The sequence below is a fragment of the Cricetulus griseus genome, unplaced genomic scaffold (assembly GCF_003668045.3).
Source record: "Cricetulus griseus strain 17A/GY unplaced genomic scaffold, alternate assembly CriGri-PICRH-1.0 unplaced_scaffold_1, whole genome shotgun sequence".
NCBI classification, from domain to species: domain Eukaryota; kingdom Metazoa; phylum Chordata; class Mammalia; order Rodentia; family Cricetidae; genus Cricetulus; species Cricetulus griseus.
The window spans coordinates 7,956,539-8,028,627 of NW_023276808.1; the positions used below are offsets into that span (position 1 = coordinate 7,956,539).

General features: G+C 40.6%; 1 protein-coding gene, 2 pseudogenes and 3 gene segments (V, D, J or C); 4 read left to right on the forward strand and 2 right to left on the reverse strand.

The window, feature by feature from the left end:
* LOC113838601 overlaps window positions 1-3,861 on the reverse strand; it is a 3,977-nt gene extending 116 nt beyond the window's left edge. Inside the window, 2 exon segments of the V gene segment in view lie at window positions 1-306; window positions 3,795-3,861. The exon segment at window positions 1-306 is cut by the window's left edge and continues 116 nt beyond it. Coding sequence covers window positions 1-306; window positions 3,795-3,861 — 373 coding nt within the window.
* Window positions 3,862-14,089: 10,228 nt separating this feature from the next.
* On the forward strand, window positions 14,090-14,693 carry LOC118239760 (annotated as a pseudogene).
* An 18,359-nt stretch (window positions 14,694-33,052) lies between these two features.
* Window positions 33,053-33,685, forward strand: LOC113838602. The segment is given in 2 exon segments: window positions 33,053-33,101; window positions 33,312-33,685. Coding segments are annotated over 2 exon segments (423 nt in total).
* A 14,319-nt stretch (window positions 33,686-48,004) lies between these two features.
* On the reverse strand, window positions 48,005-48,659 carry LOC113838603 (annotated as a pseudogene).
* A 9,481-nt stretch (window positions 48,660-58,140) lies between these two features.
* Window positions 58,141-58,789, forward strand: LOC113838600. The segment is given in 2 exon segments: window positions 58,141-58,189; window positions 58,380-58,789. Coding segments are annotated over 2 exon segments (459 nt in total).
* A 10,160-nt stretch (window positions 58,790-68,949) lies between these two features.
* On the forward strand, window positions 68,950-70,493 carry LOC113838604 (igE-binding protein-like). The gene has a single exon (XM_027434208.2). The coding sequence runs from the start codon at window positions 69,000-69,002 to the stop codon at window positions 70,461-70,463; it is 1,464 nt and encodes a 487-aa protein (XP_027290009.1). The 5' UTR covers window positions 68,950-68,999; the 3' UTR covers window positions 70,464-70,493.
* Window positions 70,494-72,089: the final 1,596 nt, after the last annotated feature.

Consider the following 72,089-nt stretch of genomic DNA (forward strand, 5'->3'; position numbering starts at 1 on the left):
TACGACTCTGCATACAGTAGTAATCTCCCATGTCTTCAGCCTGGATGTTGCTGATGGTGAGAGTGAAATCTGTCCCAGATCCACTGCCTGTGAAGCGATCAGGGACCCCAGTGTACTGAGGGGATGCAAAGTAGATCAGCAGTTTAGGAGACTGCCCTACTTTCTGTTGGTACCAGGCCAAGTAGTTCTTCTGATTTCCACTGTATAAAAGACTCTGACTGGACTTGCAGCTAATGGTGGCCCTTTCTCCTGCTGACACAGCCAGGAAGGAGGGAGACTGTGTCATCACGATATCTGCACAGGCACCTGCAATCAGAACAACCAATAATCATGTATATAATAAAAAGATTTTAAGACATATAAAATTAGTCATTTAATGTCCTTGTAGCACCATGTTACCAACGTACTAAGACATAAAAATGTTAAACCCTGGCACACATTATGAATTTCTTTTATACAAAGAAGAGACTCTTAAAATATAATATTTTTCTCACCAGACACCCAGAGCAGAAGAGACATGAGAACCTGGGTGTGTGGCTCCATCTTGCTCCCCTGGCCTGTGTGATGATGCTTAGTTCTCACTAATAAGGCCTGGTTTATAAACTCAAAGCATCTGGGCCAGGCTGGAGGGACCCATGCAAATCAGTCAGCAAATACAAAAGCAGATGCCTGGGCAGTAGGTGTGAGAGTGGCTGGTGTCAATCAGCAGGCAAATATACCATCACAGAGAGCAACATATATAACTGAAGATATTGGCTTTCAGCTCTCCAATAGAAGTCTACAAGGTTCCCTAGTGTAAGCTTTGGTTAAAATATAAGAATATTTAAATCAGGTGACCTTTGCAGAAACATTAGGGGAGCTTTATCTGATTGACAGACCTTTTAAAAAATTTTGTTTAAAAAAGTTACAACAACAAATTAGATATCATAGAGTAAACAAAAATATGCAACAAAAGAAAAGAAGGGTGGAAGGTAGAAAAGAGTAAAGCCCAAAATGAGAGAATTCATGCTAATTTTTCTCATTATCTCCCATCTCCAAAGCCATTCTTAATACTAAGCAAAATGAATAGTGCGTCAGATATTTGCGCTGCAGATTCTGGACCAAAAATGGAACAGAGGTGCAAAGAGAAGCTCTTATTCATTCTGTGGTAATTATTGGTGCAATAAATTAAACCTGAGATCAGAGGAACTTTAATCTTAAAGCAAAGGTAAACACAAAAGAAACAAACAAGTATACATACTCCTCACACCTTCAGAAAACAGAAAGAATGCTTTAAATTTGGGGGATGAAAAGAACAAGATTTCTTCAAGAAGTTATGGATGCAGACCAACACTGCCAAAAGTGTCTAGTAGAGAAATGCATGTTCTTGGGTAATCTAGAAATTAGCAGTATTGAAACTGGTTAAGATGGTCTTGCTGACATAGTGAACAGGAAAAGACATTCCCAGAGGGGGCACAGCCTCGTAAATCAAGTAACAGTTTTACAGAGACCAATGGGCCTCTACATCAGAGATTGTTGCCATATAAAGGAAAAACATGTTTGAGTATGAATGAAAATCAAAAGCAATAAAAAAAAGAAGCACAGAACATTCCTGGACTTCAGATTAGTGCCCTCTGAAAATGTATGTAGGAAGTGAATTATAAATCCAGTATTATATGTAATCTACAAGAAACAGATAACTAAATAGATAAATAACTAAATAAATAAATGTAGCAATGAGTCAAGATTCACATTTGCAATCCCAATTCTGGGGACACAGAAGTAGGAGCAACATGAGGTTGAGGGCAGACTGAGATACATGACATATTCTAGGCCAGGGTAATCTATGCTTGGAGTCAATCTCTCAAAAATTTTTGTCATACCACAAAAAAAGCCAAGTGTTGGTTGCAAATGCCTTTAATCCCAGCACTCTGGAGGCCGAGGCAGGCAGATCTCTATGAATTCAAGGCCAGCCTGGTCTCCAGAGCAAGTACCAAGATAGGCTCCAAAGCTACACAAAGAAACCCTGTCTCATAAAACCAAAAAAAATAGCAATGGGGGTAACTGAGAATGTGGGAGTTTAGTACTTTATTCAAGATATTACAAGAGTTTCTTACACAGAGTGATAGCCATGAAGAATATTTGCCTGCTCAAGGAGCCCAGTCATGCATGCTGCTTCTCTCATGCGGGAATGTGCAGATTTTCTGAGTCTGTGTGACAGGATGAGGTTGGAGAAGCAGCCTGTCATAGCTGAGGGCTCTTTGCCACCCATTTCAAAATGTACTTAAGATAAACCTATTAGTGACCCATCAGCTTCAACACACATGATGGCATACTGGGAGAGAAATAGAGATGATGCCAGCATCTTCTTTCTTGTTTTTTTTTGTCTATGAGTGTCTGGTATGCACACATGCCTGTGCAATACACATATGTGGTGCCTAAAGAAGACAGAATAGGGAGTCAGATTCCCTGGAACTGGAGTCATAAATCATTGTGAGCCACCATGTGGCTACTGAGAGTTGAACATAGATCTTCTGGAAGAACAGCCAGTCAGTTCTCTTAAACATTGAAATATCTCCACAGCCTCACAAATGCCTTCTGAGTAAATAGGCAAGATGGAAAATGAGGAAAATTCTTGAAAAAAATAAAGACCTGTGCACCACTAAAGACTATAACTAAGGAAGAGGAGAGCAGCGGAAAGAAGAGGATGTTTAAATGGCTTCTAAAGGCTCCTTGTGCCTTGTAAAGTCTGTTCTTTGAACCCGAGAAGTGCAGTAAATTGCTTACATATGAAAATGACTTCATTTGAAAGCAGGAGTTTGCAGTTAATTTTTCTCTTCTCTCTTCTTACTTCAGGGACCAGGGGATTACCTTGATGCAGAATTCAGTTTTCCTCTCTATCAAGACTAAAGTGTTTGAGTGCATTTCTGGGAGAACCACATCAGTAAAGACTTAACTTCCAGGCTCACAGGGATGTGTTCTTGTCTCTCTTTATTGCTATTATAGAACACCTATAAAAGCAAGTTGAGTAAGCTTTGTTCCTTACTTTGGAACATAGATTTATTGAGGCCGCAGTTTGAGCATAAAACTAATATAATATGGAAGACACAGTGGAAAGAGCTTCAAGCAACTGCTCACATCACAACCACAACTAAGATGCAGAGAGTGAGGGAAGCTTGAGCTCAACTCGCTTTCTCTATATTGTGCAGGTCAAGAATCACACACAAGGCATAGTCTTGCCCACATGTGAAAGGATTTTCCAATATCAATTCACCTAATAAAATAATCCCTCTCAGACATTCACAGAAGCTAATCATAACCTAGATAATCTCACAAGTATGTATACATATACATAAATGTATATGTATGTCATCAGTTCTTCAACTTCAATCATTTACAATTTCCTTGAGGTACATGAATTAAAATCAATTAGAAATATTGAAATATATATCACTTTTAACTCTGGTTCCTTTATCAATTGAACACCAGGATTCATTCTTTTTGGCTGTAACTTTCTACACAGTTGTTTAGGCTCCTTTCCTTTTCAATAACGATGCTCACCAAATGTACCTTAGATTCCAGCACTCAATCCAGTAGAACATAGATGACCTTCCAGAAAAGGATTCCCCCAATCATATATCTCATAATGTATTGAGAGAAATGGCCACTCAAATTCTAAAGTCATGAGGAGAGAAAGGCTGATCATAAGAAAAAGTTGGCAGGGAAGGTCAAATCACTGACACACACAAGTTAAATGTAGTGGTGTATTCTTGGAGAAGCATGCTAAGAGACAGTGAGCTTTCCCTCTCCCTCACTTGCCTCAAGATAGCCCACACTCTGTCCAAGCAACACACCTAAACTTGTGTAAGTTTCTTTGTTCATGTTCACTCTTAGTCCATTTACCCTTCCCCTACTGCCTCAAGCTAGTGAGGGACCTGACTCCTTTACCAGCTGCAACACTCAGGAAATCAGGCCTTGAGCCTTATCTGGGCTGACTCCATTGATGAGTGATGGGGATGGGATGCCTTCTGTACATATGTTTCTCTTATTCTTAGTTTAATAAAGCACTGTGGCCAATGAGGCAGGACAATAGGTGGGTCTAGGAGAGAAGGAGGATTCTGGGAAGGACAGTCACAGAGAGATGTGATGTAGACTGCAATGGAGTAAGTGTCCTGGGCCTTTTATCTGGTAAGATAAGGCCCCTGTGAGTATGGGAGGCCAGGCCCCTTTCCTAATCTGCTGTATTTGGCATGGGTGGGGGAGAAATGCCCCCATCAATGCTTGAGGCAATTGGGAGAACTGCCTCTCAGGTTCAAGAGCAAAGAACTCCTCCTACTCTGACCAGCTGCAACAATTGTGAGAACAGACCCAGAATCTTGCATAAACAGCACAATAGAGCAAACTCTATTGACCGGGGCTTGGGTGAGCCAGGCCCAAAGTTGTGAGCATGGGATAACTGTCCTCATCCCCCATGTGTCTTGTGGCAGCATGAGTGGGGTAGAGATCTTCAGCCCTTTCTTATCAACTCCTGAGGCAGGTGGGAGAGCTGTCACCATTAATCATTAGTCATGAGATGGCATGAGCAGAGGGGCAGAATTCCCTCTCCCACCTAAGGTGGGAGAGCTGTCCCTGGCCCTCATCAGCTGCAGCACTCATGAGAGTGGTCCACACATCTCAAGTGGTTAAAATAGTAGATCTAGCCTTGTAGGTATAGATGTGGGAGGACCAATTGTGGGGATGTGTCACACTGCAGCTTCCATGACAAGATTTTCCCTTTCTTTCAAGAATATAAATGAATAAAGACTGAAAAATTATGACTTAAAAATGCTTAAGCATGTCTATGCTAATATGAGACAATGTAGACTCTAGAAATAAAGAAGGGGTTTACATAACATTAAAATGGTTGATTTATCAGGTAACATTGTAATTTCCAATGTTTATGAAAGTTCGGTTAATACGGAGCATCAAATGGCATAAAGAATATTTGATCAAATTAATGAAAAGTAGAAATAAAGTATAATGATACCTTGGGAAATAAACATGTCTCTATACACCATTTTTAGAATTGGAGATAGGGTGTCATGCACCCTAGACTTATGCTCTATTAATAAGATCTTTTACTAGCCCTTAATTTTTTGTTTCCATTTTATTTCTATTTAAGGGTCTCACTTAGATTCTAAAAGTGACCCTGATTTTCCAATTGAAATCACTCAACCACTCATGTGTCAGTATGAGAAGCCTGATCCACCCTGCCCAATAGTTTTCTCAGCAACAGAAAGATCATGCAGTCATGAAGTCATCAAGGATGTACAAGACTGAAATAACACTCCTAATCCACCTGGACTACGAGAACTAGGCTGAACTGTATCCCCAAACACAGCAAAATAAGTATTGTTTCAAACTGTCTATGAGTATTTCCTGAAATGAATGCTTATAGTGAAAAAATTTCGTTAGATCTATGTGTTAAAAATATTGATGTATAACATCATTAAGCTATAAATTAATATGTTGGAAAATTATGGAATATTGGTCACTACATATCTGTTTTGATTAACTCAAAGCCAAATGCAATTATAGAATATTTGTTCCTCCCCCCCTCACAATTTGCTCAGCGGTTCTTGTCCCCTTCTGCTCCTTCGAGGGACTATGCAATCTTCTGTTGGCGTCCTCCTTGTTTCCTAGCTCTGTGGCAGTGTGGATTGTAGGCTGGTAATTCTTTGCTCTATGTTTAATATCCATATATGAGTGAGTACATACCATGTTTGTCTTTTTGTGACTAGGTTACCTCACTCAGGATGGTTTCTTCTAGGTACATCCATTTGCCTGTGAATTTCAAGATTCCATTGTTTTTTCCCCACTGAGTAGTAAGTACTCCATTGTGTAAATGTACCACATTTTCTCTATCCATTCTTCAGTTGAGGGTCATCTAGGCTACTTTCAGGTTCTGGCTATTCCAAATAGTGCTGCTATGAACATAGTTGAACATATGTCCTTATTTTGTGTTTGTGCATTCTTGGAGTTTATGCCCAATAGAGGAATTGCTGGATCATTAGGTAGACTTATTCCCATTTTAGTGTGAAACAGACATTCTGATTTCCAAAGTAGTTGTACAAGTTTGCAATCCCAGCAACAATGGAGGAAAGTTCCTCTTTCTCCACATCCTTTCCAGCATAGATTGTCATTGGCGTTATTAATTTTAGCCATTCTGACCGGGGTTAGATAGTATCTCAGAGTGGTTTTGAGTTGCATTTCGCTGATGGCTAAGGATGTTGAACACTTTCGTTTTTATGATTTGTTTTTTTTAACTTTTTAAAATTTGAATTAGAAATAGGATTATTTTATATGACAATCCCAGTTCCCTTCTTCCTCCCATCCTTCACTACCACCCCCCCAACTAAATCCCTATCTATTACATATTCTTTCTGCTACCCATGGGTGGTAAAGCCTTCCAAAGGGTGTCATCAGAGTCTATTGTATCCCTTGGGATAGGGCCTAGACCCACCCCCATGTGGCTTGGCTCAGGGAGTACTCCTCTATATGGAATGGGTTCCCAAAGTCCACACCTATGTTAGGGATAAGTACTGGACTACTACAGGTGGTCCCATAGATTTCCGAGGTTTCTGCACAGAAACCCATGTTCCTGGGGTCTGGATCAGTCCCCTGCTGGTATTCCAGCTATCAGTCTGTGGAGCAAGAGTTCCCCGATGTTCTGGTCAGCTGTTTCTGTGGGTTTCACAAGCCTGATCTGGACCCCTTTGCTTTTCACTCATCCTTCCCTGCATCAGAGTTCCAGTTCAGTTTGGTTATTAGTTGTGGGTGTCTGCTTCTACATCTACCCGTAGCTGGATGAAGCCTAAAGGATGGCATATAAGTTAGTCATCAATCACATTATCAAGGAGGCCATTTAAGGCAGCCTCTCATCTGTTGCTTAGATTGTTACCTGGTGTCATCATTGTAGATCTCCAGATTTCCCTAGTGCCTTATTTCTCTGTAAACCTAAAATGTCTCCCTCTATTATGGTATCTCCTTTCTTGTTATCATCTATTCTTCCCCTGACTCAACATTTCTGCTCCCCCATGTCCTCTGAATACCTGCTCTTCTCCCCTTCTCATTCTCCTAGCTCCCTCCTCCCTCTTCCCGTGCTCTCAGTTTTCTCAGGGGATCTTGACCCATTCCCATTCTACAGGGTACCACACATGTCTATCTTATGGTCCTCCTTGTTTACTAGCTTGTTTGGCAGTGTGGATTGTAGGCTGGTAATCATTTATTCTATGCCAAAAATCCACATATCAGTGAGTACATACCATGTTTGTCTTTTTGTGATTGGGTTCCCTCACTCAGTATGGTTTCTTCTAGTTCCATCCATTTTCCTGCAAATTTCAAGATTCCATTGTTTTTTTCCCACTGAGTAGTACTCCATTGTGTTAATGTACCACATTTTCTCTATCCATTTTTCGGTTGAGGGGCATCTAGGCTGCTTCCAGTTTCTGTCTATTACAAACAGTGCTGCTATGAACAAGGTTGAACAGATGTCCTTGATGTATGAATGTGCTTCTTTTGGGTGTATACCTAAGAGTGGAATTGCTGGATCTTGTGGTAGACTGATTCCCAATTTCCTGAGTAGTCGCCATACTGATTTCCAAAGTGCTGTACAAGTTGGAACTCCCCCAGGAGTGTTCCCTTTTCTCCACATCCTCTCCAGCATGAACTCTTATTGGTGTTTTTTATTTTGGTTCAACACTTTCTTAAGTGTCTTTCAGCCATTTTATTTTCCTCTGTTGAGAATTCTCCATTTAGTTATGCAGCCCACTTTTTATTTGCATTGTTCAGTGTTTTGTTCCTAGCTTTTTGAGTTCATTGAATAATTTGGAAGTCAGCCCTCTCTCATATGTGGGGTTGGCAAACATCTTTTCCCATTGTGTGGGATATCACTTTGTCTTGCTGACTCTGTCCTTTGCCTTACAGAAGCTTCTCAGTTTCAGGAGGTCCCATTTATTAATTGTTGATCTCAATGTCTGTGCTACTGGAGCTATGTTCAGGAATTGATCTCCTGTACCAATTTGTTCAGGGTATCACCTACTTTCTCTTTTAGGATGTACAGTGTGACTGAATTTATGTTGATGTCTTTGATCTATTTGGACTTTAGTTTTGTGCATGGTGATAGATATGGATCTAACTACAATTTTCTACATGTCCTAATCAAGTTATGCCTACACCATATGTTGAATGCTTTCTTTTTTCCATTGTATATCTTTAGATTCTTTGTCAAAAATCAGGTGTTGGTAGGCCCTATCCTAAAGGATATGGCATACTCTGAAGACCCTCCATGGAAGGTCTCACCCTCCCTGAGGAGCAGAAAGGGTGTGGGAAATGTAGGGTGCTAGTGGGGGGCAGGGGAAGACAGGAGGGTTTTGGAACTGGGATTTACATGTAAAAGAATTTGTTTGTGATTTTAAATTGGTCTAATTACCATTATAAAACAATCAATCTAATTTAAGTAAAGAAAGAAAGAAAAAAATTGAGAATTCTGGCACTAGGGATCTACAAGTTTGACCACTACTAACAACCTAAGCAATAGTTGAGAGTATACCTTGAATGTCCTTCTCTGATAAGGAGATTGATGACTATTTTTTATGTTATCATAGAGCCTTCATCCAGTTGCTGATGTAAGCAGAGGCAGACACCCAAAGCTGCATGCCAAACTGGATTCTGGAATCCAGTTGCAGAGGGAGGAATGATGAGCAAAGTGGTCAAGACCAGGCTGAAGAAACCTACAGAAACAGCTGACCTGAACAAGGGCATCCTCATGGACCCCAGTTTGATAGTTGGGAAACCAGCATAGGACTGTTCCTGTCCCCTGAATGAAGATGTCAGTTTTCAATTCTGGGCAATGTATGGGGACTCTCGTATTGGATCAAAATTTATTGCTAGAACACGAATGTACTTTGGAAGCTCTCTCCACATAGAGGGATATGCTCTCATCCTAGACACATGAGGAACGGTCTAGACCCCCGCTCCAAATGATATGACAGACTTTGAAGATTCCCCATGGAAGGCCTCACCCTCCTTGGGGAGCAGAAAGGATTTGGGGCAGGGGATCAGTGTGGGGCAGGGAAGGAGTGCAGGGAGAGGGAACTGAGATTGACATATAAAAGAAGCTTGTTTCTAATTTGAAATTGGTCTAATGACCATTATAAAAATAAAGAATATATAAAAAAACAAAAAAACCAAAAGATAATCTAGAAGTCACTAAGAATCTGTCGAAGAGCAAAGATTATCAATACATTAAAACTTTCATTGCCTTTAATCACATATACTTATTTATAAGGTATTTCAACAATCTTTATTCTTCTGTTCTATATTTCCTGTCTGAGGATGGCAGAACTGATAGAACCATTCAGGGTTGCCTGTGAAGCTGTGTTTCCCATGGGGTACACATTCAGCTGTAATTCATTGATCTGCCATTTTTCTTATAGAAAAATGTCTGAACAGTTTTATATGATTTTCCAAAGGCAATTAGCACATGATACTGTGATAACAATTGGACTATCTAGGTAGGGAGGTTTTAGGCTAAAGCACTGTATGATGTCACCAAAGAACTCAAATACAAAGCCCACATGTTTGCCCTCACATGAGGGTCCTAGCTACAAACCACAAGGACACTTGCTCAACTACATTCATAGCAACATTATTTGTAATAGCCAGAATCTGGAAACAACCTACTATCCCCTCAACTGAAGAATGGATAAAGAAAATGTGGTAAATTTACACAATAGAGTATTACTCAGCAGTAACAAAACAATCACATCATGAATATTTCAGGAAAATGAATAGAATTAGAAAAAAAATCATCCTGAGTGGGGTAACACAGATGCAGAAAGACAAACATGGTATTTCTCACTCATAAATGGATCTTAGATGTAAAATAAAAGATAGCCAGCCTGTAAATCCACAGCCCCAGAGATGCTAGGTAAAAAGGAGGAACATAAGAAAATATATTCTCATTTTGGAAGATTTTAATGGCTTGAAATAATCATAGAGATTTAAGTGTTACAGCATCACAAAATCATGCAGCAGTCTCTGTAACACCCTATATCCAGGGGTGAAAAAACTGATGAGAAATGGAGGACAGTACACGCCATCTTTGTTAACTGTACTACGGTCTGTTTCTATATTGTAACCCCAACTTCTATCATTTGTTACCACTACTCCACTTAGGAAAATAATAGTTCATAGTGATGTTTAAAAGATGCCTTGTCCTGCATGACCTTGCACCCTGGATCTTCCTGTGTCTGCTTTTGAGAACACTCAAACCAAATCATTCAATTCATCTGGACTTTATTCCCTGTGGGTTTCTATATATCCATCACTGTGGAGAGGCACTATTAAGGGACCCATCTGCGTACACTCACTGATATGTTAGTCTCTTCCAATAAGTGGATTGAGTAGGGTATATTTATATATTTAGGATATGTGTATACATAAATGCATGTAACACTAATGAAAAAGAGGTCATGAATGTGAAATAGAGCAAGGAGTGATTTTGGGGAAGTGAAGGGGGAGGTGAGATTATGTAATTATATTATAATCTCCAAAATAAAATATAATCTAGGGTTTAGTTTTATCAGAATTCAGAAAAAATAATGGGCTCAATTTCATTAGCAGAAATGGGTCACAGAGCAAAGATAGTATCAGGCCCTCTTCCTCTTTTATTTTTCCCTCAAACCCCAAATACTATAGATGTAAAGGGTTCTGAGTGTCATGGATTCTGGCAGCAATGACTGACTGGGAAGGGAGATGTGGTCACGTCTTATATTGCTTAGTACTGGGTATCTAGTCATCAGGAATTCACATCATCATATGAGAGGCAGAAGCTCTACCTGCTTTTAGTCAATTGAAACAGGCCATACTTGAGGTATCAGCTCTGAGCCCCCAAGAAGAAACATATTTACATACATAAGAAAGACAGGGTGTGGCTCTTACAGTACTAATCCAGCTAGAGTACCTACCTAGCATCCCACGATGAACTTAAACAAAGAACTGGATAAAGGAAAGATGACCCTCCTGCACCTAAGCAGTGGTTGCCAAATACAGTCCTTTAGATCCCAGAGAACACAAAGATAATCCTGGGAAGTTATGTGACAATGTATGTCACCCACCTTTACCCTAATGTGTCAGGATCAAAATCCTTGAATAGTTTCTATATGATTAAGTGTTATTTGCCTTCTAAAATATCTGAAACTATATTAAGTAAATTGTGTAATTCAACTCAGGTATGGTTTCTCAGTGAACTTAGCCAATTTCCCCTTGGATAGATGGGAACCACAGACCTGACTTCAATCAAATTGGTTTTCAAATATTTGCAACCAAGGAAGATTTCAAAGAGACCTACTGAAGAAGCCAGATTGTGTTTTTTCCACAGATGGGAGTGTCTTTATTGAATAGGGAGTTCTGCCTGCTGCGTGGATTGACAAAATAATACAGAGACATATTAGATACAATGCTGCTTGGCCAATGACTAGGATTCTCATCTGTTAGCTCAGTCTTAATTATCATACATCTATATATTTTATAAGACTTATCTTATCAGACGCCTTATTGGCGTCCCTCCTTGCCAGTGGATCACATTGCGCTGCTGGAGAAGGAAGGGGAAAAAGGGGGCACTTCCTGTTTTCTTGCTTAGATATGAGTCTCCTTGCTATGTCACTTCCTGCCTGGATCACCACTTATCTACTACATTTCCCAGAATCCTCTTTGACAACCAGTTCCATCTAACTTGCTGTCTCAATGGCCAAATAGTAATCTATTTAACAATCAATAAGCTAAACTTACACAGAAGTACTTCCCCCATCACTGCAGAGCTGGATAGTCAGTAGTCCCTCTAAATTGGACAATGAGAAATTCACTTTCTTCCCCAGAGACAACCGTTAGGGCTCTGAGCAGAGTAGCCTGAGCTGAGTAAGGAGAAGTAAGTTAGTGTTTCCACCATTCCTGAGTATGGACTTTAGATCTTGCATATTCATCTGTAAAGGGAGACTTCTCCTCATAGATAATGGGTGTCCTATAAAATATCACCAGGAGGTGAACTTGTTGCTGTCCTGCATCTTTTTCTGTTGAGAAGTAACACTAAAACATTCTAATTGCCATCATGTGGGTTCAAGTGAAAAAACAGAAGGAAATAAGCAGACATCACAGCCAAGTTCACTGCCCAAAGTGCACCATTTCGCAAGGTAGCAAATGCTCATTTAGTTTTAGTTTTAGAGGACTGCTGCTATAAAATAAGGTTTCAGGATTCCTCCAGAAATGGATGCTCTCTTGGGGATACATCCTTCATTCTTCAGATTGGATTCAATTCAAGGAAGAAAACCATCTGCCTGAGTCCAGACAAGGAGAGGACCTTAAGACTTCATTTTGTTTCTGTTGCAGATATTAAACATCCTGACCAAAGGTAGTTTAGAAGAGAAAAGGGTTTGGTTTATGCTTCTGGTTACCATGCATCATTGAGGGGAAGTCAAGGCAATAATTCAAGCAGATTGCAACATTCCAGCCATACTCAGATACAGACAGCAACAAATGAACTCAAGCTGCCTGTTTGCTCACTACTTCCTCTCTTCACTCTTGTACAGTGCATGGTGCCATCAATGAAATGGTGCTGTGTGCATTCCAGGGTTTGTCTTTTGGCCTCAATTAACAATGAAAACAGTCTGTCCCAGAAATGCCCACATGCCAACCTCAGCTAGAGAATTCCTCAGTTGAGGGTTTCTTCTCACGTGACTCCAGGAGACATTAACAGGGCAAGAAAGTGGTGGACTGATTCAAAATGTGTTTGACAAGGACATAGGATCACCACCTGGCAAAGATTTTTCATGTATCCCATTTGAACACAAAACTAGAAATTTCCATGGGCCAGTGTGTTTCTCAGGAAAAATTTATAAAACAAGGTAGTTTTACCCAAATGCTAAAACATAAGTCTTAGAGGATCTTTGTCCTTGGCAGGCTCTATGTAACTAATGTTTATTTTCCCCCAATGTAGAGGTCAATTAAACTTACTTTCCAGTTTCTCTTTAGCCTACTATGTAAAATCCGTACTATTTGATCTTCTTCTGACAACTGATTTCTTTCTTTTACATTTTTTATTTCTTTAATTACTACTCATCTATACATATCCATCACACCCCATTTCCTTGCCCTCCCATCCTCCTATGTTCCCCTCCAACGCCCCCAACCCACCACCCAACTCCTCCACAGGTATAGTGAGGCCCAACTCAGGGGACCTTCAAAGTCCATTATAGTGGGGTACAATTGATGCATACTGCAAAGGAATCAGAGCAAGTTTGATGAACAGATGTTTAATGGGCGAGTATTCACGAGATGAAATAAGTTCCCTACAACCAGGCGACCATGGATCAGAGAGAGCTGTCTTTATCTGGTGTCAGGAATGGGATATTATCAATACGGAGCCAAGTAGGAATATAAGGGTATTTAATAAGGGAAAAGCCTTACTTACAGAGCTACGTAGCCAGCCAGCTTGGCAGCAGTCTATAAGCAAGCTGAAAGGGGTGAAAACTGAAAGTGAAACTAGGCCAACTGAAACTCTTACTCTATGTGACCCTGACCACACCCTCGCAGGCAGGGTCAGACAGACCTGTAGCAGGCCCACAAGCAGGCATGGCTACAGGTTCCGATACACACACACACACACACACACACACACTATGTACAGGCATAGATGCAGACAAAACGCAATACACATAAAGTAAAAATAAATAAAAGTTTAATTCTGAGGGATCACAGTGCTCTTGCAACTCACACCCTTTACAGCACAGAAATGATAGTGCTCTCCCCACAAGAAACCTCTCAGTAACAGAACATGATGATTCCACAGGGCCTGTCACAATATCACCTGGGATACACTAAAATACTCAAGGGGATTCTTTGCTAATCCTAACTGCCATGGGGTGACACAAGAGCAGGTATCCTGTGAGCACTAAGTCAAGCTCTTCTGACCTGATCTGCATATTGAGACATTAGCTACAGTGCAGACTGTTCAGCCATCTTTAGAGGCAGATTGCTAGGACCCAAGAAACAGCCTCTAGTCCAGGTTTCAGAGATGGGGTCAGATGCACTTCTGCTGTGGGTATTGTTGTTCAGTGTTCCAGGTGAGAGACTGTAATATTGGGAAAATCCACTGTTGCCATTATTGAATTTTATGACTTGGTATCCTGATCAATGAAATTATGATATTTAATTGGTTTTAAATTTCCATTTTATTTTATGTTTCTCAGAGTATAGTTCATGACTGCTGTTACAGGTTTGACATATATGATGGCTTTACATTGGGGAGATATTAGTATATGTGTGACAGCAATATGGGCCTATCACCACAGGTTCTACTGGGGGAATTGTGCTGACTAATCTCCAGCTTCCTTGACTGTGTCTTCAGGGTAAACTGCCACCATCTCCTGCAGAGCCAGCCAGAGTGTCAATACAGTTGGTATCTCTTATCAACTGGTATCAACAGAAACCAGGACAGCTCTCCAAACTCCTCATCAATGATTCATCTAACCTAGCATCTTTTGTCCCTGACAGGTTCAGTGGCAGAGAAGTCTGGGACAGACTTCACCCTCACCATCCACCCTGTTGAGGCTGATGAAGTTGCAACCTATTACTGTCAGCAAGGTCTAGCACTTCCTCTCACAGTGCTCCAGGGCTAAACCAAAACATCCTGGGGTTGCTGTCCACTGAAGCTCAGTCTCTAAGCTGTTTCTAGCCAGACACCACAACCATGTGTTTCTACCAATATTGTTTGTAAAGAGTCTGAATCTGTGAAATAGAATTCTCAAAGTAAGTGTGTTTGCCCTATTGCGCATGCTTTACAAATAAGTGTTTCCTTACTTAATAAAGACCCACCTGATACTATTTTCAAGGCTCTTTTACTGTTCAATAAACTGAGTAGACAGGCTTCAACTTTATAGCTTCATTAAGTGGCCTCTCTGGGGCTTCATTCAGAGACACTCTTGATACATGCCTGGCCTCAGCACGTTTCCTTAGTCTCAGAAGAATAAGAATTTTCTATAATCCGTGTCTTGTGTCCTTGACTCTAAAGCCAGAACCACATGGCCAAAGTTGCCAAATTCTGCTGCTTTTCAGGACTGAAACATTACTGCCTCATTGAATTACATCCCCACCAGCTTTCTGGTTTCCATGATTTCTTTCACTGCCTTAGCTTGGCTGTCCTGGAACTTGCTCTGTAGATCAGACGACCCTCAAGCTAAGAGATATGCCAGCCACTGCTTTCCCAGTGCTGGAATTTAAGGCATGTAAACCATACCTGGCTATAAGCTTCTCTAATTCCTTTCAGGAGTTGGAAATTTGGTTGAGTAAGATCTTGCCCTGAGGTCACTACTCCTTTTATTCCATCTGTTAATCCGTTCATCTCCTTTAGCAAAGGACTTAACTCCATTTAACTTCCGGTTGCTCCTCATATTAGTCTACATTGTGCATTTTTTCTTGTTCAGTTTGCTGGTTTTCATTATATATCTTAATTAGAGTTACCATTAAAAAGTACATGACAGATCCTATACAATGCTGTTTTTCAGATTACCTCTGTCAACGGATTTATTCCAAATCTATCTCTTCAGCCTCAGGAAACTTTCTGGGACAATCCAAAAATCAGCCGCATTCTTCATCAAGATTTCAAAAGAGTAATCACTTGGTAACATACTAAAATTCTTCTGTGAAACCCCTTGAAGCAGCCCCCCTACATTCAAATCCAGAAAAATATAGGATCTACATGCCCAAAATTGGTCCTCCCACATCTATATCTATAAGGCGAGATCTACTCTGCTAACCACTTGAGATGTGTGGACCACTTTCATGAGTGCTGCAGCTGATGAGGGGCAGGGACAGCTCTCCCACCTTTAGTGGGGGATGGAATTCTTCTCCCCCTTCCCCCATGCTATCACATGACTGATGAGAAATGGTGACAGCTATCTCACCTACCTCAGGCTTTGACAGGCAGGGGCTGGAGATCTCTCCCCATCCTATGCTGCTACATGACAGACAGGGAATGAGGACAGATATCCCATTCTCACAACTTTGGGCCTGGCTCACCCACACCTCTGTCAACAGGGTTAGCTATATTGTGCTGCTCATGCAAGGTGCAGGCCTTTTCTCCCAATTATTGCTGCTGTTGGGAGTAGGGGGAGTCCTACTGCTCTTGAACCTAAAAGATAGTTCACCCAGTTGCCTCAGGCATTGGGGGCATTTCTCCCCCAGCCATGCCACCTATGGCAGATGCAGGAAGGGGCCAGGTCTCCCATACTCAGAGGGGCCAACTACCATACTCAGATGGGTCTGCTTTTCCTGAGTGCTGCAACTGGTTCAGGGGTCAGGTCCCTCGCCAGCTTGTAGCAGTAGGGGAAGAGGAGAGGGCATTTTTCCCTCATCCCCTCCACCTCACTACAGATCAAGGAGGAAGCACCTCATTGAATCAGGTCCCAGAACTTTTGTGGTGTTGATGGCCAAAGGGAGGAGTTGATCTTTCCCTAACTCATGCTACCACTTTGCACACAAGAGAGGCAGGGCCAACGCTGTGCAACCCTTTCCTCTCTGGTGGTATCAAAGATATCAGGCATCAACACAGACTGTCATTGCATCAAGGCCATAAATCTAGGCATGGGTCTCAGCAGCAGCTCAGGCCTAGAAATTACCATGACACTAAGTAGCAATCATGTCACCCACTTCAACCTGCTGTTCAATGCTTTCACTTCTTTAGATAGGCCTCTGTCTAATAAGCAATGAACCATTTTGTTTCTTTCTACCCCTTAACACACTGGATATTTGCTCACTATAACAATGCTCCATCTGTCTAACACCACAAGGCAGGCCCATGTTTTCTCCTGGAAGTCCAGGACAATCTAGCATATGTGTCTATTGAGTCTGCTCAGTCTACCAAAGCACTAGGCAGGAACATGCTTTGTGACTGGGTGCTTAACTATAACATTTGAATGAAATACAAAGGAGTAGGCATGATTCAGACAAACTGATTTCATCACCAGTGTGGAGGATGATAGGACTTGATGAGGAAGTGCCCTAACAACTTGCAATGTCAGAATGTTATTTGTTGTTAAGTTCTCTAACTGGACCATGTCTTAATGAGTAGAAGATGGAAATCCTGAATTTGTAGTGACTGGTAAAGGTTAGCAACTAATTGTTAAACAACAGGATCAGATGTAAGGAAGAGGAAGTGTAGGGGAAGCTGTAGCCACACCTTCTTAGGGGCTGGCTACAGGAGTACCTGGGCAGGCTTGTGAGGGCGTGGTCAGAGTGAGTAGGGGGTCTGCATTTTCGGTTTCGGTTTCGCTTTGCTTCTTGCTGTACAGACTACGACCGGCTGGCTGGTTCGCTCTGTAAGTAAGGCTTTTCCCTATTAAATACCCTTATATTTCTACCTGACTCTGTATTGGTAATATCCTACTATATCTGGTTGTCAGAAGCCGTATATTGGAAACCCACACCCCATTTGGGACAGGCTGTGGGTTCCATCGGGCCCGAGGCATAGGCCCGGAAAGCACCCTCTCTCCACAGGCGTTCCGGGATAGCAGCTGACCCACGGCAACTGAGTTGCTCAGAACCATCCACCCAGTTTCTAGCTGGCTAGAGGTGAGTAAGTTTTGGATTTCAGCAGAGGCTTCCCCTTGCCACTGAATGGGAAAGCCAAAGCCGAAAAGCCGTATGCTCTCTAAGATAATCGCAGCAGCTTTTGTAAACTGCAGCTGCAAAGCCATATACTCTCTAAGGTAAGCACCGCCGCTTTTGTGACCTCTCTCCACTGCTGACCGACTGCTGCCAAATGCCTTGGAATAACTGAAGGCCTGTGCTACCTGCTGGTCAAATATATTTACTGCATCTGGAGTAGAAATCCGGTAAAATCATGGCGGAATATTTATCATTTGCTAAAATTGGTAATGCTTTTGCTTATTACGTGAATTCACTGTTTGAGGAGGATGCTAATTTGCCAATTATTGGCCTATATGCTGTCATGGCAGTTAGCTTGCTGGTACAAATAGTATTACTAGCCAGAGGACTCAGGAATAGATATAAGGATAACCTCACCACCTACTTACAGGAAATAACAGCTTTACGATTAGGTCAGACCACAATTGTGCAGCAAATGGAACAGAAATTGGATCATAAGCTTGGCTCTGTGTCCAGTACACTAAAGACAGAGCTGTCTGATGAGATGCAGCGTATTTATGATAAGATAAACACAGAGAGATCCTCCATGTCTGAGGCCTTAGAGGCTATGCTGTCAGAAGACCATGACTATCTAAAGAATATCTGTAGCCAGCTAGAAACTCAGATATGCAATGTTACTCATCAACTAGATGCAACGGTGCAAAATACCCAGCATAGGGTTGAAGAATTGGACAATGCCATTCAATCAGTCATTGAAGCATCCAAGGTAGCAGATGAGAAATTTGAGTCTAGATTTGAATGTTTGGAAGATAATTTAGAGTACAGGGCTAACAGATTACATAGGTCCATACGGTCGATTGCTGAGGACTCAAAATCAGCAAATCATGACCTGGAATCTAGACTCCAATACCTAGAAGGCAGTTTCCATGCCATCCAGATGCTGTCTAAGGATGATCGTATGAAAGACCTAGAAAAACGTGTAGATGAGCAGTTAGAGCAATTTACAGATTCACTAACGTGCTTGGAATCTTTTATGATTAAGGAGATTGAAACTTTTCAAAAGGATATCATTGCTAGGCTTAAAGATCAGTGGGATGCCTCAGAAGCAGAATCACTCCAATCCCAGGCACCTACTCCACCCAGGTATCGTGACTATTCTTCTAAGGTTGTTACTCGTACACCATTAGTGTACCCAGCTACCATGGTAGAAAAGCCAGCTTCTAAGAAACACCCTCATGGACGAATGGTTTATGAATGGCAACCTATACAGCTGAAGGGTCTTAAGAATAATAAAGAATCAGTTGTCTCGTATGGTCTCCATAGCCCATACATAAAACAGCTATTACATTCATGGGCAACATTTAACAGGGTGACACCCACAGATTGGGAACTATTGGTAGCAGCTGTACTTGAGAATTCATGCCAAATCCAGTGGAAGGCATTGGTAAGGGAAGAGGCAAAGCTCCTTGAACATCAGGGCATAAAGGAAGGTTTTGAAGCCCCTCTAGATAAGCTTCTTGGTCAGGGTATTTATGCTGACCCACAGGTTCAGGCTGAATATGATGATGATATACTGTCTCTATGCAGGAAAGCAGCATTAAATGCCTGGGATAAGGTTCGTGAGCCAGGAGAATGCCTAGAAGCTTATACCAGAATAGAACAGGGACCTACAGAACAGTTCCAGGACTTCTTACAAAGGTTAACTAGGGCAGTAGAATTACAGGTAACAGATCCAGAAACAAGACAATCAATTATATATACAATAGCTTATGAAAATGCAAACCCTAGATGCAAAAGAATACTTTTGCCTTTAAAGATCAGATCAGCTCCATTAGAAGAATGGGTTTTGTATGCAGCCAACATTGACTATAATGTGCAAGATACTGGAGCTTGGGTAGGAGAAGCCATCTCCAAAGGTTTAAAACGGCAACAGGAAATTAAAAGTTCTAGAGGTGAGGATGTAAGGGCTTGGCAAGGAGAAGCACCTTACAAAGGTCAACATAGGTACCAAGAGGCTAAAGGTTACTACTACTATGAACCAGAACCTTGGGGAGGAAGAGCCTTCCCCTGGAGACCACGAAGGCGCCAGGAACCTAGATGTTTCAACTGTGGTAAAATGGGACATACTAAGAGAAATTGTAGACAAATGAATTCTAACAATGCCTCATATGGAAGGCCACTGCCTTCTGGATTGTGTAGAAGTTGTGGTAAGGGCAGACACTGGACCAATGAATGTAGATCAACCAGGGACATACAAGGAAACCCCTTAAGGTCGGGAAACCCCGAGGGGGGACTCAAGAAGGCCCCCACATCGAGAAAGGTCAGGTCATTCCCAATAGCAGTGGAAGACAATCTCTCACAGGAACAATAGATAGTTCTTTGCCTATTGTGAAAAAAGATATTGCTCTAGATGGTAGTTTGAATAGTGATGAAGAATCAAGTGTGAATGGACAAAATGAGAAACGCATATTTTGGCAAGCTTCTATTAATGATAAAAGGCCTCAGTTAAAAGTGAAAATTAATAATAAAGTTATTTCTGGCTTAGTGGACACTGGGGCGGATGTAACTATTATTACTCAAAAGTGTTGGCCTCAGAAATGGCCTCTTAGAGAGGCAAATGTACAATTTTTCGGAATTGGAACCTTATCTAGAGTTCGACAGAGTGTTAACTCAGTGGTCTGCATTGGACCGGAAGGACAGAAAGGGATACTGAAACCATACGTGGCAGATATAGCTATAAATCTCTGGGGTCGTGATCTCTTACAGCAATGGAATACTCAGATTAATATTCCTCCAGTGTCAGATACAAATTATGTAAAAGATCTGGTAAGACGCTATGGAAAACGGTTACCAACCATCCATGCTGTACAGAAACTAGGTACAAATGATGGACCTTCAGAGGAGCCAAAGGCCCTGCCATTGAAGTGGCTTACAGATGAACCAGTTTGGGTAGGACAATGGCCTATGACCTCTGAGAAGCTAGAGGCTTTAGAAAAGTTAGTACAGGAACAGCTAGATGCTGGACATATAGAGGAATCTACCAGTCCTTGGAATTCTCCTGTATTTGTCATCAAAAAGAAGTCAGGTAAGTGGAGAATGCTGACAGACCTGAGAGCTATAAATAAGGTAATTCAACCAATGGGCTCTCTGCAACCTGGAATGCCATTACATTCCTTAATACTTAAAGTATGGCCTATCATAGTCATTGATCTAAAAGACTGTTTTTTCACAATACCGTTACAGGAAAATGATAGAGAAAAATTTGCATTTACTGTACCAACTCCTAATAATTCACAGCCAGTTAGGAGATATTAATGGAGGGTTTTGCCACAAGGAATGCTAAATAGCCCTACTTTGTGTCAACACTTTGTACAGCAACCTTTGGGAATAATTCGTAAGAAATTTTCACAATCTCTTGTTTATCATTACATGGATGATATTCTTTTATCAGATTCTAATAAGGAAACTTTGGAACGTATGTTTGAAATGGTGAAGGAAGTTCTGCCTCGTTGGGGATTACAGATTGCACCAGAAAAGATACAAAGAGGAAATTCTATTAACTATTTAGGTTACAAGATAGACTTACAGAGAATCAGACCTCAAAAGGTACAAATTAGGAGAGATCGGTATCAAACTCTTAATTCTCTTCAGAAATTATTAGGGGAAATTTCTCAATTACAGACAATTATTGGTGTAGAAGGAGATGACTTAAAGCATTTAAAAATGGCCCTTAAAGGTGATAAGGACCTAAACAGTCCTAGAATATTATCTAATGAGGCAGAAAAAGAGTTACAATGGGTAGAAAACAGAATATTGAATGCACATGTAGATCGGATAAACCTTAATTTAGACTGTATTCTGGTTATCTTGCCATCCAGAGAATACCCTTCTGGAATTCTGATGCAGAGGGAAGACACTATATTGGAATGGATATTTCTGCCATATAAACAGAATAAAAAGTTAAAGACATATATAGAAAAGATTTCTGATTTGATTTTAAAGGGTAAATTAAGACTTTGCCAACTGACTGGAAAAGATCCAGCAGAAATTATAGTACCTTTAACTAATGAAGAAATTTCTTCCTTATGGAAAGATAATGAATATTGGCAAATAGCTCTTACTGACTTTTTGGGAACAATTAGCAACAACTATCCCAAAACTGACAGAATTAAATTCATAAAAAAGACAGTCTGGATTCTTCCACGTATTGTAAGACAAACTCCCATTTCTGGAGTTCTTACCTTCTACACTGATGCCAACAAATCAGGTAAGGCAGGTTATAAAGCAGGTGAGGTAAGTAAAGTAGTTCAAAGTCCATATACATCTGTACAGAAGGCAGAATTATATGCAATTCTCATGGTACTTAAGGATATTACAGAACCTCTTAATAGAGTTACTGATTCTCAGTATGCAGAGAGAGTCGTGTTACACATTGAGACTGCAGAATTTGTTCCTGATAATACAGAATTAACTTCTCTGTTTTTACAATTTCAGGAAACTATCAGAAACAGAAGTAATCCTATGTATATTACACATATCAGATCCCATACGAGTCTGCCTGGCCCACTAGCACAAGGCAATGATGAGATTGATCGTTTATTAATTGGAAGTGTGCTAGAAGCCTCAGAATTTAATAAGAAACATCATGTAAATAGCAAAGGTTTGAAAAAGGACTTCTCTACCACTTGGCAACAAGCCAAGGAGATAGTGAAAAACTGTCCTACTTGTTCCTTTTATAATCAAACTCCATTGCCAGCAGGTTGTAATCCTAAGGGCATTCGGAGAAATGAGGTTTGGCAGATGGATGTCTTTCACTTTGCAGAGTTTGGAAATTTGAAATATGTGCATCATACCATAGACACATTCTCAGGGTTCCAATGGGCTACTGCTCTTAACACTGAAAAAGCTGATTCTGTTAATATACACCTGCTAGAGGTGATGGCAGTTATGGGTATACCTGCACAAATAAAAACTGACAATGCTCCAGCATATGTCTCTACGTAATTGGAACAATTTTTCAAATATTATAACATAAAGCATGTTACTGGTATACCACACAATCCTACAGGACAAGCAGTGGTTGAGCGATCTAATAGAACACTTAAGGAGATGCTCAACAAACAAGCTTGGAAGACTAAACCCCCCAAACATAGGTTGCATAATGCTTTATTAACACTAAACTTTCTTAATGCCAATGAAAAAGGACAAACAGCTGCAGAAAGACACTGGACTACGGAAAAAACTGCTGAACTCAATCAGCCAGTGTACTTCAAAGATGTACTAACCTCTGTATGGAAACCAGGACATGTGTTTCGTTGGGGTAGGGGTTTTGCATTGGTTTCTACAGGAGAAGAAAAACTTTGGATACCATCAAAGTTGACCAAGATTCGACTGGAAAAGGAAAAACCTCTCGACGAGGACAAATGACAGGTATTCTACTAAGGTATATCTTATAAACTAAATAGAAACCTCCCAAAGGAAAGGGAAGTGTTTTGCTTTTATCTTCACAGGAAAACTCATCTTCAGAAGGCAAAGGACACTGCATGGGTAGATACTTAAGAAGAAAAGGTAGCTATAACCATCAAATAGAAGGAATGTGCCATACGGTAAACTTTATAGCTGTCTCTCAAAAAACTCTATTTCTCTTTGTTTCCTAGTCCCTATTCAATTAAACCAATGCTGGATTTAGAGGTGGATTTGGCTTTCCTCCTCTAAAATCCAAGCACATTATTTAACTAAGCTCTAGTGTTTCTGTTTTGTATCAAGAAGCCAATTGATGTAATACAGAATAAAACAAGAATTTGGGGACTGTCTTTGTCTTTTCTTGGATCTTTCTCTCAAGGTGTACACCCTTTCATAATTGTTATGTTCTCATGGTTGCATTCCCTAGCATATGTACATACACAAGCAAACATTTCTCTGCTAACTGTTTATGTTTGAGTCCCACACAGCCAATGAAGGCCTGCCTGACAGCAATCCCTGGACACCCTGGAAAGAAAATGGGCCACAGCTCCTCGATGCACTGGATCCAACTTGCTCCATTTCAACTGACACTCCGGCTAGAGGTTTGGGTACTGACTTCAATCAAGTTGAGGATTTCAAGCGAGATCTTCAATCAAGTGAATCCCATCAAACACGGACTGGATACTAACATTTTCTTTCTACAGGACCCCACATGACTATCATCGTCCCATTTCAGCAGGAAGTAACTTGGAGAATGCTACGCCCCCTTTCCCCATTGTTGTCACTTAGGATAGTGTATATACCTAGTTAGGAATAGCTTCCTATTGTTTATGGTTCGGTTTGGAAGGAGGTGTTCAGGCTTGGACACCTCTTTCAGATGACTTTAGGGTTTAGTTAAAATAGATAGTTAGGAGGTGACATAAGCAGATTGTTGTATCTTCTTATATTTTACCTTTATACTGTTAAGTTTTAATCCTCTTTTAGACTAAAAGGGGAAATGTAGGGGAAGCTGTAGCCACGCCTTCTTAGGGGCTGGCTACAGGAGTACCTGGGCAGGCTTGTGAGGGCGTGGTCAGAGTGAGTAGGGGGTGTGCGTTTTCGGTTTCAGTTTCGCTTTGCTTCTTGCTGTACAGACTACGACCGGCTGGCTGGTTCGCTCTGTAAGTAAGGCTTTTCCCTATTAAATACCCTTATATTTCTACCTGAATCCGTATTAGTAATTTCCTACTATAAGGAAGTAATTAGAAATTCGCATCCAAAAAAAATAGAAAACACATAATCAGACTGTCCCTGTTGGTTGCTGTGAAAATCCTTTATGTTTAGAAGAGGGAGAGGAGCAATCTACTGTAACCAGTGAAGACTGACCAGAAGGACATCTCTGTGGGACACCAACCATAGCACGAACTAGCGGGAAAGAATACACATGAACAAGACACAAGAGTGGAGAAGAAAGGTAAGAAAGAGTGGGCTGTATCTGAATGAGTGCATCATGCCAAATGTAAGAGTTGGAAACTCATTCTTCAAATTCAGGTCAAGGAATTCAATAATATTGTGTTTGGCTGGTAGTTAGGGTTACGGGAGATCATTATGGGAAGGCCCCCATGAGACACATTAGCTTTATATTAGATGCAAAAATAGAAGATCTGACTAACTGTCAATACAAGAATATGATGTCTTCTATTATGTTTTGAAACACAAAGAAAACCCTCTGGAGATGTGGTCCAATCTTAGTAACATGCTCTTAGGATTCCTCAAACTCAGAGCAGAAACAAATAGATGCATTTTCTGTTACATCCCCAGCTTTTGGTATTCAGTTAGAGAAACACAAAATAGGGTAAAACAGTGTAGATGAGACAAGGGAATGTCATAGAGAAGAAAGATGTGAAATCTCACAGACTATGTGTTTAAGCCTGGGTAATACTCAGCTCCATATGCGTTTCCTGGCTGCCCTGTTTACAGAAAGACACGTTTAAAAGAGATGGTCCAAATACCCTCACAGGCCTTGGGAAAAGACTCTCTGGGTACCCAGATGAGAGTGCAGCCTTGACAACACCTTGACTGTAGCCTATAGGACCTGAGAGAGGACCAGGGCACATACACTCTCAGATTATAGGTGATGTGGTTGCCACTGCATCATTTTTATTAACTTGTTATGAAGCATTATGAAACTAATAACAAAATAGGTTCACTATCCTAAGCAAGAATTGTAAACTTGAAAAACTCAAGATGTGATTATGACACCAAAGCATAAAAAACATTGACGTCCACAATGGATATTCCCCAAAATGCATCCTCTCACCTGGAACCCAGAGCAGCAGTACCCAAAGCAGGAGAGCACTGACCCCATCTCTGAGATCTGAAATAGAGTTTGCTTGTTAGGCACTGGCAAGCTGCCTTTAAAGATGGTTAGATGAATCTGCACTGTGGCTAATATCACAATATGCAAATCAGTTCATAAAAGTTTAATTGCTGTGAACCCAAGTCCACTTCAAGAGTAAGAAGTGCTCTTAACTACTAAGCCATCTCTCCTGCCTAAACTAATTTTTTGCATCTTATAATACCACAAAACATTACATTGTACTACTTCTCAAAGAGAGAAACAATCTGGTTTAATAAGATAGAGGAAAAAAAATAAGGGGAAGTTGGCATTACTAAGAGGAATTAATCTAAATGTCATCATCAGCAGAAAAGGCAGTGAGCTGGGAGCATGGGATAAAGAAGGAGGCTGGAAACCTAAACTTAGAATCAACCCAGTCAATCAACCACTTAGCTTTCTAATCCCAACTGGTGGACAGTATCAGAAGTTCTTGCAATGTCTCTGTCTGAAACACATGGCAAATTACAATGCTGGACTTGTGTCCCTCTGGACATTCACCATGAATTCCATACAGGACAGCAGCCTTTAAGACAAACCCCAGGTTAGCTGGGGCTCTTTCATGACAGGAAATTCTCCATGGTGCCCGAACTGGATGCATTGACCATGGGGAACATTATGTATATAATACAAGTGAAACTCAAACATTTCCAACACCAAGTCTTTGATAGGGAGAAAGGTCCTCATGTCCAAACATAACACCATTATAATTCGTGGGCTTAGTGAAACTTGGTGCTCCCCTCTCAAGTACTGAAATGGATTGCAACCTGACAGTCCCCCAGAAAAGGCATATGATACACCCTTGGTCTTCAGGGTCATTTGTGGTTTTTTGTTTGTTCGTTTTTTGAATTTTTTAATTCAATATTTTGGTGTGTTTTTTATTTTTTATTAGAAATATGGTTATTTTACATGTTGCTCCCATGTCCCTTTCCCTTACCTCCTCCCCTGCCTCTCCCCCTAACTAACACCCTACCTATCCCATATCCTTTCTGCTCCTCAGGGAGGATGAGGCCTTATGTAGTGTGCCTTCAAAGCCTGTCATAGCCTGTGGGATGGGGCTTATGCCCACCCCCTTGTGTCTAGGCTCAGAGAGTATCCCACCATGTGGGATAGGATCCCAAAGTCCATTCCTATGCTAGTAAGAAGTACTGATCCACTACAAAGGGCCCCATTGATTTCCAAGGTCTCCTCATTGGCACCAACATTCAGGTGGTCTGGATCAGTCCCATGCTGGTATCCAAGCTATCAGTCCGGGGACCAAGAGCTCTCCCTTGTTCAAGTCAGCTGTTTCTGTGCATTTCATCAGTCTTGAAAGGACCCCTATGCTCATCTGTCTCCCTTCTTGGAAACTGGATTTCAGTTCAGATTCAAGGTTATCTGTGGGTTTCTGTTTTTAATTCCACCAGCTGCTGGATGAAGGCTATAAGATGGCATATGAATTAGTCATTATTCTCTTTATCAGGAGCGGGTATTTAAGATAGCCTCTCCTCTGTTGCTTAGATTGTTAGTTGGTGTCATCTTTATAGCTCTCCAGACATTTCCCCAGTTCCTGATTTCTCTTTAAAACTATGTCTCTTATCTTGCTCTCTTCTGTTCTTCCCCCAACTCAACCTCCCTGCCCCATCATATCTTTCTCACCCCTCGTTTTCTCCCCTTCTCATTCTCCTAGTTCCCTCTTCCCTCCCCCTATGCTTCCAATTTGCTCAGGAGATCTTTGACCATCTCCCCTTCTCTAGGGGAACATGTATGTCTCTCTTAGGGCCTTCCTTGTTTACCAGCTTCTCTGGCAGTGTGGATTGTAGGCTGGTAATCCTCTACTCTATGTCTACAATCCACATATGAGTGTATACCATGTTTGTCTTTTTGTGACTGGGTTACCTCGCTCAGAATGGTTTCTTCTAGTTCCATCCATTTGCCTGTGAATTTCAAGATTCAATTGTATTTTTTTGTTTGTTTGTTTCTGCCAAGTAGTTCGCCATTGTGTAAATGTACCAAATTTTCTCTATCCATTCTTCAGTTGAGGGGCATCTAAGTTGTTTCCAGGTTCTGGAACAAATAATGTTGTGATGAATCTAAGTTGTTTCCAGGTTCTGGAACAAATAATGTTGTGATGTCTTGAACAGATGTCTGGTATTAGTGTGCTTCTTTTTGGTATATACCCAAGAGAGCAATTTCAGAATCTTGAGTTAGATTCCCATTTTCCTGAGAAATCACCATACTGATTTCCAAAGTGGTTGTACAAGTTTTCACCTCAACCATCAAGAGAGGATTGTTCCTCTTTCTCCATATCCACTCCAGCATAAACTCTCATTGGTGTTACTGATTTTAGCCATTCTGACAGCAGTAAGATGATATCTCAGAGTTGTTTTGAGTTCATTTCCCTGATTGCTAAGGATGTTGAGCCCTTTCTGAAGTGTCTTTCTGTGTTTTTCGATTCCTCTGTTGAGAATTCTCTATTTAATTCTGCATTCCACTTTTTAATTGCATTGACTGGTGTTTTGGTAGCTAGCTTCTTGTGTTCATTGAATATTTTGGAAATCTCTGTCAGATGTGGGGTTGTTGAGGAGCTTTTCCCATTCTGTGGGCTGCTGTTTTGTCTTGCTGATTGTATCCTTTGCCTTACAGAAGCTTCTCAGTTTCAGGTGGTCCCATTTATTAATTGTCAATCTCAGTTTCTGTGCTACTGGTGTTATGTTCAGAAAGCTTTCTTCTGTACCAATTTGTTCGAGGGTACCATCTATCTTCTTTTCTGACAGGTTCAGTGTGGCTGGATTTGTGTTGAGGTCTTTGGTCCATTTGGAATTAAGTTTTGTGCATGGCAATAGACATTGATCTATCTGCATCTTCTACATCCCAGCATCTGGTTATGCCAGCACCATTTGTTAAAGATGCTTTCTTTTTTCATTGTATAACTTTAGATTCTTTGTCAAAAATCATGTGTTAGTAGGCCCTATCCCAAAGGATATGATAGACTCTGAATATCTCCCATGGAAGGCCTCACCCTCCTGGGGGAGCAGAAAGGGTGTGGGATATGTAGGGTGTTGGGTGGGGGGATGGAGGAGAGGAGGGAGAGGGAATTAGGATTGACATGTAAAACATTCCTGTTTCTAATAAAAATAAATAAATAAATAAATAAATAAATAAATACAGAATTCTGGCACTAGGGAAATGCCAATAAATCTACAAGGTTGATCCCTACTAACAATCCAAGCAGCAGTTGAGCGGTTACCTTGAATGTCCTTTTCCAATATTGAGATTTATGACTACATTATATGCTATCCTAGAGCCTTCATCCAGATGCTGATGGAAGCAGAAGCAGACAACCACAGCTAAATGCTGAACTGAACTCTGGAATTCAGTTGCAGAGAGGGAGAAATGAGGACAAAAGTGGTAAAGACCAGTGCAGAGAATCCCACAGAAACATCTCACATGAACAAGGGGCTGCTCATGGTACCCAGTCTAATAGCTGGCAAACCAGCATAGGACTGTTCCAGACCTCCTTAATAATGATGTCAGTTTGGATGTCTGGGCAATCTGTGGGGCCTCTGGTATTGGATTAGTATTCATCCGTAGCATAGGAATGGACTTTGGGAGTCCTCTCCATATAGAGGGATACTCTCTCACCCTAGACACATGGGGGTGGGTATAGGTCCTGCTCCAAATGATATGACCGACTTTGAAGATCACTCATGGAAGGCCCCACCCTCCCTGGGAAGCAGAAAAGGGTTGGGACAGGGGATCATTTGGAGGCAGGTGAGGAGAGAAGGCAGAGGCAACTGAGATTGACTTGTAAAAAAAAAACAAAACATCATCTAGAAATCATTAACCCTCTTTAGAAGAGCAAAGATGATTGATACATTAACAATTTCATTACCTCTAATCACATACACTTATTTAGTTGGTGTTTGAACAATGTTTATTCTTAGGTTCTGTATTTCCTGTCTGAGGATGGAAGAGCTGAGAGAACCATTCAGGGTTGCCTTTGAAGCTGTGTTCTCCATGGGGTACAGGATTCAGCTGTAATTCATTGATCTGCAGTTTTTCTTATAGAAAATTGTCTGAACAGTTTTGTATAATTTTCCAAAGACAAGTAACACAGTATAACAGTTGGACTGTCTAAGTAGGGTGGTTTTAATTTTTAGGACACTTGCTCAACTATATTAATAGCAGCATTAATTTTAATAGCCGAAATCTGGAAACAACCTAGAATCCCCTCAACTGAAGAATGGATAAAGAAAATGTGCTACATTGACACAATGGTGTATTACTCAGCAGTGAAAAAGAATGATATCATGAATGTTTAAGGAAATGGATGTAATTAGAAAGAAAACCACCCTGAGTGGGGTAACCTAGACACAGAAAGACAAAATGGTGATTAGTCACTCATAAATGGATCTTAGAAGTAAAGCAAAAGATTACCAGGATGCAAATCCACAGCCCCAGAGAAGATAGGAAAAAAGGAAGACAATAAGAAAGTATCTTCTAATATTGGAAACTTTTAATGGCTTGAAATAATCATAGAGAGGGTACTGTTACAGCATCACAAAATCATGCAGCAATCTCTGTAACACCTTATATCCAGGGTTGAAAAGACAGATGAGGAATGGAGGTCAGCACACGCCATCTTTGTTAACTGTACCATGATCTGTATCTATCTTGTAGCCCCAATTTCTATCATTTGTTAGCACTACTTCACTTAGGAAACCAAATAGTTCACAATCATCTTTAAAAGATGCCTTGTCCTGTATGACCTTGCACCCTGGATTTTTCTGAGTCTGCTTTTGAGAACACGCAAACCAGATCAGTCAGTTCATTTGGACTATACACTCCATGGGTTTCTAGATAGCCATCACTATGGAGAGACAGTATTAAAGGACATATCTTGATACTCTGACTCATATGTTAGTCTCTTCCAATACATGGAGGATACCTTCATTTTTGCATCCACTGGGGAATTCTCTCGGGAATGTAGGAAGAGTTGCCTTAACTTTCCAGCCAAAAGCCATCATAACACTTCAAAGCAACAATGAGGAACTCATGCCTAGTGAAAGACTCATGCCTAGACAAATAAATAGGACTAGGGAATTACTGGATCTGCGACAGATCTTTAATCAACACTTTACTAAAGAATCACACTACCTACCTATAGATACTTGTCCTAAAACATAACAACAGTGTAGTCTTCAATGCTCACCCAGTGAAATTCTCTTTGCAACATATGGAGAATATATTGAAAACCACAACTGGATAAATTGCAAGGTGGTGGAGATTATTCCCAACTGTCATATATATAAAACTATTCCCTCACCTGAAGCTCAGTGATCATGTGGGAGGAGGCAGCTGAGTGATTGCAAATTCAGAGAAACAGGAGGTTTGCTGTGAGACTGTGTTTCCTAGGAATGTCAGAGGCTGCATTTGTTAACTCCCACTAAATGATTGTCTAGACATGAGTTGGTTGAGGATAACAATAGACACTCCAAACTAGGTAGGTGAAAGCCTACAAGGGTTTAACCCTACACAAAGAACTACAGGTAACTCATAGGTCCAGGAGAAATAGTCTTCCTAAAGTGGGAAAACACAAAGACGTATCTGATACCATAGAGTCAGCCTGAACACATACATACATGTAAATTTTATACACACTCAGTACAGTATATTTATGTATTTCAGATATGTGTATAAATAGATGCATGTAAGACTAATGAAAAGGAACTTGCATGAGAGCAAGGAGTGTTACTGGGAAGAGAAGGGGGAGGGGAAATTATGTAATTACATTTTAATCTCTAAAGTAAAAGAAAATCTAACGTTTAATTTTATCAGACTTCAGAAGAAATACTGAGCTCATTTCATTAGATGAGCTGGGACACAGAACAAAGACAGTATTGGGCCTTCTTCCTCTTTTACTTTTTCCCCAAACCTCAAACAGTATAGGTATAGTGGCTTCTGAGTATCATGGATTCTGGCAGCAATCAGTAGCAATGGGTAGGGAGATGTGGTCCTCTCTTATATCCATACTGGATATCTAGGCATCAGGAGTTCACATCATCATATGATAGACAGAAACTCTACATGCATTCAGTCATTTGAAACAGGCCCTACTTGTGGTACCAGTTCTGAGTCCCCAAGGAAGAACATATGCATTCTACATACATAAGAAAGACAAGGTGTGGCCCTTACTCTACTAATCCAGCTAGAGTACCTACCTAGAATCCCATGAGGAACTTAAACAAGGAACTGGATATAAGGAAAGATGATCCACCTGCACCTAAGGAGTGGTTGCCATCCATGGTCCTTTAGATCCCAGAAAGCACAAAGATAATCCTGGGAAGTTATGTGACAATATATGTCCCCCACCTTCACCACAATGTGTCAGGATCACAATCCTTGAATAGATTCTATATGGTCAATTTGATAATTGCCTTCTAAAATATCTGGAACTACATTAAGCAAATTCTGTAATTCAACTCAGGACTGGTTTCTTGGTGAACGTAGTCACTTTCCCCTTGGATAGATGGAAATGACAAACCTGTACTTCTTGTTTCCTAGTTCCCTTTGTGATGAGGATTGTAGGCTCTAGGTCTAAAATTCCTATATGTGAGTGAGTACATACCATGTTTGTCTTTTTGTGTCAGGGGTACCTCACTCAGGATTTTTTTCTAGTTTCATCCATTTGCCTGGGAATTTCAAGATTCCATTGCCTTTTTCTGCTGAGTAGTACCCCATACAAATTGAAAGGATGAGGCCAAGTTCAATTTCTAATCCAAACAATGACACATTTTCCTCTATTACTAAACCAGATTGTTTTCTCTTTTTGAGAAGTATCACAATGCCAATAAATAAATTGATGCTGTGTTGAGATACAAAAATTAGTTTGTTGCGTTGAGATTCAAAAATTAGTTTGGGGATGAGGTGTTATCTGGGTGGTAAATAGCCCTCTCTGGTCTTGCAGAGGACATGGGCTCAGATTACTGCATCCATATGGCAATTCATAGCCTCCTGTATGCCTAGTTCTCATGGATCACAAGTCTCTACACACAGACCCCCCCCTCTCTCTCTCTCTCTCTGTCTCTCTCTCTCTCTCTCTCTCTCTCTCTCTCTCTCTCACACACACACACACACACACACACACATACACACACACGATGCACAGGCATAGATGCAGACAAAACGCAATACACAGAAAGTACAAATAAATAAAAGTTTAATTTTGAGGGATCACAGTGCTCTTGCAACTCACACCTTTACAGCACAGCAGTAACAGTGCTCTCCCCACATGAAACCTCTCAGTAACAGAACATGATGTTTCCACAGTGCCTGTCACAAAATCACCTGGGATACACAAAAATACTCAAGGGGATTCTTTGTTAATCCTAATTGCCATAGGGCTACACAAGAGCAGGTGTCCTGTGAGCATCAAGTCAAGCTCTTCTGAGTTGATTTGCATATTGAGACATTAGCCACAGTGCAGATAGTTCAGTCATCTTTAAAGGCAGTTTGCTAGGAACCAAGAAACAGCCTCTACTCCAGGTCTCAGAGATGGGGTCAGCTGCTCTTTTGCTGTGGGTATTGTTGCTCGGGGTTCCAGGTGAGAGACTGTAATATTGGGAAAATCCACTGTGGCCATTATTGAATTTTATGACTTGGTGTCCTGATCAATGAAATTATGACATTTAATTGGTTTTAAATTTCCATTTTATTTTATGTTTCTCAGAGTATAGTTCATGACTGCTGTTACAGGTTCCACATATATGATGCCTTTACATTGGGGTGCTTTCAGTATATCTTATCACCATAGGTTCTGTTGGGGACATTGTGCTGACCCAATCTCCAGCGACCTTGACTATGTCTCCAGGGCAAAGTGCCACCATCTCCTGCAGAGCCAGCCAGAGTGTCAATACAGCTGGTATTCCTCTTATGAACTGGTATCAACAGAAACCAGGACAGCTCTCCAAACTCCTCATCCATGATGCATCCAAACTAGCATCTGGGGTCCCTGCCAGGTTCAGTGGCAGTGGGTCTGGGACAGACTTCACCCTCACCATCCACTCTGTGGAGGCTGATGATCTTGCAACCTATTACTGTCAGCAAGGTCTAGCGCTTCCTCTCACAGTGCTACAGGGCTATACCAAAACCTCCTGGGGTTGTTGTCCATTGAAGCTCAGTCTCTAAGCTGTTTCTAGCCAGACAATACAACCATGTGATTCTACAAATATTGCTAATAAAAAGGGTGAACCTTTGAAACAGAATTCTCAATGTAAGTGTGTTTGCCCTATCATGCATGCTTTACAAATTAACTGTTTGCTTGCTTATTAAAGACCCACCTGATACTAGTTTCAAAGCACTTTTACTGTTCAATAAACTGAGTAGACAGGCTTCAACTTTACAGCTTCATGCAATGGCCTCTCTGGGGCTTCAGTCATGGACACTCCTGACACAAGCCTTGCCTCACCAGCTTTCCTTAGTCTCAGAAGAATATTCTATAACCCCTGTCTTCTGTCCTTGACTCTAAGCCAGAATCACATGGCCAACCTTGCCAAATTCTGCTTCTTTTGGGGACTGAAACATAAACCCCCTCATTGAATTACATCTCCCCCACCTTTCTGCTTTCCATGATTTCTTTCACTGCCTAAGCTTGGCTTTCCGGAAATTGCTCTATAGATCAAACTGGACTCAATCTCAGAGATCTGCCAGCCCCTGCTTTCCCAGTGCTGGGATTTAAGGCATGTACAACCACACCTGGCTCTAAGCTTTCTTTAATTCCTCTAACAAGTCAGAAATTTAGCTGGTAAGATCTTGCCCTGAGGTCACTACTCTTTTTATTCCATTTTTTAATCTGTTCATCTCCTTGAACACAGGACTTAACTCCATTACAATTCCTGTTGTTCTTCATATTAGTCTACACTGTGTATTTTGTCTCGTTCAGGTTGCTCCTTTTCATTATATATCTTTATTAGAGTTACCATTAAAAAGTACATGGCAGAGTCTATATAATGCTGTTTTTGAGATTACCTCTGTCAATGGATTTAATAAAAAAAAAATATCACTTCAGCCTCAGGCAAACTTTTTGGGACAATGGCAAAAACCAGCCACATTCTTTATCAAAATTTCACAAGAACAATCTGTAGATAACATACTAAAATTCTTCTCTGAATTCCCTTGAACCAGCCACCCTTGCAGTTCAAATCCACAGAAATCTGGGATCTACAAGTTAGACTTAAGGTCACACACACACACACACACACACACACACACACACACACACACACACAACCTTTATGTGTATCTTCAACAGCACATCTGCTTTCTTCTTTTCTTTATGGCATGCATTCTACTCTGATGTCTCCCCATTGGCCTTTGAACTTTGAATACTGAGAAACCTCACTCTATCTTCATTGAGGGATATAATTTGTGTCACCAAGACATCTTTTCTATTTTTTATATCTTATAGTATTTAATAGAATTTAGGACTTGTGGAAGGGAAAGCAATTTGCCAAGTGAAATACTGTGATATCTTATCTAATTAATGTATCTAATAAAAACTATATGATTAGTCACTGTAGAACACAGAGCTTCATGAGGAACAAAGTCTTGTAGACCACAATAGATAGTCTAAAAACCAATAATCTCAGAGATGTTTGGGTAGAAATAAACCTGTTTTATAGTTTTATATGTTCTATTCTGTGAAGAGTTGCCATGACCAATACATCTCATATAAAGGGAAGCCATTGGGTGGTTGCTTACATTTTCAGAGGTTTAGCCCATCATTTTCCTGATAGAAAGCATGGGGGCAGGAAGACATGGGATTGATATCTTACATCATGATCCAGAGAGAGAGAGAGAGAGAGAGAGAGAGAGAGAGAGAGAGAGAGAGAGAGAGAGAGAGAGTACTGAATAAAAGAAGGAAAGAAAAGGAGAGGAGAGGAACACCTAGGACAAGTGATGTTTCAAAGGTATCACTCTCATGACCTGTCTCCTCATGCCATTCTCCACTTCGTGATTTCTATCACCTCATGATAATGTCTTATTTATGAATCATGAATGGCTTTACCTAGTGTTTTCATTAGAAATGTCATGGTGTTCTCACTTCTCAATTACTGGATATAACAGGTGAGTACCAAGCCTTTCATACACAACCCTTTTAGAAGACAATTTATAGAGAAACCATACAAATATTAAATAAATGTTTTAAAGGATGATACCTAGCTCTCAAGTTTTTTAGTTTATTTTTTAAATTAATTTAAAAATAATCTTACATACTAATCGCAGTTTCCTCTCACTCTCAAACTCTCATTCCCCTCTACAACCCCTCATTCTTTTCCCCATTCACTCCTCACATCAAAGTCTGTCACATCATTTTGGGCAGGGTCTAGTCCCTCCCACATGTATCTAGGTTGAGAGAGTATCCCTCCATAGTGAATGGGTTCCCAAGTCCATTTGTGCACTAGGGATAAATACTGGTTCCACTGCCAGATGTCCCATAGACTGTGCTGGTCTCCCAAATGATGCCCACACTCAGGGGGCCTGATTCAGACCTATCCTGGTTCCCCATCTTTCAGACTGATGTCTATGCCCTCCTACTTTGTCTGGTCAGGTGTTTTCGTGGGTTTCCCCTGCATGGTCTTGACCCCTTTGCTCATCACTCCTCACTCTACAACTGGATTCCAGGAGTTCAGCTAAGTGTTTTTGGTGGATCTCTGCTTCTGCCTCCATCAGCTATAGGGTGAAGGCTCTAGGATGGCATTTAAGGTAGTCATCAACCTCATTTTAGAGTAAGGGCATTTAGGGTATCCTCTCCACCATTGCTCTAGATTTTTATTTGGGGTCTTCCTTGTGGATCCCTGCACATTTCCCTAGTGCCAGATTTTTCTTTAAACCTATAATGGCTCCCTGTATTAAGGTATCTATTTTCTTGACCTCTTTTCTGTTTTTCCCGCACCTCAATCTTCCTGATCCCTCATGTTCTCCTCTGCCGCTCCTCTTTCTCCTACCTCCTCCTCTCTGACCTGTGCTCCCAGTTTGCTCAGAAAATCTTGTCCCTTTCCCCTTCTACTGGTGTTGATATATGTTTCTCTTAGGGTCCTCCTTGCTTTCTAGCTTATGTGGGGTTGTGAATTGTAGGCTGGTTATCCTTTGCTCTATGTCTATTATCCAATTATAAGTGTAGCTCTCAATTTTGATTGGGAGACATAGAGATGGGAACTAGTATCCAAAATAAATTCTAAAAGAAATGGATAATAACCACTCTCCCTGTTGATAACATGTCAATGTGAACTTTGAGAATTTTCTTCATAGAATTAAAGTTCTCTGTTGGGTATCTGAAACATCTGGATCATTCATTCACTGTATAAGCAGCAATGAAGTGCAGTTTGGATTTTCCCAAGTTCTTTCGTTGCCCTTATAGAAAACTTCCATAGTTCCTCTGGTGATCATTGAACATGGCCATGAACACAGAACAGACAGAGCACGACCTTTTCTAATGTTAATATTTCTATCTGTGCATTTGGGGAGTTCAGTTCGATTGTGTGTTTATGGGAACACATGCAGGGGACAGTGATAGAAACTGAAACACCGAAGAAGGGAAAGAATCAATGTTAAGGAATAGGAAATTAAGTTGTTAACTTCACATAAATGATAACATGTTAATGGAGTTCTATGAAGTGGGAGACAGAAGTGTGTGTACATACATACATTTGAGATGGTGTCTAGCTGTGTTCCTGTGTAGTATATAGTGTTTATCATGGGTTGTTGCAAATTCCTGTTCCTCCTGCCTCAGCCTCCCAAAGGCTTGGATTGTAGGCCCTGATCAGCAAGCTGAGCAGAGGTGTGACACTTGAAACCACAGTATGTGGCAAGTTAAGAATAATAATGGCCTTAGGGAAATATCTTAGGAAAAGGGATAGGAATGCCAGCCAAAATGTTTCTTACGACATGTCTCACCATCAGCAGCCATCCTGCCATTAAAACTCAATGGAACTGGAAGTGATTGTAACTTATAGCCCTGTCTGTATACTACATAGTGTGGAATTCCAGATAAATTTTTGAATGTGTGTATAAAGTAAAACATACTCTAAGAGAGCTTGGAGCTAACACTACTTCCAGTTGTTCCCTCTAGGAGGAGATACAAATGTAGGCTTCTTCAGGGGGACTCTAGAGAGGAGTAGAGGGGTTGTGGTGGGAACTGGTTTAGCTGGAGAGTCTCCCTGCATCTGTCTGCAAATCAAGGGTCACAATCACATGCAAGGTGGAGGGGTCCTCACAGGGCTCCACTAGCAAGTTATTTAGCCTGATATTGACACAAGCAGAAGCAGGCCTGTCCTCCATTCATCAGGGTATCTACCAGGGTTTCTTGAATTGTCCAGTAGAAATGGGCCTAGGTCAGAATTCACCCTCATCACCATCAGCATTCAGGCTGAAGATGTGACAGATTGTTACTGTGAATATTTTTGTAGTGTCCTCTTCAGAGTTTCAGCATACAACACAAACTCCATTTAGAGCTCAGCCTGTGAGACAGCATCTGTGACAGCAGCTTTTCTCTCTCTACACAGCCCAGTTATATACTCTCCTATCTTCCCAAGGATCAGTGGGGTGATATATTATTCACAATTAAAGCTTCAAGTGGAAAATCTGAAAAGCAAAGCAGCAAAGCCACAAGCTCTTACCACTACCTCAGGTGAATGGGATGATCCTGACTCCACCAAACCTCAGACTCTAACTTCTCAGTGTGGCTGGAGTATCCTGAGACTTCATTGTCTTCCTATTCTCTGTGTGGCTGGAGAATCAATGCCTGATATTGAGCCTTCTTTCTTTAGTCTGGCTGGAGAATCAACGCCAGCTCTAAGATCTTGCTTCTGTCCTATATACCTCCCTAAAGCTGGGATTAAGGGCATGTGACTCCCAGTTCCTGGAATCAAAGGAATGAGTTGTTTCTCTTTAGGACTGTATCAATCTTGTGTAGATCTGGGTGAACTTGGACTCCCAGAGATCTGTCTATCTCTTAATCCTGAGTCTTATAATTAAAACTGTGTACTACAACCTACTAGCTTCTGGCTGTAGGGATTAAAGGTGTGTATCACCACCACCCCATCTCCTGATCTCTATAGCTTGTGACTGACTTTGGTGTTTTAATCCTCAAGCAAGCTTTAGGAGATACCCTTTAAGTCAAGATTAATACATTGTTTTAACCCTTGTTTTGCCTATCTTCATAGTATGATTTTTTTAACACTGATTTGATCTAAAGTATTCTCATTTTCATGGCTATATCCATTAGCAGAACAAGTAGTTTGGAAAGAATTCAAGAATGTTCATTTCATATTAGACATCATATCAAACGATTGTGTAGCTTGTTTCTCAGTTCAAGCTCTTTCAAGATCTGAATTAATATGTTGGTCATGATTTGAAACATGGCCCTCTTCATTTCAAAACCATCATCAGAGTGTGTCCCTCACATCAAGTCCTGGTTATATTATGAGTTCTGCATTTCTCTGAGTAGACATGTGCGTTCTAAAGTCTCCTGTGATTATCCACTTGAAGCTCCATTCAGATTATATCTCTCTCATTATAGCTGCAAAATCTGCTTAGAGAAGGAACTTAATGAGTGTCTCAGAAGGGCACACTCAATTACTTTGTATTTTGTGGGTCCTAGGTCTAAATCTCGAGATGTGAGTATATATCCTAGAAGAGGTGTAGAAATGAGGAAAGTAAAAAAAGTCCGTGGATGAGGGAGAAATTCTGGAAAGAGAGCTAGTAGGACTTAGGCAAAGTGAATGATGTGAAGGGAAGCAGTGACAGGAGGGGAATCTAACTGATATGGATACAGGGAAGGTAATAATGAGGGAGTGGGAAGGATATAGAACAAAGAACACTATCACTGTTTGAAAACACTGTAATGAGGTACATAATTATATATTTACAGTGCATACACCATATACACAAGTGTTTGTATATACATATATATGAATTTTCAATGGAGTTACATAACATGCTACCACTAAGCGCCACAAACTAACAAAAATTCCAGTGTCAAACATGGGAGACTTCCTTTTGAGCTATTTATGAGATAAGTCCCAGAGATTCCCACATCAATGTATGCTAATGCAGTCGTCCTTGGTTGCACCCCAGAATTTGAAGGAAAGTAGGACTCTATTTCTTTTTTACTTTTTTATTTTAGAAGCACTCTTATTTACATATCAATTCCCCAATTCCCTTGCCCTCCCATCTTCCCATGCTCCCCACTGACCCCCAACTCACCCCCTACCCGCTCCCCAGGGATAGTGAGACCATCCACGGAGAACCATCAAAATCCATCACATCATTTGGGGGAGGGCCCAGGCCCTCCTCACATATCTGGTCTGCAGTCGTATCACTCCATGGAGAATGAGATCCCAAAGTTCATTTGTGTTCTAGGGATAAACACTGGACCACTGTTAAAGGTCCCATAGATTGCCCTGGCCTTCTAGCTGGCACCAACATTCAAAGTGCTTGGTTCAGTCCAATTTTGATTGCCCAGATTTATGACCAGTTTCTCAGTGCTCTCACTAGGTCATGTCCAATGTTTCTGTAGGTTTCTCCAGCACCATATTTAGCCTTATGAGGCCTCTGTGCATGTGTGTACTCTGGCTGTGTGAGAGTAGTATGCTTCAATGATGGGAAGACTCTATTTCTATTTTGTTCACTGGAATTTGAAGAATCTGTCAGGATCTATCTTGGAAGACTCCTCCATGAGAACTAGATCACCCACTACTGTATGGTTCTATATAAGTTGCCCAGTGAGGAAAATATTCAATATATCTTCCTGAAACTAAAGCCCATGAATCACAGCAATGACTAAGAAGGATATCCTCAGTGGTGAATTAGTAGCTATTTTGTTTTCAGAGTGAACAAAAGTGGCCTCTTTGGTTTTAAAATTTGCTCAGTGTGAGGGTATTCATGCCTGCTACTTTTAAGTAAGGCTAGTATTTGGGCTTGGAGTTTTCACAGACTGTAGAAGAGAACTCATAGTCACAATTTTCCTCATCCAATGTAACTACTAACTTTATTCTAAATAATTATGCCTGTACCCTCAAATAACTGATACTCTCACTCCTCATCAAAGAATCTTCTCTTTTAAATAGGAAGTATTACAGAGATATATAACTGTTCAAAATGCAGATCATAAGTGACCTTGACAAAAACAGCCTCAATTTGTCAAGCTACAATTATCAACTGATGAATCTACAACACAACATTTGAGTTTCTAATACATTTTTAAGACCACAGTTTTCAGCCTAAATAAATCCATATAGGAACAATACTAAGAAAACTCAGTAGTGGTGTGTGTGTGTGTGTGTGTGTGTGTGTGTGTGTGTGTGTGTGCGCAAATATTAATTAAAGAAGAGATCACTAATAGAAGGAAGTTGGGGGCATAGAGGAGGAGTTGAAACAGAAAGGCATGGGGTGAAAATGATATAAATGTACTACTTATGCATCAATTTCTGAAAAAAATTAAATATGTCATTTTATCAATATTTGATTACTTTTATTTTCATTTATTAACTTGTTTATTTGTCCAATCTTCCAGCTTAAGACCAGTGATAGTTGTTATCAGTTCTTACACCTCCCATGCAAGCACCTTTCTTACATATACCCAAGGAGCTGCAATACTCCAATACTCCTTCAGTGACTATCATTAGTTTCTAACAACATTGCATTGATACCTACCTGACCCAGGATCAGAGAAACTCCCACTCAGAGGACTTTTATGCACATTAACTCATCCTATCTCCTAAGAGAATACTCTGAGCTCCTGCTGAACCACTCTTCCACTTTCCCTTTAAAAGAAATAAAATCAGCCATCAAGATAATGAGAGGTATCAACAAAATAAATGAGTCTATGAATATTTTTGCACATCTGAGATTATGTCATAGTGAATGATCATTTCCTAGATATAACTGTAGAATAAAATAATGTGATGAAATAAGGAATATTCAAAATAACATGCACCTCTCAAGACTCGGGGTTAATTTAGTCCTTTTTTCCCCCAGAGAAACAGACATTCTTTCTATCAAAATATGCTCATGCCTGACTGGGGACCCTGATCTCTTGCTGAATTTCTGAGCTGAAGCAGGCCTGCAGCTGTGCACAGACCCTGGGGATTTGCATATGCGCAGAGCACATCCCACTGCTCTCAGCACTTCTTCATAAGATGGTCACAATCTGTGCTATAGCCAGTGTGACTAGGCCACAGCATGATCATGGGGTTCCCCACTCATATCTTGCTATTCCTATTGCTCTGGTACCCAGGTAAGGAAGCACATCAATGGTCATTTGTTTAGACCAATATGATTAGTCCTGACTGAATTTATCAGGCAATTTATCTTACTACATGCTTACTTTTGTGATTTTAATTGCAGGTGGCAGATGTGACATCAAAATGACACAAACTCCATCCTCCCTGTCTGGATCTTTGGGAGACAGAGCCACCCTCATTTGCAAGGCTAGTAAGGACATTTCTAATGCATTATCTTGGTACCAGCAGAAACCAGAGCAAGTTCCTAAGCTCCTGATCTGTGATGCAAACATCTTGGAACATGGAGTCCCATCGAGGTTCAGTAGCAGTGGGTTTTCTCTTGAAATCAGCAGCCTGGAGGCTGAAGATGCTGGCACATATTTCTGTCAGCAAGGTTATGATACTTCTCCAACAGTGATACATGTCATGTCATAAACCATCCAGAGAAGAAGAATTGTGAGGCTGGTTTGCCTCACCTGCTCCTCCTTGTGTCTGCATCAGCTGAGAGTCATTGTCAGGCACTGTGTGGCATTGAAGGTCACTGGAGGGGGAGGGTTAGCAAAGCAAATCTCATGAGTTCCCAACTTTTCGTATTTTCAGCATCAGCAGCACAAAAACAATTACAATCCCAAATTCCATAAATACATAGGTTAAAATACTTAGTGGTCTGAGTTGTATATTCATTTGAGATCATGAAACAAAGCATAAGACAGCATAAATACAAGAAGCTAGGATTTGGGATCTATTCTGTATCCATTAACTTGCTTACATAGAGTTGTGTCCATTTGTAAAGAAGTTCATTTACCAAAGAACTTGTGGACTGGGTAAACATGTGCCCCTGATACTTGATCTTGTAGCACAAGTTTGGAGTATCTGGGTTCCCATCTGTCTTCAGTAGCATGATGGTGATACATACTATAGCTCTTACATATGTCCTTGTGTCTGTCTAAATTTGTTGCTGGATATCGTACTGCTTTTCTGACTCTCAGATCTTATGTGAGGGCTCATAAATGAGCATTTCTCTGCGAAAAGATACATAGACCAGAATTCACCAGCACCAGTTATATAACTGTCATTTTATTGGAAAGATAAAGTAAGTTAGTGCTCTGCCTTCTGTAAGATTTTAAACATCGATGCATTTGTATAATAAGAAAAAGAATATTTTTTCTTTAAATTTCTATGTATGTCATGACATTCCTCCTTTTTAGATTGTGATTTAATGAGGAATCGAATTTGTTGCTTTTTATATTTATTTTTACATTTATATTTATTTTAAATTTATTTTACATATCAATCCCAGGTCCCACTCACTCCCAACTACCTGTTCCCCCCACTTCCTCCCCAACCTAACTCCATCCATTCTTCAGACAGAGTATGCCTCCAATGAGGAATCATAAAATCTCTCACATCCATTTAGGCAGAACCAAGGCCTTCCCCTCTGTATCTAGGCTGAACAAGGTATCCCACCACAGGAAATGGGCTCCAAAATCCAGTTCATGTACTAGGGATAAACACCCGTTCCAGTGATAGTAGCCACATAACGTGCCCAAGCTCCCCAATTTTCACCCACATTTAGAGGGCCAACTGCAGTCTTATGCAGGTTCTCCAGACGTCTCTGGAATCAGTCCCTCCCTTTTGCCCTTGTCACCCAGCACTCAGGAGGCAGAGGCAGACATATCTTTGTGAGTTCAAAACCAGCATGGTCTTTGGAGAAAGTTCCAAAACAGCCATGATTACACAAAGAAACTGTATCTTGAGAAATAGTTTAAGAAATAAAGGTTAGAGAGTCATCTGACACAAGCCACCTTTGTGTCTGACCAAGTTTGGTGGCAGTTCTGAACACAGATCACCCAGAGGCAGCCCGGTCTCTATCCTCCAGGCCAGGTAGGACAGGAGCTGTTTCCAGTTCCTGTTCATTAGTGCTTCTCAGAGTCATTTTACACAAATGACCTGCGTGCCAGATGGAGTTCGGTTTGGGAGATTTCACCAAACCACTCTTGGCACTGAACAGGAACACCAGACAGAAACTTAACAAACAAACAAAAGAACTAATAGAAGTTATGGTGCAATTGGACTTAAAAGATATCTATAAAACATTGCACACAAATATAAAACAATTTACCTTCTTCTCAGTGCCACATGGATCCTTCTCTAAAATCGACCACATACTTGGCAACATAGCAAACCTTAACAAATACAAAAATTTGAAATAACCCCGTGTATCTTATCTGATCACAATGATTTAAAATTAGAATTCAACAACAATACAAACTACAGAATACCTATAAATTCATGGAAATTAAGTAACACCCATTTGCACAATTCATGGGTCTAGGAAGAAATAAAAAAAGAAATTATAGACTTCCTAGAATTCAATGAGAATGCAGACACAACATATCCAAACCTATGGGATACTTTGAAAGCAGTGTTAGGAGGAAAGTTCATAGCACTAAATGCACACTTGAAGAAACAGCAGAATAATAAAACTAGAGAATTAACAGCACAACTGAAAGCTTTAGAAAACAAAGAAGCCAATACAGCCAGAGGAGCAGATGCCAGGAAATAATCAAATTGAGGGCTGAAGTCAATAAAATGGAAACTAGGAGAACAATACAAAGAATCAATATAACAAAAAGTTGGTTCTCCGAGAAAATCAACAAGAGAGACAAACCTTTATCCAAACTTACCAAACAAGAAAGAGAGAACATCCAAATTAATAAAATCAGGAATGAAAAGGGGGACATAGCAAAGGACAGAGAGGAAATCCAGAGAATCATCAGGTTATACTTTGAAAACCTAGATTCCTCAAAATTTGAAAATCTAAAGGAAATGAACAATTTTCTGGACAGATTTCACTTCCCAAAAGGACAGATAAGCAACTTAAATAGAACAATAAACTCTAATGAAATTGAAACAGTCATTAGAAGTTTCCCAACCAAAATAAGCCCAGGAGCAAATGACTATAGTGCAGAATTCTACCAGAAATTCAAAGTACAGCTAACACCAATTCTCCTCAAAGTATTCCACACAATAGAAGCAGAAGGGTCATTACCAACATTGATATCCAAGCCACAAAAAGACACAACTAAGAAAGAGACCTACAGACCAATATCCCTCATGAATATTGATGCAAAAATTCTCAATAAAATATTTCCAAATCAAATCCAAGGTCACATGGGAGAAACCATCCATCCCGATCAATTAGGCTTCATCCTAGGGATGCAAGGATGGTTCAACACATGAAACTTCATCAATGTAATGCACCAAATAAATATACTGAGGGAAAAAATCACATGATCATCTCACTAGATGCCGAAAAAGCCTTTGACAAAATCCAACACCCCTTCATGATAAAGTTCCTGGCAAATTCAGGGATAACAGGAACATAACACAACAAAATAAAAGCAATATAAGGCAAGCCAACAGCCATCATCAAATTAAATGAAGAGAAACTCAATGCAATTCCTCTAAAATCAGGAACAAGACAAGGCTGTCCACTCACTCCATACCTCTATTATTGTCCCTGATATTCTCTCTGGAGCAATAATGGAGATCAAGGAAATACAAATCAAAAGGAAGAAGTCAAACTCTCACTATTTGCAGATGATAGGATAGTCTACATACGTGAATCAAAAAACTCAACCAGTGAACTCCTACAGATGAGAAACACTTCAGCAAAGTGGCAGGATACAAGATTAACTCAAAAAAATCTTTAGGCCTAATGTATCCGAATGACACATTGGTGGAGAAAGAAATCAGAGAAGCAACACCCTTTACAATTGCCACAAACAACATAAAATACCTTGGAATAACACTATCCAAAAAAGTGAAAGACCTGTACCGTAAGAATTTTGAGTCTCTAAAGAAAGAAATTAAAGAAGATACACAAAAATGGGAAGATCTCCCATGCTCTTGGATAGGCAGGATCAACATAATAAAAATGACAATCTTGCTAAAAGCAATCTACAGATTCAATGCAATCCCCAACCCAATCCCAACAAAATTATTCACTGACCTTGAAAGAACAATTCTGAACTTTATATGGAAAAACAAAAGACCCAGGATAGTCAAAACAACCCTGTACAATAGAGGAACTTCTGGAGGCATCACCATCCCAAACTTTAACCTCTATTACAGAGCTATAGTCCTGAAAACAGCTTGGTATTGGCACAAAATAGACAGGTAGACCAATGGAATAGAGTTGAAACCCCTGATATAAGCCCACACACCTATGAACACCTAATTTTTGACAAACAATCCAAATATATACGCTGTAACAAAGAGAATATCTTCAACAAATGGTGTTAGCATAACTGGATGCAAACATGTAGAAGATTACAGATAGAACCAAGCCTTTTGCCCTGCACAAAAATTAAGTCAAAATGGATCAAAGACCTCAACATAAACCCCAGCCACACTGAACCTACTAGAAGACAAAGTGGGAAATACCCTTGAATTAATCAGTACAGGAGACTGCTTCCTGAACATAACACCAGTAGCACTGACACTGAGACCAACAATTAATAAAGGGGACCTTCTGAAACTGAGAAGCTTCTGTTAGACAAAGGACATATTCAGCCAGACAAAAGGACAGCCCACAGACTGGGAAAAGATATTCACCACCCCACATCTGACAGAAGGCTGGTCTCCAAAATATACAAACTACACAAGAAGCTATTCTTGAAAACACCAAACAATCTAATTAAAAAATGGTGTGCAGAACTAAATAGGCAATTCTCAATTGAGGAATCTAAAATGCCTGAAAGACACAAAGGAAAGTGTTCAACATCCGTAGCCATTAGGGAAATGCAAATAAAAACAACTGATAGCAGCATTGTTTTTAATAGCCAGAACCTGGAAACATCCTAGATGCCTCTCAACTGAAGAATGGATAGAGAGAATATGATACATTTACACAATGGAGTACTATCCAGTGGGAAAAAAATGGAATCCTGAAATTAGCTGGCAAATGCATTCCACTAGAAGAAACCAGCCTGAGTTAGGTAAACCAGCCATAAAAATACAAACATGGTATGCAGCCACTCATGTGTGGATTTTACACCTAGTGCAAAGGATTACCATCCTACAATCCACTTCAACAGGGAAGCCAGGAAACAAGGAGGAATCTAAGACAGACATGCATGGTCCCCTGGAGAATGGGAAAGAGACAAGATCTCCTGAGCTAATTGGGAGCATGGGCGAGGGGAGAAGGAGTTAGCAGTAAGAGAAAGGGAGAAGAGGAGAGGAGAGGAGGACATGAGATAGCAGGAAAATCGAGTCAGGGGAAGAAAAAAGGAGAGCAAGAAAAGAGGTACCATAATAGAAGGAGCCATTATAGCTTTGAAGAGAAATCTAGCACTAGGGAAATGTCCAGATCTACAAGGAAGATCCAAAATAACAAGCTAAGCAATAGTGAAGAGGCTACCTTAAATACCCTTCCCCTATGATGAGACTGATGACTACCTTAAATGCCATCCTAAAGTCTAGAGCCATAAAGTCTAGAACCTTACATCCAGTAGCTGATGGAAGCAGAAGCAGATACCCACAGCTAAGCTCTGAGCCGATCTCCTGGAATCCAGTTGCAAAGAGGGAGGAGTGTTGAGCAAATGGGTCAACTAGGCTGGAGAAACCCACAGAAACACCTGAACTGAACAACAGGCTGCTCATGGACCCCAGACTGATAGCTGGGAAAGCAGCATAGAACTGATCCAGACACCCTGATGAGGATGTCAGCTTGGAACTCTGGTTAATCTATGGGGCTTCTAGTAGTGTATCAGTATTTATTCCTAGTATATTAATGGGCTTTGGGAGCCCACTCCACATAGAGGGATACTCTCTCAGCCTAGACACAAAGAAGAGGGTCTAGGCCCTGCTCCAAATGATATGACAGACTTATCAGATTCCCCATGGAAGCTCTCACCCTCCCTAGGGAGCAGAAAGGGGATTGTATTGTGCGTCAGTGGGGGGCGGGGGAGAGAAAACTGGGATTGCCATGTAAAAGAAGCTTGTTTCTAATTTAAATAAAAAAGGGAAATTATAAATCCTTTATATTCAAGCAACAATTTGTGGTAACAAATTGCAGAAAGAATAGAAGGATAATAGTGAGTTCCTCTTTGCATTTTGTGTAAAGGATTTTTTTTTCATAGCAGAAGATGTAAGAGACATTGAACCCATTGTTATTGCTGGACTCTGCAAACATTTTCATGAGGTGTTTCGTGAGTTTTCAGGCTCTTGGGCAGAAGAGGGAAGTTGCAGATCCAGGGCTGTGAGTGGTGCAAGCACCTGGTGAGACTCTCAAGGGACGTTTTTGTTGGAGACTGAAGCACTGTGGAGGATCACTAAGACTCTGCATACAGTAGTAATTTCCCATGTCATCCGCCTGTATGCTGCTGATAGCGTGTATTCTGTCCCAGATCCACTGCCTGTGAAGCGATCAGGGACCCCAGTGTACCGAGTGGATGCATGGTAGATCAGCAGTTTAGGAGACTGCCCTACTTTCTGCTGGTACCAGGCCAAGTAGTTCTTCTGATCTGCACTGTATAAAAGACTCTGACTGGACTTGCAGCTAATGGTGGTCCTTTCTCCTGCTGACACAGCCAGGAAGGATGGAGAATGTGTCATCACGATATCTGCACAGGCACCTGCAATCAGAAAAACCAATAATCATGTATATAATAAAAAGATTTTAAGACATATAAAATTAGTCATTTAATGTCCTTGTAGTACCATATTGTCAAAGTACTTTGACATAAAAATATTAAACCCTGGCCCATATTATGAATTTCTTATATACAAAGAAGAGACTCTGAAAATATAATACTTTTCTCACCATACACCAAGAGCAGAAGAGACATGAGGACCTGGGTGTGTGACTCCATCTTGTTCCCCCTGGCTGTCTGATGATGCCTAGTTCTCATTACCAAGACCTGGTTTATAAACTCAAAGCATCTGGGCTAGACTGGAGTGGCCCATGCAAATCAGTAAGCAAATACAAAAGCAGATGCCTGGGCAGTAGGTGTGAGAGTGGCTGGTGTCAATCAGCAGACAAATATACCATCACCGAGAGCATCATATATAACTGAAGATATTGGCTTTCAGCTCTCCAATAGAAGTCTACAAGGTTCCCTAATATAAGCTTTGGTTAAAAATCTAAGAATATTTAAATCAAGTGACCTTTGCAGAAACATTAGGGGAGCTGTATCTGATTGACAGTCCTTTTGAAACATTATGTTAAAAAAAGTTACAACAACAAATTAGATATCATAGAGGAAACAAAAATGTGCAACAAAAGAAAAGAAGGGTGGAAGGTAGAAAAGAGTAAAGCCCAAAATGAGAGAATTCATGCTAATTTTTCTCATTATCTCCCATCTCCAAAGCCACTCTTAAAACTAAGCAAAATGAATAGTGCCTCAGACATTTGCGCTGCAGATTCTGGACCATAAATGAAACAGAGGTGCAAAGAGCAGCCCTTATTCACTCTGTAGTAATCATTGGGGCAATAAATTAAACATGAGTTCTGAGGAACTTTAATCTTAAAGCAAAGGTGAACACAACAGAAACAAACAAGTATACATACTCTTCACACCTTCAAAAAACAGAAAGAATGTTTTAAATTTGGGGGATGAAAAGAACAAGATTTCTTCAAAAAGTTATGGATGCAGACCAACACTGCCAAAAGTGTCTAGTAGAGAAATGCATGTTATTGAGTAATCTAGAAATTAGCAGTATTGAAACTTGTTAAGATGGTCTTGCTGAATTAGTGAACAGGAAAAGACATTCGCAGAGGGGACGCAGCATCGTAAATCAAGTAACAGTTTTACAGAGACCAATGGGCCTCTACATCAGAGATTGTTGCCATATAAAGGAAAAACATGTTTGAGTATGAATGAAAATCAAAAACAATAAAAAAAAGAAGCACAGAACATTCCTGGACTTCAGATTAGTGGCCTCTGAAAATGTATGTATGAAGTGCATTATAAACCCAGTATTATGTGTAATCTACAAGAAACAGATAAATAAATAGATAAATAATTAAATAAATAAATGTGGCAATGAGTCAAGATTCACATTTGTAATCCCAATTCTGGGGACACAGAAGTAGCAGCATCATGAGGTTGAGGGCAGACTGAGATACATGACATATTCTAGGCCAGGGTAATCTATGCTTGGAGTCAATCTCTCAAATATTTTTGTCATACCAAAAAAAAAAGTCAAGCGTTGGTGGCACATGACTTTAATCCCAGTACTCTGGAGGCCGAGGCAGGCAGATCTCTGTGAATTCAATGCCAGCCTGGTCTCCAGAGCAAGCGCCAAGATAGGCTCCAAAGCTACACAGAGAAACCTTGTCTCATAAAACCAAAACAAAAAATAGCAATGGGGTAACTGAGAACGTGGGAGTTTAGTACTTTATTAAAGATATTACAAGAGTTTCTTACACAGAGTGATAGCCTTGAAGAAAATTTGCCTGCTCAAGGAGTCCAGTCATGCATCCTGCTTCTCTCATGCGGGAATGTGCAGATTCTCTGAGTCTGTGTGACAGGATGAGGTTGGAGAAGCAGCCTATCATAGCTGAGGGCTCTTTGCCACCCATTTCAAAATGCACTTAAGATAAACCCATTAGTGACCCATTAGTGATCAGCTTCAACCCACATGATGGCATACTGGTAAAGAAATAGAGATGGTGCCAGCATCTTCTTTCTTATTTTTTTTTGTCTATGAGTGTCTGGTATGCACACATGCCTGTGCAATACACATATGTGGTGCCTAAAGAAGACAGAATAGGGAGTCAGATTCCCTGGAACTGGAGTCATAAATCATTGTGAGCCACTATATGGGTACTGGGAGTTGAACATAGATCTTCTGGAAGAACAGCCAGTGAGTTCTCATAAACATTGAAATATCTCCACAGCCTCACAAATGCCTTCTGAGTAAATAGGCATGATGGAAAATTGCTGAAAAAATACAGACCTGTGCACCACTAAAGACTATAACTAAGGAAGAGTAGATCAGGGGAAAGAAGAGGCTGTTTAAATGGCTTCTAAAGGCTCCTTGTGCCTTGTAAAATCTGTTCTTTGAACCCGAGAAATGAAGCAAATTGCTTACATATGAAAATGACTTCATTTGAAAGCAGGAGTTTGTAGTTAATTTTTCTCTTCTCTCTTCTTACTTCAGGGACCAGGGGATTACCTTGATGCAGAATTCAATTTTCCTCTCTATCAAGACTGAAGTGTCTGAGTGCATTTCTGGGAGAACCACATCAGTAAAGACTTAACTTCCGGGCTCACAGGGATGTGTTCTTGTCTCTCTTTGTTGCTATTATAGAACACCTATAAAAGCAAGTTGAGTAAGCTTTGTTCCTTACTTTGGAACATAGATTGATTGAGGCTTCAGTTCGAGCATAAAACTAATATAATATGGAAGACACAGTGGAAGGAGCTTCAAGCAACTGCTCACATCACAACCACAACTAGGATGCAGAGAGTGACAGAAGCTAGAGCTCAACTCGCTTTCTCTATATTGTGCAGGTCAAGAATCACACACAAGGCATGGTCTTGCTCACAGGTGAAAGGGTTTTCCAATATCAATTCACCTAATAAAGATAATCCCTCTCAGACTTTCACAGAAGCTAATCATAACCTAGATAATCTCACAAGTATGTGTACATATACGTACATGTATATGTATGTCATCAGTTCTTCAACTTCAATCATTTACAATTTCCTTGAGGCACATGAATTAAAATCAATTAGAAATATTGAAGTATATATCACTTGTAACTCTGGTCAATTTACCAATTGAACACCAGGATTCATTCTTTTTGGTTGTAACTTTCTACACATTTGTTTAGGCTCCTTTCCTTTTCAATAACGATGCTCACCAAATGTACCTTAGATTCCAGCACTCAATCCAGTAGAACATAGATGACCTTCCAGAAAAGGATTTCCCCAATCATATATCTCATAATGTATTGAGAGAAATGGCCACTCGATTTCATGAGGAGAGAAAGGCTGATCATAAGAAAAAGGTGGCAGGGAAGGTTAAATCACTGACACACACAAGTTAAATTCAGTGGTGTATTCTGGGAGAAGCATGCTAAGAGACAGTGAGCTTTCCCTCTCCCTCCCTTGCCTCAAGATAGCCCACACTCTGCCCTAGCAACACTCCTAGACTTGTGTACACATCTGAGTTCGTGTTCAATCTTATAATTGTCCATATGTAGCCTCCAGCAATCATCAGAATACCTCAGAGTTTTCTCTCTTACCATCTTCAAGGGATGATTATATCTCTTTATCTTGCAATCCTCTGTAACAGCCTTTATTTGTAATCTCAGGAAGTGGACTCTGATCTGGGACCACCTTTCTCCTATGGGTCTAAACAGGTTTGATGGGTTTACAATTTTTTCCATCTCTTTCTTTTTGTTAAGATGGAGTGGCTCCTTCTAGGTACCCCGCATGCAGAAATAGAAGCTTTAAGGCTCTGTTCCATTAATTATTTCATTTATTTCCCCAACAAGATTTGGAATGTGTGAATATGTGTGTTCTGTATATGCATTTATGTGTTTTCTGTGAAAATGATTGTTTCTACGGTTGCTGGCCATTCACAGTGAGGATGAGTCACAGTGTCTGATTTTCCTAAGGCAGTAGGCCTCTTCAAACACACTTCTATTTTCAATGGATTGTTAGTTTCAGTTTTAAGCTCCAATATCACTTTTAGTCAATGGCTTTCTTTTTTATTTAAATTAAAAACAAGCTTGTTTTACATATCAAACCCAGTTCCCTCTCCCTCCAGTCCTCCCCTGCCACATACCAACCCCTTTCCCATCCCATTTCTGCTCCCCAGGGAGGGGGAGGCCTTCCATGGAGGATCTTCAGTCTGTCATATCATGTGCAGCAGGACCTAGGCCCTCCCCCTTGTGTCTAGGCTGAGAGAGTATCTGTCTATGTGGAATGGTCCGTTCATATACTAGAGATAAATACTGATCCACTACCAGAGACCCCATAGGTTGCCCAGGCCTCCAAACTGACACCCACCTTCAGGAGGTCTGGTCTGTCATATCCTGGTTTCCCAGCTGTCAGTCTGGGGTCCATGAGCTCCCATTGTTCAGGTCAGCTGTTTCTGTGCGTTTCTCCAGGCTGGTCTTGAACCCTGTACTCATCACTCCTCCCTTTCTGCAACTGGATTCTAGGATTTTGGCTCAGTGCTTAGCTGTGGGTGTCTGCTTCTGCTTCCATCAACTACTGGGTGAAGGTTCTAATATGGCAGGAAATATCCTAGCAGGATGCTAGATGTTGCTTGCTACACAGGCAGATGGGCATGGCCAGACAAAGGTCGGAAAATGAATGTGGGACTGGAACTAGGTCTGGTAAGTTGGGGAGAGTGTGTGATAGAAACGAGTTATATTTAGGAAGCATTCGATTGTACCAATTTGTTCAAGGGTACCTCCCACTTTCTCTTCCAAGAGTTTCGGTATGGCTGGATTTATGTTGAGGTGTTTGATACATTTGGACTTAATGTTTTGTGCATGATGATTGATATGGTTCCATCTATAATCTTCTACATGTCTGTATCCAGTTGTGCCACCACCATTTTTTGAAAATGAAAAGCATGTAATTTATTATATCAAAAGTGCACCAATGCAGAAAAAATCTAGAGAATCATTGGGCAATCTGTTTCATTTCTCAGCTTGGGTTATTCATGGAAGCCATCACTAGACAATATGTCCATTAAAACATCAGTAATTATAATGAGAAACACAGGACAAATTTTAGAAGCACACTGAGGTTACTTTTATAGAATGTGATTCCACTAAAAGGCATGTATCTAGTTTATGTAGGAAGTGGTCCCCTCACATGTTCTGTGTGTAGTAAAGATGACACAGTATTGTTTTCATTTAAAAAATATCAACTCAAAGTGATATTGGAGCTTAAATTAAAACTAACAATCTAGAGCAAAGTGTGAAGAGGCCGATTGCCTCAGGGAAATCAGACACTGTGACTCCTCTCCATTCTGAATGTGCAGCAGCCACAGGGATGATCATTCTCACACAAAACACATTAACACACATATGGAACATACATATTCACACATTCCAAATCTTGTTTGAGAAATCAGTGAGGTAGTATATCCAATTGAGAAAATTAATGGAACAGAGCCTTCAAACTTCTATTTCTTCATTTGGGGTACCTAGATGAAGCCACCTCATCTTAATGAAAAGGAAGAGATTGAACAAATTTTAATCTCATCAACCTTGTTTAGATCCATAGGAAAAAGGAGGTCACAGATCAAAGTATATTCCCCAAGATTACAGATACAGTCTGGTACAGAGAATCTTAAGGTAATAAGACATAATTCTCCCTGGGACTCAGAGACGAAAGAAAATTCTGATGTGTTTTGATGGGTTGCAGGAGGCTAGATGTGGACAAGTCTGAGAGTGAACAGGAGCTCAGACACTAACACAAATTTCTAGTTGTGTTCCTGGGGCTTATAGTGTGTGCTATCTTTAGGAAAGTGAGCAAGAGGGAAAGCTAACTTGTTCATAGCATGCCTCTCCCAGAATACAGCACTGAATTTAACTTCTGTGTGTCAGCGACTTGACCTTCCCAGCCATCTTTGTCTTATGATCAACCTTTCTCTCCTTATGACTTCAGGGTCTCTCTGAAGTGGCCATTTATCTCAATATATTGTGGGAAAATAGTTTTTTAGAAGCTCATCTATACTCTGCTGGATTGAGTGAGAATGTGTGCTGGGATCTAAGATGCCTTTGGTGAACATCGACATTAAAAAGGAAGTGAGCCTAAATAAATGTGTAAAACGTTGTAACCAGAAGGAATAAAACCTGATGGTCTATTGGTAAGGGGAAAATAGTTACTAGTCATATATATTTCAGTATTTCTAAGAGTTTTTAATTTATATAATACAAAGAAATGGTAAATGATTGAGGTAGAAGAATTGCTAAGGTACATGTATATGTACACATATTTGTGAGATAATCTAGTTTAAGCTTAGTCTCTGGGAATGTCTGTGAGTAATTATCTCCATTAGGTGAACTGATGTTGGAAAATTCATTCACCTGTTTGCAAGACTATGGCCTGAATGTGGTTCCTAACCTGCACAAAATGGAGAAAAGTAGCTGAGCTCTAACATCCTTCACTCTGCATCTTAGTTGTGCTTGTGATGTGAGCACAGCTTCTTCAACTCCTTCACTTTGTCTTCCACATTATAATAGCTTTATGCTTGAAGTGTGTTTCCAAACAATCTATGTTCTCAAGTAAGGGACAAAGATTCTTCAACTTGCTTTTGAAGGTGTTCTATCACAGCAACAAAGAGAGACAAGGACACAAGCCTGTGTCCTGGAAGTTATGTCTTTACTGATGTGGATTTTCCAGAAATGGAATCAGGCTCTCCAGTTGTAATTGAGAGGAAAACTGAATTCTGCATCATGAAGGTCCCCCTTCCCCAGTCTCTGAACTTAGAAGAGAGAAAAGCAAGATTAACCTCAAAATCCTGGTTTCAAATGAATTAATTTTCATGTGTAACCAATTTGCTTTACATCTCAGGTTGAAAGAAGAGCAGTCTTTACAAGGCACAAGGAATCTTTAGAAGCCATTTAAACATCCTTCTCTTTCCACTGCCTTCCTCTTCCTGAGTTATAGCCTTTAGCAGTCCACAGGTCTTCATATTTTAGCAATTTTCCTCATTCTCCATCATGTTTTCTTACTAAGAAGGCATTTGTGGGGCTGGAGAGATGCCCAATTGTTTAAGAGAACTTACTGGCTATTCCTGTAAAAGATTTATGTTCAATTCCCAGTACCCACATCGTGGCTCATAATGATTTATGAGTACAGTTCCAGGGGGAATATTACTACCTCTCTGTCTTTTATATGCCCCAGGCACATGTATTGCACATACATATAGGCATCCCAGATACCCTAGACATAAAAAATTAAAAAAGAAGATTGATTCTGGCATCATCTTTATTATTTTTCTACTACTATGGTATCCAAGTATGTTGAAGCTGACAGATTACTAATGGATTTATTTTAGAACAGGTGGCAAGAGCCCACAGCTGTGACAGTCTTCTTCTGCAACTTCATTTCACACAGACAGAGAGAATCTGCAAAGGCCCTCCTGAGAGAAGCAGCATGCTTGACTCTGGGCTCCTTGAGCAGGTAAATTTTCTTCATGACTGTCATTCTGTCTAAGAACCTTTTATATGTATCTGAATGCAGTACTAAATTCCCACATTCTCAGTTACCTCATTGCTATTTTAACGAAGGATAATATGCTAATATTTTACCTGAATTAATGAAAATGTTCCTATGTCTACCATTTCTTGTTGTGGGTATTGGGTAGTCATAAATGCTCACCCAGAGAATAAAAGATTCTGTGTAATGGAACAGAAAAGCTCAGTTCAGCCTTGCACTGTCTCAAGTTAGTATGAATGTAAGACTAACATTCCTTTTGTTTTCATCTACAGTGGTGTCCATAGAAGAGGGTGCTGTGTTCCAAGGCCATCAACTTCAGACTCCCTGACTCCAAAGCTGGGAGCAAATCAATCCGTATTGTTTTCAGCCAGCATGTTTATAATCCATCTTTAGTTACTGCCTGCAAAATCTAATGCACCAGGTCATACTGTGGTAACCTGATAAGTAACTAAAGACTATAGGGCATTTTATATTAGAAAATCATATGGAATTTTTACCTTTTTAGTACCAATACTCTCTCCTTTCACACTGTGAGAAGCACATGATTAATGACTGGAGCCTTTGGAATTTTAAGACCCCATCTCCATGTGTTCAATCTGAATGAGCAGCAATAAATGACTTGAAAGCATGTTCTGAGCTCACTGCAGCTGTCACAAAGTAATGTACAAAATTTAGCAAAGATAGAGAGCACATGACAGCTTGTTAGACACTGACTGGGGCAGTTACTCATCTGTCATGTTCTCTTTTTTGTTTTTTCGAGACAGGGTATCTCTGTGGCTTTGGAGGCTGTCCTGGAACTAGCTCTGTCGACCAAACTAGTCTCAAACTCATAGAGATCCACCTGCCTCTGCCTCCTAAGTCCTGGGATTAAAGGCAAGCACCACCACAGCCTGCTATCTGTCATGTTCTTGATGGTGACATTGGGAAATTCAACCTACACACTACCTCGTTCTTATGATGATGATGTATTAGCAGTTTACAGAGGAGATTTGAGTATGCTTATTTAAGTAATTCAACATTTTATACCTGAAAAGATGATGTATAAAATTATATATTTAATGAATACTAAAAGGGAAGTGCTTTTGCTTAAATTCATATGTAATTTTTAATAATATTCTAGGCTTATTGATAACTTGTTAACATGTTAACATATTAATAACTTCAAATATCAAATGTCATGAGAGATTGTCTCCATGTATAGATTAGACTGTTCTAGAACTTGCTATGTACCTCAGGCTTGCTTCAAACTCATGGTGCTCCTGATTCTGTCTCTCCAGTTTTGGGATTACAGATATGAATCTTGACTCATTGCCATGACATTTATTTATTTATTTATTTATTTATTTATTTATTTATTTATTTATGTTTCTTATACTTTATACATAATAGTGAGTTTATAATTTATTTCTTTTTCATGTTTTAATATTGATATTTAATTTTTTTCCTTTTCCAAGTCCCCGCTCACTCCCTCCTCCCCTACTCCCCCACCCCCTATCCCCACCCTTTGTACTCCCCAGGGAGAGTGAGGCCTTCCATGGGGTTATCTGAAAGTCTGTCTCATCATTTGGAGTAAGGCCTAGGCCCTCCCCCAATGTCTATGCAGAGAGAGTATTCCTCCATGTGGAGAGGGCTCCCAAAGTCCATTTGTGTAATAGGGATAATTACTGATCCACTACCAGAGGACCCATAGATTGTCCAGAACTCCAAACTGACCTCCTCCTTCAGGGGTTCTGAAACAGAACTATCCTGGTTTCCCAGATATCAGTCTGGGGTCCATGAGCCACCCCTTGTTCAGATGAGTTGTTTCTATGGGATTATCCAGCCTGGTCTTGTCCTCTTTGCTCATCACTCCTCCCTCTCTGCAACTGGATTCCAGAGTTCAGCTCAGTGTTTAGCTGTGGGTTTCTGCCTCTGTTTCCATCAGCTACTGGATGAAGGCTCTAGGATGGCATATAAGGTGGTATCTCAGGCTTTCTATGATGGTATATTTGCCTTTTTATTGACACCTGCCTCTCTCACAATACTGCCCAAGCATCTGCTTTTGTGTTTGCTGACTGATTTGCATGCGTCCCTCCAACCCGACCAGCTGCTTGGAGTTTATAAACCAGTTCTTGATAGTGAGAACTAAGTATCATCAGACAGGCAGAGGAGCAAGATGGAGCCACACAATGAGGTCCTCATGACCATGCTGCTCTGGGTGTCTGGTGAGTAAAGTATTGTATTTTCAGAGTCTCTTCTTTGTGTACAAGAAATTTAGAATGTGTGCCATGGTTTAATATTTTCTATGCCATAGTACTTTGACAATATGGCACTAAAAGGACATTAAATGACTATTTTGATATGTATTAAATTCTGTGTTTTAATTATACATGATATTTGTTTTCCTGATTGCAGGTGTCTGTGCAGATATCTTGATGACACAGTCTCCATCTTCCTTGGCTGTGTCAGCAGGAGACAAGGTCACCATCCACTGCAAGTCCAGTCAGAGTCTTTTATCTGGTAGCAATAACTATTTGGCTTGGTACCAGCAGAAAGCAGGGCAGGCTCCTAAATTACTGATCTACTATGCATCCACTCAGCACACTGGGGTCCCTGATCACTTCATAGGCAGTGGGTCTGGGACAGATTTCACTCTCACCATCAGCAGTGTCCAGGCTGAAGACATGGGAGACTATCACTGTCAGCAGCATTATGATACTCCTCTCACAGTGCTTCAGCCTTCAACAAAAACTTCCTCCAAGTATCTCACCAGCTGCTTTCACTACACACAGCCTTGGACCTTCATACTTCCCTCTTCTGCCTGAGAGCCTGAACACTCAGGAAACACTCAGGAAAACATATGTCGAGCCTAGCAAAAATAATGGGTTCCATGTCTCTTATGTCTTTTTGTATGAAATACCTTTATATAAAACTGCAAAGCAGAACTCACTATTATCCTTCTGTTTATTATATATAATAAATTACCTCTAACTTTTTTGCTTGAATATGAGGGATTTATGCTTTTACATTTCTGAGGTGCCTTATTACTTACTGGTGACAATTTTTCTCTGTTTTTTCTTTTCCTTTCCATTATTATTTTAGCTTTTATTACATTTTAGATAATTACTTCCATCTTTGTGTAACTGTGTGCATGTTTCTAAGTGTACATGTGGCATGTCATGTTTGTGGAGGTCAGAGTACATTTTAACTTGTCTGCCATGGCTCATAAAAGTGCATCTTTTCCATCTTAACATAAGATCAGAGAGTTTGAGCCTATTATTCCTCCTTTAAGGTTGAACCATGGAATGTGTGGCCTAAGGTATGGCTATTGTGTGGTTTGCCATGATAACAGGATATTTGGCCTAAGGAGTCTCACCTTAACAACAGGATATTTGGTATAGCATGTGGTTACTTGGTGTTTTGAGTATCGAGAAGCTAAATATGCTTGTTTGTTCCTTGTATCTTGGTAATGAAGTCTTTTACCCCACCCCCTTTTGATTGAAGTATATAAGATCTCTGAGTACTAAAGATGGGACATATCCTAGTATTCATTCACTCATTTGGGGGCTTCCTGATTCTATCTCTTGCTTATTTCTTTCTGCAATCCACACACCTCCTTCCAAGTAGGGACCAAACTATCTAGCAAGACTGGACAAATGGTACCTCAATATGTGACCCACACAGATGCCCACACAAATTGGCATTACTACAGCTGGTACCACAGATGCTGGGGCTGGGACACAAACACTGAAGGGATGGACAGTGCTATATGAGAAAAGACGAAACATGAATGCTCAGATAAAAGTGAATTGTGGTAAGAAAACTCCAGAATAAAAATTGTATTTACTTTTAGATATGGGATCAAAAAGTAGTCAGCTGATGGTATATTTACTTGGGTATATTTTGAGTCCATAGGCGCTCTTGTAGAGCTATAGCAAGTACAAAAATTTTTAGAATTGTTAATTTTGTAAATCTTCCTTACCCACACTGGAGCCAACTCTGGGCTGTACCAGAAATTGGGGAAGTGAAGTTGTGGCCTCCCCCTGACCCTCTCAGTAAGCCTGACCTGCTGATGCCCAAGCCTGCCCCTGTGCCTGCCATAACTCTTTGGGTGTCACCTTCTCTGCCACCCTGGCTGAGTCTGGCCCATGATACCACCATGCCACAGAGCCAGGAGCAGAGGAGACAGGAAAACTTGGTGGGTTGCACCTCCTGTGGCTGGCACTTGGAGCCAGTTAGTGGGGAGTGTCAGGAGGCTGTATGGCCCTTGAGCACAGGGAGTCTGTGTGGATGGTTCGATATCCTTTAGCAGAGGAGAGGATGCTGGTGCCCAACAGTTAATACAGGAACAGCTGGATAATGATCATATCTTGCCTTCTACTTCCCCCTGGAATTCTCCTATTTTCATGGTTGGGTATAGGTCTGGAGAATGGAGATTGATGCAGGATTTGAGAGGAGTTAATGAGCCCTTGTAGTCCTAGGTAGCTGCCATTCCACTCAGCCTTGCCCAGACAAGTATCTGTGAAACTGCTAATGGATTATAAAAGCTTTCAAATTTTGAATGATTTTAAAAATTATTGGGAGATATTCAGTGGCTATGACAGTATTAAAAATTGTCTACTGGGGATCTTGAGCCCCTTAGTGAAATTCTTAAGGGTGGTTATGGCCCTAGTTCCCCTAAACAGTTCACAAAATTTACTAAACAAGTGCTAGTTCAAATGGAGCACATAATTAATGTGCCCATGGAGCTTTGAAAACACAACATCAAAAAAAAATGGGGAACTATACCCTCAGTCTGTGTTGTAAAGGACCCAATCCTGTTTTAATATGGGTCAAGAGTATGTTTGTGTTTTTTTCACAGGAAAGAAATGTGGCTTGGTATAGTGTGTAGAGAAGATGAATGCCAGACCCAATGCCATCATTAGTGCTGGGGCCTTCCCAGATGAGTTACATTGTGATCAGCTGAACTTATATTTCTTATCTTCTGATGTCATCATTCTACAGACCTAGAAGGGAAGGAGTTTATGGTGACAAACCTGCTAACAAACCTGCTGCACCAACTTCTTAGACCTCTGTGAGTTTTGACTATTCTGGATCCAGCCAAGGTCTGAATGCGTGGCATTTTATCCATCCTGTGTCTTGGAACATGGAATTCATTTTTGTCAGTTGAAACTCATTTCTACTGTTGAAATAGAACAGGTGCCTTATAGACATCCTCTCTGTGGAAAAGAAACCCATTGGAACAATCAAATGTTATGATAGCGTCAAGGTGTAGCTAAAACTTCTCTTCAGTACAGTATCACTGGAATTCAGAAAGAGGTGCTAAACTGATTGAGAAGCCAAATTGGAGGTACTGAAGGGACCGAACACACTGATAGGGAGAAATGGAACAAAACTTTCCTGCCAGTAGTTGGTACTGAAGGATGATATCAGCTCAAACTTATCTTCAGAAGTTAGAAGCAGCAATGCAATTGGACTTTGGGAGAGGAAAAATACTCACATTTTACCTGTCACAAGAATATTTTGTTGTCCTTTGATTGAATGGAAATTATGATAATTGTAATCTTGCCAATGGTGTGTCCAGTGTTAATAATCATACTAGAATTATGATATTGACCTGTTAATGTTTACAACTTTGCTATACTATGTGAGTGAGTGTTAATGTATGGAAAAATGTCAGAGCTCATTCTAAGAGAAATTTAGCATGATGCAAATGAGACTTCAGATTCAAGTTGATTAAAAATTCAGACTTGGATCTTATGCAGCTAAAACTACTGGATGCATCCTGGACCAGTTTAAAAAGGCCATTCCATATTGGTCATCCTTTATTCTTTTCAGAGTAGATATTGTAGACAAACGAGCATGAGAATTCCTTGGCCTATATCCTTGCCTATGCTTATCAAGTTTTGTGAACTTTTGATGGAACGTTGACTCAGAGGTGTATGGCATCAAGCTATGTACTCTCCCCTAACCTTTTAAAACAGAGTATGGTAGTCAAAGATGGTTAAGATCTTTTTGCCTCCAGTCAGCCCCAAACAGGGCATGCATAAAGTAATGTGTGTGCCAGTGACAGTTAAGGCTGGAAGGTAGAAGAAAACAACCTAAGACAGACACAGTCATCTGTTTTGTGACAGAAGCACAGGCATTAATAACTAAATTTAAAAGGGGCAGTTGTCGGGGCCCTTAGAAGTGGATCTTTTCCATCTTGACATAAGGTCAGAGAGTTTGAGCCTATTATTGCTACTTGAAAGTTAAACTACAGAATGTTCATCTAAGGCCTGGCTGTTGTGTGTTTTGCCTTGACACTGGTGTGTTTGCCTAAGAAATAACTATTGGATGTCTTCTTATAAATAACCAACAAGATATTTGGTTTAGACTGTGGTAACTTGTGGTTTGGGGTATTGAGTGCATAATTACACTAGTTTGTTCTTTGTGTCATGGTAATTAAGCTTTTGTCTCCCCCATTTTTATTTTTCTTTGTTACCAAACAATGCAATTAAAACCTGGAGTGCAGGACTAAATAGAGAATTCTCAACAGAGGAATCCAAAATGGCTGAAAGACACTTGCAGAAGTGCTCAGAATCCTTAGCCATCAGGGAAATGCAAATTAAAACAACTCTAAGATACCATCTTATTGCTGTCAGATGGCTAAAATAAAAAATAAAACAATAATGATAATCTATGCTGGAGAGGATGAGGAAAAAGAGGAACACTCCTCCATTGCTGATGGGAGTGCAAACTTTTACAACCACTTTGGAAATCATATGGCTGTTTCTCAGGAGAATGGGAATCAGTCAACCTCAAGATCCAGCAATTCCTCTCTTGGGCATATACCTAAAGAATGCACACTCATACAATGAGGACATATATTCAACTATGTTCATAGCAGCATTATTTGTAATAGCCAGAACATAGAAGCAACCTAGATGCCCCGCAACTGAAGAATGGATAGGAAAAAATGTGGTGTATTCACACAATGGAGTACTACTCAGCAGGAAAAAATAATGAAACCTTGAAATTCACAAGCAAATGGATGTAACTAGAAGAAACCATCCTCAGTGAGGTAACCCAATCACAGAAAGATAAACATGGTATGTACTCACTCATATTTGATTTTTATACATAGAGCAAAGGATCATTAGTCTACAATCCACATTCCCAGAGGAGCTAAGACACAAAGAGTACCCCATGAGAAATTTGCACAGTCTTTGGAAGAAGGAGATGGGACAAAAACCCCTAACCAAAGTGGGAGCCTGGGGACAGGGAGAGGAGGGAGAGCCTTCATCCTGCTTCTGTTTGAAGAAGAAACAGACAGCCACAGCTAAGCACTGAACAATACTACTGGAATTCAGTTGTGGAAAGGGAGGAGGGATGAGCAAAGGGTCCCAGATGCAGCTGGAGAAACCTGCAGAAACAGTGGTCCTGACCTACTGACATCATGGGATATTAATGACCAGTGATTGTTCATTGTTTGGTTTGGATTTGTTGTTGGAATTTTGCCCATTTATTCTTTGGGTCTTGGTAAAGTGGGATTATGTATTGCGTGTTTTTCTGGTTGTAGTTAATTTCCTTGGGTTGTAGTTTTTCTTCCAGAACATTATGGACTTGTAGATATGTATGTTTTAAATCTGGTTTTGCCATGTAATATCTTGTTTTCTCCATCTACAGTGATTGAAAGCTTTGCTGGGTATAGTAGTCTGGGCTGGCATCCGGGGTCTCTTAGAACAACCATCCAGGACCTTCTGGCTTTCAGTGTTTTCATGCAAATGTGACGTGTATTTCTGATAGGTTTGCCTTTATATATTACTTGACCTTTTTCCTTAGCACCCCTTAACATTCTTTCTTTATTCTGTATGTTTGGGTTTTGATTGTAGTCTGGTAATCCTTTGCTCTATTGTAAAATCCATATATGAGTGAGTGCATACCATGTCTATCCTTTGGTGACTGGGTTACCTTGTTTGGAATGGTTTCTTCTAGTTTTATCCATTTGCCTGTGAATTTCAAGATTGCATTATTTTTTCCACTGAGTAGTACTCCATTGTGTAAATGTCCCATATTTTCTGTATCCATTCTTCAGTTAACAGCCATCTAGGTTTTGATTATTATTTGGCTAGGGATCTCATGTTTGTGGTCCACTCTATTTGGTGTTCTGTAGGTGTCTTTTACTTTTATTGGCCTGTATTTCTTTAAATTGGGAAAGTTTTCTTTTATGTTTTTGTTGAATATGTTTTCTGTACGTTTGAGTTGGGTTTCTTCACCTTCTACATCTATGTTCTTAGGTTTGGTCTTTTCAAAGTGTCCCATATTTCCTGGATATGTTGTGTTAGGGATTTGTTGTTCCTAAGATTTTCTTTGATTGATGAATCTATTTCCCCTATGTATCTTCTATGCCTGAGATTCTCTGTTCCATCTCTTGTATTCTGTTGGTTATGTTTGCATCTGTAGTTCCTGATAGTTTGCCCAGATTTTCTATTTCCAGCATTCCCTCAGTTTGTGTTTTCTTATTGTTTCTATTTCACTTTTCAGGTCTTGAACTTTTTCCTTAAGATATTTGTTGATTTCTTGTATTTTCTGGTTTGTTTTTTTTCTTCCATTTCTTTAAGTGATTTGTCATTGAGGGCCTCTATTATTTTTATGAAATAGTTTTTGAGGTCCTTCTCTTCTGCTTCATCTGTGTTATGATGTTCAGGTATTGCTGGGGTAGTGTCCCTAGACTCCGTTGGTGTCATATTGGTTTTACAATTGTTGAAAATATTTTTTATATTGTCTTCTTCCCATCCCTTCTTCCGGTGGGTGTAAAAGGAGCCTCATTTTGTCCTGTGGGTTCAGGACCAAGGTTTCCTTCCAGTGGGTGGAAACAGGTCCAATACTCTGATGTCTTTCCTCTCCCTGTGGCCTTGGCAGTCTATGGGTGGGCTGTATCCTGCCTGGATGGGATCCACTATGAACAGTCCCCATGCCTCAGATATATCTGAGCAGGACAGAGAAAGTTGGGCCAGAAACAGGCCCAAACTCACCTAGGCCTCTGGACAGCGGAGGTGACTAGGACATTGTAGACTCTCAGTAGGCTGGATCCTGCTGGGATGGGATCAGCAGTGAGCAGTCCCAGGCCTCAGGTGTCTACAAGCAGGGCAGAGGAAGGCAGCCTCCCTTTTCATTTCTAATTTTATTGACTTGGATGTTGTCTCTGTGCCTTTTTAAAGTTTGCATAAGGATTTGTCTATGTTGCTAATTTTCTCAAATAACCAATTTTTTGCTTCATTGATTCTTTGTATTGAGTTCTTTGTTTCTACTTATTGATTTCAGTCCTCAATTCAGTAATTCCCTTGTACCTACTCCTCCTTTGTGAGTTTGCTTCTTTTTGTTCTAGAGCTTTCATTTGTGCTGTTGATTCTCTATTGTGACTATTCTCCAGTTTCTTCATGTGAACATTTTTGCACTGCTTTTAAAGTGTGCCATAATTTTGGGTATGAAGTGTCTTCATTCTCGTTGAGTTCTAGGAAGTCTTTAATTTCTTTCTTTATTTCTTCCTTGACACAGGAATAGTGCAATAGACTTTTGTTCAATTTCCATGAGTTTGTAGCTTTTCTACAATTTGTTTTGTTGTTGAATTCTAACTGTAAAGCATGTTTATCTGATAAGATACAAAAAGTTATTCCATTTTTTTTTGTATCTGTTGAAGTTTGCTATGTTGCTGAGTATGTGGTCGATTTTATAGAAGGTTCCATGTGGCACTGGAAAGAATGTAGATTCTTTTGTGTTTTGATGGAATGTTCTACAGATGTCTCTTAAATCCAATGGGGTCATAACTTCAGTTAGTTCTTTTGTTTCTATGTTAAGTTTCTTTCATATGTTCCTTTCTAGAAGCGAGAGTGAGGTGTTTCAGTCTCCACACATATAAGTGTGTGAGGTTTTATGTGTGATATGAGTTTTAGTGCTGCTTCCTTTATGAATAGTGATAGCTTTTTAGTTGGTGCATTGATGTTCAGAATTGAGACTTCATACTGAGATTTTTTTGTGATGAATTTTAAATGACCTTCTTTGTCTCTTGTAATTGTTTTTACTTGGAAGTCTAATTTGTTAGATATTAGGATAGCTACACAGCTTGTTTCTTGGTTCTATTTGATTGGAAAATCTCACCCCAGCCCTTTAATTTGAGGTACTGTCTGTCTTTGAAGTTGAGGTGTTTCTTGTATGCCACAGAATGGATTGTGTCTTGGTATTCATTCTGTCAGCCATCCATTCTGTGTATTTTTATAGGTGAGATAAGACCATTAATATTGAAGAAAATTAAGGACCATTGAGTGTTAATTATTGCTCATTTTGGATTTGTTTTTGTTGTTGGTATTGTACATGGATTACCCCGCTTGTTCTTTTGGCTTTTGGTAAAATGGGATTATATTGCCTATGATTTTGTGAGTGTAGTTGTCCCCATCTATAGTGATTGAAAGTTTTGCTGGGTACAGTAGTCTGTTCTCGCATCTGATGTCTCTTACTGTTTGTAGAATGTCTATCCATGACATTGTGGCTTTCTGTGTTTCCATGGAGACATCAGGAGTAATTCAGAGAGGTTTGCATTCATATGTTACTTGGCTTTTTTCCTTTGCTGCTCTTAATAGTCTTCTTTTTTCTGTATGTTTGGTGTTTTGATTATTATGGGATGAAAGGACTTTTTGTCGTGTTCTGTAAGCTCCTTGTACTTCCATTGGCATGTATTTCTTTAGGTTGAGAAAGTTTTTGTCTATGTTTTTTTTTCATATGTTACTGCAACTTTGAGGTGGGTTTCTTCACCTTCATCTATACCTAATATTCTTAGGTTTGGCCTTTCATAGTGTCCCGTATTTCCTGGATATTTTGTGTTAAGGATTTGTTAGACTTAAGATTTTCTTTAGTCAATAAATCTATTTCTCCTAGTGTGTCTTCAACACCTGAGATTCTCTGTTCCATCTCTTGTATTCTGTTGCTTATGCTTGTATCTGTAGTTCCTGATTGTTTACCCAGCATTTCTATTTCAGTCAGTCACTCAGACTGTGCTTTTACAAAAATTGTGTCTATTTCAGCTTTCAACACTTGTACTGTCTTAATTGTTCCTTGCCATTTTTGATTCTCTTTTCCTACATTTCTTTAACATTTTGTTTGTTTGTTTTTCCTTCCATTTCTTTATAGGATTTTTTCATTTCTTATTTTAGGGTCTCAATCAATTTCATGATGTTGTGTTTAAGGTAGTTCTCTTCTGCTTCATTTGTGTTGGGATGTTCAGCTTTTGCAGGTGTAGAGTCTCTAGACTCTGTTGGCACCATATATGGCTTTCTGTTGTTGAATGTGTTCTTATATTGTTGTCATCCCATCCCTTCTTCTAATGGTTACATGTAGGGTCTCTTCCTCTCCTGGTGGGTATGGCTCCAAGGTTCTCTTCCAGTGGGTGCAAGCATGTCCAATAATATGATTGGACATGTGTCTCACAATAGGTACAAGCAGTCTGAGTTAGACCTCTCTTGGTTGGTGGAGTTGGGACTAGCACCATGATGTCAGCAGATTCTGGATTTCTTGGTCAACTGGGAGTGAGAGGACCTGCCCACAGTCCCCAGTCCAGGAGATCCCAAAGCAGGCAAATGGAAGTTGGGCCTGAGACCCAGGCTTAGGCTCACCTCTCCCCTGAGTGAGGGCAGGACTAGCACAGTGATGTCAGCAAAGTCTGGATTGCTTGGTTCACTAGGAGCTAGTTGAACTGCCCACATTCTCCAGGCCAAGAGATCCGAAAGAGGGCAAGGGGAAGTCCCTGTTTTTTTTTGTGTGTGTGTGGAGCCTTTCTTCATGATTGCAGAGTTTCTCTGGAGTATCCATTTCTCTCAATACATTGTGAGATCTATGAGTGAGGAAATACTTTTCTGGAAGGTCATCTATTTTCTGCTTGCATGAAGGGGAATGTGGGTCAGCATTGAAGATACATTTGTTGAGGATGGTTACTGCAAAGGAAACCAGCCTATACAAAATTTTAGAAAGTTGCAACTAGAGGGAACAAAACCTGTTGGTCTATTGGTCTATCACAGACTTACTAGTGATATCTATTTCAGTAATGCTAAGTGATTTTAATTCATGTAACTTAAGAATAGAGTAAATGATTGAGATAGAAGACATGCTAAGGTCCATGTATATGTATATGTATATGATGTAAATGTATATGTATTTGTGATATATATATATATATGTGTGTGTGTGTGTGTGTGTGTGTGTGTGCGTGTGTGTGTGTGTGTGTACATACTTTCAAAATTATCTACATCAAGATTAGCCTCTTAGAATGTCTGTGAGGGATTATGTTCATTCGGTGTATTGATGTAGGGAAACCCTGCCATTGTAGGGAGCCGTCCCTGCATTCTCCATTACAAGATGGCGCCTGCATCCGGCAGGCACCGAATGTAAACAAGATTATTGCGCAGGCGCTGGGTAAATTTCCATTCCTTGATCTCTGCCTATTCCGTGGCGTCATATGGCCGGATGAGCTGCAGCCAATCATGGGGTGACATGTCCAAGGCGGCGGTTGCCCTCCTTTATTAGGGGACGGGCTTCTTGGTTCAGGGTCTCCGCTCTGGTAAGCTTATGCTCTCCTCTCAAGACGCATTAAAGCTTTCCTGCAGAAGGATCCGAGTGTCCTGCGTATGATTTCTTGCTGGCGAGAAATACAGAGCGCGCGGGACAAATGGTGCCGAAACCCGGGAATTGTTAACATCTCCAGCATCACGGAGACCCCTCTAACAGGGCGGATTCAGAACTGCAGGGTGGTAAGTTCGGAGAGGTATGCTTCATTCTGACACCTTCCCTTTTGACTTTGCTTTTAATTTGCCACCACTATGGGATGGAAAAGCCTTAATTCTAGTCTTTATTCTAATTTTGTTCACATTGGTCTTATATTATGCCCACCGTGGCTGGTGTTCCAGTTCGAGACCAAGCTTACCCCAGGTAGCCTCCAGCATTATGGGCTCTTCAAAACAGAGAGACCTAATTAAAAATTGTATAGAGATTGAGGCTTGCCGTCCCATGGTAGCAGAGAGTCAAAAAATGCTTAAAGAGGTACAGGATAATATATCAGAAACCGAACGAGATGAGAGAATAGGAGCTCGAAAAAGGAAGGACATGTCCAAGGAAAAAGGCCCTCCCCAGGATATAAAAAAAGGGGGAGAGAAAATAGGGAATAACCGGTCACACCCCGGTGAATTTAAGAGAAATAAAGACTTAAAACCTAGCCTCTGCCCTACAACGAAACTAGAGGTCTTGGAGCAGAGCAGCTCAGACTCTGAGATTTTAGACTCTAGCAAGGAAGCAGAGCTAGATGAGGAGCTGCCAAAAATAAAAGCAAATATGAGGCCACCGCCTGTTAATCCAGCGGGTGTGCTTCCATCAGCACCCCCATTATATGGTACTGACTCTTTTTTACCACTAGAGGAGCGAAGGAAATTGCAGATGGCTTTCCCAGTCTTTGAAAATGAGGGGGCAAGAGTACATGCTCCCGTAGACTATAATCAGATTAAAGAATTGGCTGAATCAGTCCGGAAGTATGGGGTCAATGCCAATTTTACAACAATACAAGTAGAAAGACTAGCAAACTATGCTATGACACCCACTGATTGGGAGACAACAGTAAAAGCAGTGCTCCCCAATATGGGACAATATATGGAGTGGAAGGCTCTTTTTTATGATGCAGCCCAGGCACAGGCAAAGGCCAATGTCACAGCAGAAAATGAAAATCAGAGACAATGGACCTTTGAAATGCTGACAGGACAGGGGCCACATGCCCTCAATCAAACTAATTACATTTGGGGCGTATATGCCCAGATATCAGCTGCCGCCATTAAAGCATGGAAGGCATTGACAAAAAGAGATGAATCAGGTGGACATCTTACAAAGATAGTCCAGGGGCCCCAGGAGCCATTCTCAGACTTTGTGGCCAGAATGACAGAGGCTGCTAGCCGGATATTCGGTGATGCAGAACAAGCCATGCCTCTGATTGAACAATTAGTCTTTGAACAAGCAACTCAAGAATGCCGAGCAGCCATAGCTCCACGGAAAAGTAAAGGTTTACAGGACTGGTTAAAGATCTGCAGAGAACTCGGAGGGCCACTTACTAATGCAGGCTTGGCCGCAGCCATCTTACAAACCCAAAGGCGCCGAAATACATCTGCCTGCTTTAACTGTGGAAAAACAGGGCACCTTAAAAAGGACTGTAGAGCCCCTGAAAGGATGAGAGAAGTGGAGTTGTGCAGGCGCTGTGGAAAAGGTTATCATAGGGCCAGCGAATGCAAATCTGTGCGGGACATAAAAGGTAGGCTTTTACCCCCTAGGGAGGAACCTAAAGCGTCCCAACCAAAAAACGGGCTGCGGGGCCCATGGTCCCAGGGCCCTCAGAAATATGGGAACCAGTTCCGGAAAAGCAACTCAGAGAAGGAAGGGACTCCCGAGGACACTCCGGAGTGGACCTGTGTGCCGCCTCCGACTTCTTATTAATGCCCCAAATGAATGTTCAGCCAGTCCCAATCCAGTCTCCGGGGCCTTTACCCCCCACTACCATTGGGCTCATTTTGGGCCGAGGTTCCTTGACCTTACAAGGACTCATTGTGTATCCTGGAATCGTAGATCCATATCATAAGGAAGAATTCCAGGTCCTCTGCTCCAGCCCTCGGGGCGTGTTCTCCATAAAGCAGGGAGATAAGATCGCACAATTAGTGCTATTGCCCTCCCCTGGGGATAGAGAGAATTGCACCTCCCGAAAAAGAGCCTTGGGCTCTACCGGTAATGATTCAGCATATCTGGCCATACCCCTAGATGAGAGACCAACTATGAAATTATTGGTTAATGGAAAAGAATTTGAGGGGATTACAGATACAGGGGCTGACAAAAGCATCATTTCATTGCATTGGTGGCCGAAATCCTGGCCTACTGTGACTTCATCACATTCTCTTCAAGGCCTTGGATATCAATCCTCTCCAGCTGTTAGTGCTGCCGCCTTGGTCTGGCAGAGCACCGAGGGCAGGCAGGGACGCTTTACCCCCTATGTCTTGCCCCTCCCAGTAAATCTGTGGGGGCGAGATGTGTTACAAGCCATGGGCATGACCCTGACCAATGAGTATTCCCCTCAGGCATCAGCTATTATGACAAAAATGGGCTATGTACCAGGAAGGGGCCTGGGCAGAAGGGAGCAAGGTAGAATAGAGCCCATTGAACAAAAAGGGAATCAAAGTAGAAAAGGACTGGGTTTTATTTAGGGGCCGTTGAGGCTTCACGACCCATACCATGGAATACAGAGGACCCGGTGTGGGTCTCTCAATGGCCATTATCCTCTGAAAAGCTGGAAGCAGTCACAAGACTTATACAGGAGCAAGAACAGTTGGGGCATTTAGAAACTTCCACTTCTCCCTGGAACACCCCAATTTTTATTATCAAAAAGAAATCTGGGAAATGGAGGTTGCTCCATGACCTGCGGGCTATTAATAACCAAATGCGCCCTCTGGGCCCTGTCCAGAGAGGCCTCCCTTTGCTCTCTGCACTACCCCAAAATTGGAAGCTTATTATTATAGATATTAAGGACTGTTTTTTCTCCATCCCCCTCTTTCCTCGGGACCGGCAAAGGTTTGCCTTTACTGTTCCCTCACTCAATCACATGGAACCAGACAAGAGGTACCAATGGAGGGTGCTCCCACAGGGCATGGCCAATAGTCCAACTATATGCCAATTGTATGTCCAAAAGGCATTGGAACCTGTAAGGAAGCAGTTTACATCCATAATTATGATTCACTATATGGATGATATTCTTATCTGCCATAGGAAGATAGAGGTCCTGCAACAAGCCTTCCCCATGCTGGTAGCTGACTTAAAACAATGGGGACTGGAGATAGCATCAGAGAAGGTCCAGGTCTCAGATACCCGTCTCTTCCTGGGCTCAGTAATTACCCCAACAAAAATAATCCCACAAAAAATAGAAATACGCAAGGATCATCTGAGAACCTTAAATGACTTCCAGAAACTCTTGGGGTATATAAATTGGCTGAGACCCTTTTTAAAGATCCCCTCTGTAGATTTAAAACCCCTTTTTGACATCCTGGAAGGTGAGTCTCATATTTCTTCCCCCAGAAG

What these genes read in the sequence shown, in the direction of transcription:
- LOC113838604 (XM_027434208.2), top strand. Translation starts at nt 69,000, where the DNA reads ATGGTAGCAGAGAGTCAAAAAATGCTTAAAGAGGTACAGGATAATATA.